At 41.2% G+C, this 72,089-nt stretch overlaps 3 protein-coding genes across 4 annotated transcripts in view; 2 read left to right on the top strand and 1 right to left on the bottom strand.

The window, feature by feature from the left end:
- Positions 1 to 16,244: 16,244 nt before the first annotated feature.
- On the top strand, positions 16,245 to 60,510 carry top3b (DNA topoisomerase III beta). The gene is made up of 18 exons (XM_034692386.1): positions 16,245 to 16,554; positions 29,107 to 29,238; positions 29,390 to 29,496; positions 29,576 to 29,650; positions 31,774 to 31,970; positions 36,230 to 36,386; positions 36,467 to 36,580; positions 38,397 to 38,487; positions 39,968 to 40,122; positions 40,227 to 40,332; positions 41,811 to 41,957; positions 45,902 to 46,075; positions 46,621 to 46,749; positions 47,564 to 47,713; positions 49,179 to 49,279; positions 55,695 to 55,896; positions 56,147 to 56,334; positions 60,129 to 60,510. Exons 1-18 carry the CDS (start codon positions 16,485 to 16,487, stop codon positions 60,405 to 60,407), a joined length of 2,574 nt encoding a protein of 857 aa, XP_034548277.1. The 5' UTR covers positions 16,245 to 16,484; the 3' UTR covers positions 60,408 to 60,510.
- Positions 23,580 to 26,497, bottom strand: LOC117819146 (interleukin-17A-like). The gene is made up of 3 exons (XM_034692387.1): positions 26,483 to 26,497; positions 25,943 to 26,118; positions 23,580 to 24,066 (listed from the first exon to the last, which is right to left on the bottom strand). The coding sequence occupies exons 1-3, from the start codon at positions 26,495 to 26,497 to the stop codon at positions 23,838 to 23,840; spliced, it is 420 nt and encodes a 139-aa protein (XP_034548278.1). The 3' UTR covers positions 23,580 to 23,837.
- A 4,933-nt stretch (positions 60,511 to 65,443) lies between the features above and the next one.
- ppm1f (protein phosphatase, Mg2+/Mn2+ dependent, 1F) overlaps positions 65,444 to 72,089 on the top strand; it is a 23,436-nt gene continuing 16,790 nt past the window's right edge. Inside the window, exons 1-3 of one of the 2 annotated variants that reach the window (XM_034692674.1) lie at positions 65,444 to 65,635; positions 65,733 to 65,895; positions 67,952 to 68,176. In XM_034692674.1, coding sequence (XP_034548565.1) covers positions 68,010 to 68,176 — 167 coding nt within the window. In that variant the 5' untranslated portion in view covers positions 65,444 to 65,635; positions 65,733 to 65,895; positions 67,952 to 68,009. The remainder of the gene's footprint in view (positions 65,636 to 65,732; positions 65,896 to 67,951; positions 68,177 to 72,089) is intronic. The other variant, XM_034692673.1, reaches the window with a different exon arrangement.

The following is a 72,089-nucleotide window of genomic DNA, read 5'->3' on the forward strand; positions in this document are numbered from 1 at the left end:
AACAACTCCCTGTTATGTAAATAATTCACAACATAATCATATGTATTATAAAAAATGTTTGCACTAGTGTGTTTAACACCTCTGTGTTCTAGTTGTTGAGGATGGAGCTAATATTAATCATTTAAAGTGTAAAGCCTATGAATTACTCCACATGTGATATCAGTAGGCAAGGCAAGGCAGCTTTATTTGTATAGTGCATGTCATACACGAGGGCAACTCAATGTGCTTTACATTAAAACATTAAAAGCATATAACATGGAAAAGAAAAGGAACATTAGAAATATATAATATTAAAAATGAAATTTAAAGTTAAAGTGAGTTCAAATGAGCTAAGATAGGAAGGCAGTGTAAATAAAAAGGTCTTAGTCTTTGATTTAAAGAGGTGAGAGTTGGAGTGGACCTGCAGCTTTCAGGGACTTTGTTCCAGATATGTGGTGCATAATGACTAAACGCTGCATCACCATGTTTCCTTCTGACTCTAGGGACTGAAAGCAGACCAGGACCTGATGACCTCAGAGGTCCAGAGATTTCATGCAATAATCTGAATCCACACAGCAACATGCAGGATCAGATTAATGTAGTTAAAATGACATTATTTCCCTCTGAGATGTAGAGAAGCAGAGGCATATAGCAAACATTTAACAACACTTAAATGTACTTTTTACTTGAATCTCTGGTCATTTTGCTAAAGCTTTATTTCCTTTATTTAATGACCATCTCAGAGCTGTCAGGAGAGGAGTGATGTTCATCAGGCAGGAAAACATTGAAGTGTAGTGATGATCACAAGAAGAAGATGATCATAAAGAGTTAATATCTGTAGTAGTTTTAATAATATGTCGGACAGATTTAACCTTGGTTGTAAAATGGAACATAATCTGATGCGATGTGTAAAAGTAGTAAGAGTTTGACAAAGATTTTTCTTAACTGAGAGAAAAATGATACCCCTTATGTCTTTTTATATCTATGTCTAAAAATACAGAAAATTAGGCACCAACAGGTATGTGCCATTACTCTACCTGGCATACGTGTGTGTTACTCCTCACTGCAGCGACTCACTACATGTAAGACATGGATTTTATATATATTCATGACTTTATTTTACTGCTAGCCTTCAAATTAAGACACATTTAAAGTATCTGACTTCCGCTTATTAAATGTCTTAATCTGCAGTTCAGGGTTATATATGGACTGGGTTTCTGGGTATATGCTGATTGTATGATACTCCAGAAAATCTCCCTATTTTCCACAGTCCAGTGTTGGCAGTTATGCTAGCAGCCTCTGCAGAGGTGTCACAGAGAGTATTCTGATCAGGTAAACATGATGTGGAGTAAACAGCACGTCTGTCAGAGTCTACTTTGGTTCTGAAGCTGCAGACCTGAACAGCTGATCAGAGCGCTGCAGGCGGAGGAACATGAATGAGTCACGTCCGAGCAACAACCTCCGGTCTTAAAATATGAAGCCCATGTGGAAGTGTTATAAACTGCAGTTCATCGAGCGTCCACTTGAGGCTGGCTGCAGAAACACCAGAAACCACATACACACCCATTCAAAGAGACGATCTTCACAGCATTAATAAACATGTTTACAGCCTGGTTCAAAAAACAGTTTAGGTCTGAAGAGCTCATTTCTCTCTCAGCACACACTGTACAGGGGGTGAATTATTCTGTAGCGCGACAGTTCAGAAGATATTAAGATTACGAGTTTTGCCCAAATAAGGACATGACTGACTTGACTGACAGGTGGGAACACATAGCTGTTGGCTAGGAGGCTCAAACCCCGCCTCTTTACGTCACACTTTGACTGATTGAGTTCAACATTTCCAATATGGCTGCCGCCGCCGATCGGCTTCAAAACAGCTCTCAGGAACAGATGGGTGACGTCACGGAGACTACACCCATATTTTATACAGTCTAAGGTCACGTCTGAAGATGGAGCAAAAACAAATGGTCGTTCTGACGGCAGAGTAACACACTGAGACGTTTCCTAAGACAGTGCTTTCTCCACAGAGGGACGGAGCTGAGCGGGATCCCAAGAGTTTGGTGAGTCTTTTTGGTTTGTGCCAGGATGAAGCTCGTGGTTTAAATCATGAGCCTAGGCAGGTCAGGTTAGATTAGGGTCACATTTATGCTCTCTACAAACAGACTCATACTGACTGAATTTTGTGATCTGCGTGTGGAGATTAAGGATGCACATCAGAGTTTTATCTTTGCTCAATAGTTCTGTCTTTACCAAAGTTAATCTCAAGTGAATATTTCAGCTATTCAAATTCACACGACCACAACTACCAGCAGTGTTTTAGAGTTTCATCATGTGTGAACATTGAAGCTTTAGATTTCTGTTCCTTGTGACTCTTCTGCATGAAGCTCTGCACCCAAAGAGCTGAGCGTTGATCAGATCTCACTCCATGAGAACGACACACCGAGCATACGGACCATAAACATGATGTGCAGAATCAGATCAACAACAACAACACAAATAAAGAGGGGTCGGTGATATCTGAGCGGCCTTTCCTTTCCCCTAAGGATAATATCCTTCCTTCACTTAACCTTTGTTCCCTCTTTACCCCCCCCCCCCCCCCCCCCCCCCCCCCACACACACACACACACACACACACACACACACACACACACACACACACACTCTGTGTCCATCTCTACAAGCCGCTGAGTATTAACATATAGCACTCTGTCGCGATTGGTCAGTTTCCTCAGGGTCTCATTGGTAGGCAACACACACGCACACACACACACACACACACACACACACACACACACACACACACACACACACACACACACACACACACACACACACACCCTGAAGGTGGGTGGGTGGGTGGTAGGTTGGTGACTCACACATTAAAACACAGCAGATGACTGACACACACATGGAGGCACACACAGATTGACTAACACACACAGTAAAATGTGCAGAGATGACTTTCACACCCTCCTTTCACGTGTCTTTAACATGTTTGCTGCATCCATGCAAGTGTGCACAGCATTCTGGGTAAAATCTCAGAGCTGGGCTCATGTCTGTGCTCCCTGATGTTCGCTTTAAAATCTCATTCAGAAGTCTTTTTCACACATTCAGTAAACTCAGACAGTTTCCTGAAACGTTGAGGGCGAGCTGCATGTGTGAACTTTCACCCAGACTTCTCTCTGCAGCCTCCAGCTGACGCTCCTCATGAAGTCAGAGTGGTGGAAGGAGGTAAAAGAGCGTACAGCCTAACCTGGGAAGGGTGAGTCCTCACTCAAACAGACCTCACACCCTGACTCTGCCTTCCCTGTCCTCCTCTTTCTTCTCTCCTCTCTGTCCGGATGCTCTTTCTTTCCTCCATGACAGTGGGGGGTTTAGGGGGAGGTGGAGCATCCAGCCCCAAACAGGCTTCTGGCCCTGCCCTATATCCATCTCTCTCGGCAGACTTCTCTCATAGCTCTCTCTCTCATTGCTCTCCTCTTCTTCCTCATTAAAATAGGGGAGTTAGGGAAGGTAGAGCGTACAGCCTAAGACAAATGACGTCGGTCCAATCCCAAACAGGCATCTGGCTCAGCCTTTCTGATTCTCAACATCTCACTATATACTCCTTCTCTCGTTGGAGAGGCGGAGTAGGGGAAGGTAGAGCGTACAGTTTAACCCGCAGAGGCTTTTGGCCAAGCGGCAACATCGTGAGAATTGAAGCAAATGTGGAAGAGCTAAAAACTGCAGTTCATCCAGTGTCCACTTGGGGCTGGCTCTGGAAGTACCGGAAACCACATACACACCAATTCAAAGAAGACGATCTTTACAGCAGAAATCAACATGTTTACAGCCTGGTTCAAAAGACCAGTGTAGTCTGGATAGCTACTTTCTCAATCAGCACACACTGTGGGGGTGAATTTTTTATAACTTTGTAATTTCTAAGATATTGAGATTACGAGTCTTCCAATGAGAGGCACAGCTGACTTGATTGACAGGCGGGGACACTGTAGCTGTTAGCGAGGAGGCTCAAAGCCCGCCTCTTTACGTCACACTCACTTGACAGCAGTTATGTTGAGTTCAACATTTACAATATGGCTGCCGCCGCAGATTGGCCTCAAAACAGCGCTTCAGAATGAATGGAGACTTTGTCCATTATTTATACAGTCTATGCTTTTGGCCCTTGCTCTGCCTTCCCCGTCCTCTCTCTAACATCTCTTAAGCACTTCTCTGTGTTTTCTTTTTGGTGTTTGGGAGTGTCCGGAGATGAGAGCTGGCGTGGAGGGGATCACATCCATCATGTATCATGAATCCAGCATGAACGTGATAAACAGCTCTGCTGCACATTAAACTATCCCAATGCCTGTTGACTTATCTTCATGCCACACTGTGCTTTATATTCTGCAGAGATGTACAGTTGTGCAGGTTTATCCATAAACAAACCAGATGTTATCTTTCTGTCTTAGAGGATGACTCTAGAGGAGGAAGTGGTTTCCCTGAGATCTCAATGAAACATGGCTGTACATGGTGTGATGGCGTTCAGTCTTTCTGTGAGGAGCTCTCAGTTTGCATAAACTTTAGCACCCCCTGTGGACAAACAGGTTCATGTTATCTCTTTGCTGATTTTGGCCTGAACATGTGTAAGTGGTGTCTTCAGAAGAAGCACCTCCTACTAATAATCAAACTCATCTCTCACTGTGAATCTTTGCAGTGGAAAATCTAAACAGACTGTTTCTGAAGCGTGCTTTTGACACCTCAACGACCCCTACCCTGTGTTTGTTACAGGCATGAAAAAGAACAGTAGTTATGGTCTTGTTGCTGGTGTTCTCCTCTCCTCTCTCCTCTGGCTTCCTCTGTGTTTTAGATTTTAAGATTTTACTGACCACTTTTAAAGCTCGTCTGGGTCTCGCCCCAAACTGGATTGCAGAAATGCTAACACAATACGAGCCATCTCACGGCCTTAGATCCTAAGGTGGGGCATTTGTGGTCGTTCCAAAGGCTCAAATCCAAAGGGGGTCAAGCTTTCTCCATCAGAGACCCTCTACTCTGGAACGACCTCCCTGAGGAGATAAGGCACGCAGAGTCAGAGACATCTTTTAAATCTCTTCTTAAAACCTATTTTTACAGACTTGCTTTTATGTGACTTCATCCTTCTAACTATTTTTACTTCTATTTTATTATTATTTTTAGCTTTTATCCAACTAATTGATTCTTTTAAATTGAACTTGATTATTTTTTGTTTTAATCTATTTTTTTTTTTCATTCATTATTTTTTTTTTCACTTATTCTAATTTTCTCGATGTGATGTCATCCTCTCATTCTGAAAACCTATTTTATTGTCCTTTTAATGCTTTTATTTACTTATCCATTTTTATTTATTTATTTGTTTATCTTTGAAAAAACCTCTTAAGAAATGATTTATTTGTGTATTGTCACACCACTTCATTCTGTTTAATTTACGTGTGTTCATTTTTTAATTTATTTTACTTTATTTTCATTTAAGAGGACCATGCATATTAATGAACACTTCTGTAAATATGCCAGAATTAGCCAAAAGGCTAGTTTACATCCGTAGTCCCTTGCCAGATGTTAAAAAATGCTCCCTGAACAGATCAAGATTAAACAAAAAATATAATAAAGTAAAATAAAATGAACATAAGAAGGGAGAGGAGAAACCAAAACACTAACAAAAAGAAGAAAAGAAGAAAAGAAAAGAAAAGTAAAATAGCACCATATGATTAGACAATGACTCAAAGCTACATAAGGACATGACATGACCGTCTTTGAGAAAGAGGCCATGGACATCAAATACACAGAGCAAGACAATCAGGAAGCAGCACTAAGGGAATGTTAAGGAAGACACAAGCAGACAAAACAGGACAACATTTAACAGTGCTGTACACATTTGCATCAGACAGTGACTATCAATCATTAAACTAGCTGCATACAATTTACATAAAGCAATGTATAGACTGAGCAACAGAGGCACGCAACGAATAGACAACACAAGCACCCTGTACTCTGTTCTGCATTGTTTAAATTCCTCCTCCCCGTCTGTCAAAAGGTTTACTTCATTATTCCCACCATGCTTTGTTTGTCAAAGCACTTTGTAAACTTTTGTTTTTAAAGGTGCTATATAAATAAAGTTATTATTACTATTGTGGTTTGCATTCTTAAAAAGACATCAGTGTTTCACCCCACAGCTAGCTAAAAACTTGATGATTACACATAAGAACAAAAGTCACTAAATCTTCACACAATGTTCTGTGTGAGCCACAAACAGACCAAGGTTTCTCCCTGACTCCGCCCATGAATTGTCTTGCCTACTCCGCAGTAAAGTTGAAGGATGAACTGATGTGCAAACACGGCAGGACATATTCAGGATAAATCGACACGAGTGGGTGGAGCAGGGTGAAGAAGTTTAAATCATGGGATTGGGGTGAACCCAGAAGAGCGACACGAAACAGGATGAATAAAGAGGAAACATTCATATACAGTAAATGTTAAAAAGTGTCATCAACACATACACTACCAGTCAAAAGTTTGGACACACCTTCTCATTCAATGTTTTTCATTTATATTAATTATTTTCAACATTGTAGATTAATACTGAAGACATCAAAACTATGAAATAATCTGGTTTTGTCATAATCTGGATTACAACAGTAGTCAAATAGGGCTATCCATTGTGTACTAACCCTACCTCTGAACAACACAACTGATGGTCTCAAACACATGAAGAAGGCAAGTCATTCTACAAATGAACTCTTGACAAGGCTCATGTTCATTAGAAACCATTCCAGGAGACCACTTCATGAAGCAGACTGAGAGAATACCAAGAGTGTGCAAAGCTGTCATGAAGGAAAAAGGGGGCTACTTTACAGAGTCTAAAATATAAAACAGATTCTGCTTTGTTTAACACTTTTTTCTTCATTCAATAATTCCATATATGTTCTTTCATAGTTTTGATGTCTTCAGTATTAATCTACAGTGTTTACAATCATTACAATAAATACAAACCCTTCAATGAGAAGGTGTTTCCACACTTTTTGACTTTCACAGGGTGATTTCATGATCTTCACACTAAGATCTTGCTCCACGCCCTCCCCATCGTCCCACAGGGGAGACATCAGCCTGTCAGGGACATGTGTGAACAAGCACCTCTGGAGAATTTTTGGGGCAGAGCTCCTGAAAGTTTAGGATGCCTGAAGGAGGATAAAGAATTAGTCCCAATTGTTTCTCAGATGACTGTTTGTGAACATGTTGTGTTACTCGGGTTCCACAACAATAGACCAGCGCACTGCCACATGATGGATTTTCGTGTGCTCAACATGAATAAATACTGCAGAGTGTACATGTATGTAAATCTGCATGAGAGCACAGAGACCCTGGGGCTAATCTACACCTACCTCCCCCCTCCAAAACCACAGCTCCAGCCCCCCCTCCCCAAGTTATGCAAAACATCCCCATGGAGTCATGAGCAGGGGCTGCATCTGCTCAGGGATCTGCTGACTCAATGGACCACCGGGAGGGGCAGGGGGGGTTAGGATACATTTAATTGATTACCCACTTTGAAGAGTGGAGGAGGGGATGGATTGAGCCACACACACGCAAACCATCTGCCCTCGAGGTCAACACCCCATCACCATCCCAAAAGACGAGCCTCCCCCACCTCACCCTCGCCCTCAGCCTCACACACAGCTCTCTCCATCTTCTCCTGCTCTCTGCCACCTTCAGGCCCAGAGAGAGGAGTCTGGAGGAGAGGATGGATGTCTCTCTGTGATTCAGCTGTGATCATAAACAATGAGTACCAAACTGATATCATGTTTGTAATCATGCAGGCGTCAGTATTTGTACCCGGAGTTCAAACATGGAATAAACACCTTTGTTAACTTCAGAAACGAGGCCTGGAACAAACCTCGTAGTCCACTGAGATGATCAGCTGGTGTTGAGGGATGAACGGACTGCTGTATTTTTGTCTTCTGCTGCCATCTACTGGACAAAATGAGAACATGCGTATGAGTGCAGGAAAGGGGAACTCTTGTTATTAAAATTGTTTGTATGTAATAGTTCAAAATTTTCATCAAACTTTTATTTTTGTTTAGCTTTCACCTTCAATTTTAAACTTCAGTGTTGTTTCTTTTTTAACCCTGGTTTAGTTTTCACTGCTGTTCAGCTTTTATTTGTTTTTATTAGTTTTAGATTTTTTTTCCAAGAAGAGTATTGTGTAAACCTCAAAACAACATACCATTTTAAACCTTTCATGCATACCTTTTTAAATGACGGAGCAATACATTTTTATATTTTAGTCTTCCACCTGAAAGGACATGCACAGTAACATTGAGTTTTTACTCCTTCAACATAAATAATGTGAACAAGTTACAGAAACGTCCACTACAGGAGACATCATGCAGTCTGGATCCAGTTTGACTCCAATCAATCAATCAATCAATCAATCAATCAATCAATCAATCAATCAATCAATCAATCAATCAATCAATCCACAAATCACAACCTATGTTATCTGAACCCCCTTCCCCCTAACCCCCTCATCACTTACTTTAACTCTCCCTGTCCCATTAAAGTTACTAACCATAGACCTTTCTGGAGTCCCTGAGCTCCCTTGTCTCGTAGGTTCCTCTGAGCTGCCGTAGACGTCCTCCTGCTGTGGACGTTCCAGACTCCAGCTGATACAGACGTGCTGGACTCCAGCGGCAACAGCTTCTACTACTCGTCTCATCACTATCACCGCTCCCTCTCTCTCTTATTCTCCTCTATCCCTCTTTCCAGACCCAACACGGTCTAACATGAGTCTGGTTCTGCTCGAGGTTTCTGCCTGTTAAAGGAAGTTAGTCCTCTCCGCTGTAACTAGCTAAATACTGAGGTGCTCATGGTGGATTAAGGTGGGGTCAGACTGAGTCTTATCCTGTCTTGGTGTTGGGTCTCTGTTCATAATTTGACATAGAGTGGTCTAGACCTGCTCTGTTTGTAAAAGAGTCTTGAGATAACGTTTGTTGTGATTTGGCGCGATACAAATAAAGCGTCAAATCACATGATTGCATGATTGATTGATGGTGGTTAAATGGGCGGGTGGTGTAGTGAGGTGAATTGAAGAAGAAGACCTGAGAGTGCAGCTGGGGGTGTTGATGTGGAGAAGTTCAGAGAGGTATGGAGGAGCGAGGTTATGGAGGGCCTTAAGGGTGAGGATCAGAGTCTTGAAATTGATGCAGGTTTTGACCAGTAACCAGTGAGGCTGTTGAAGGACGGGACTGATGTGATTGGACGGAGTTCTGGTGATGATACGAGCAGCAGAGTTCTAGACCAGTTGGAGTTTATGGATGGATTTTAGAGGGAGACCAAAGAGAAGGGATATCAGTAATCAATGCGTGAAGTGACCAGGGTGTGAACGAGTATGGCAGTACTGTTGGGTGTGAGGGACGGGAGGAGGCGATTGATGTTGCGAAGATGGAAATAAGCAGACCAAGTGACATTATTGATGTGGGATTGAAATGATAGTCTGCTGTCGAGGATGACACCCAGACTCTTAACCTGGGGGGAGGGAGAAACTGATGAGTTATCGATGTTCAGTGAGAAACTGTCGAGCTTTGAAATGGTGGATTGGGTGCCACTGAGGAGAATCTCTGTTTTATCACTGTTTAATTTGAGAAAGTTGAAGGTGAACAAGGCAGTCAGAGAAGGAAGTGGGTGGGAGGGAGGAGATGGGTTTGATTGACAGGTAGAGCTAGGTGTCATCTGCATAGCAAAGACAACTGATGTTAAATTTACGGAAAATATTGCCAAGAAGAAGAAGATAAAAAATGATGAACAGAGAAGGCTCCAGGACAGAACCCTGAGGAACACTAGCAGTGACTGAACTGACAGAGATTTGAAGGACTGAGTTGAATGAAAATGAAAATTGAGTTATGATAGAGGAACAAGATGCACAGTCTTTCTGGAAGACAAGAAACTCACAGAAAACCCTCTGGACTTGGACTCTCTGTATTTTATTTTGTTTGATTAATTAATTAAAGGTACAGTATGTAGAAATGGGAATATTCAGCAATATCTAGCTGTGAGATTTTAGACTGAAATGCTCACTTGTTCTCTCCTGTTGTCGGGGAAGCTCCACAATTGACGGTTGCCTTTGAGGACAAGAAGCTCCTGTGATCCATTTTAAATATGATCCCCCATTTTTCAAGATTAACCATCAGAAATATCCATCAATGCAAATTCTTCTGAGCACAATAACAACCACCACTCACTTCTTCCTTTTCTTTTCCTTACTAAACTCAAAGAAATCATTTGTTGGGTGAACGTAATAAAACTATGGAAAGAATTTCCACCTAATTAAAATGCTTTCATTTAGTGAGACACAATGTTCTTGAACCAACTAACTGTAAATATGTTGAGTGAACATAAAGTATTGACGTTACCAATACTTATTTACAATGTTTGGGTCCAACTTCATTTGTAAAGGTTGTTTCAACATATTTACTAAGGTAGGATCTGACTTCATCTTCTTGGGTCGCAATAACTTGTATAACATGATTATGGATAGATTATTCTTTTTTTCTTTAAGTTATATTTTTGGGCTTTTTCGCCTTTATTGACAGGACAGCTGAAGAGAGACAGGAAACGTGGGGAGTAGAGAGTGGGGGAAGACATGCGGGAAATAGTCGACCGACCGGGAGTCAAGCCAGCGACCTCTGCAACAAGGACTATAGCCTTGATATGTGGGGCGCTTAAACCGCTAGGCCACCAGCGCCCCACTTCAATCAATCAATCAATCTTTATTTGTATAGCGCCAAATCACAACAAACGTTATCTCAAATCGCTTTTACAAACATAGGAGGTCTAGACCACTCTATGTCAAATTATGAACAGAGACCCAACACCAAGACAGGGTAAGACTCAGTCTGACCCCACCTTAATCCACCATGAGCATTGCACCTCACAGTATTTAGCTAGTTACAGTGGTGAGGAAAAACTTCCTTTTAACAGGCAGAAACCTCGAGCAGAACCAGACTCATGTTAGACAGCCATCATGCCTCGACTGAGTTGGGTCTGGAAAGACAGATAGAGGGGAGTAAGAGAGCGAGGTGATAGTGATGAGACGAGTAGTAGAAGCTGTTGCCGCTGGAGTCCAGCACGTCTGTATCAGCTGGAGTCCAGATCGTCCGCAGCAGGAGGACGTCTACGGCAGCTCAGAGGAATCTACGAGACAAGGGAGCTCAGGGACTCCAGAAAGGTCTATGGTTAGTAACTTTAATGGGACAGGCAGAGTTAAAGTAAGTGATGAAGGGGTTGGGGGGAAGAGGGTGAGCTAGGATCCCAGTGTGTCAGTGTGCCAGTTCCCCTGGCAGTCTAGGCCTATAGCAGCATGACAAAAGCTGGTCCAAGCCTGAGCCAGCTCTAACTATAAGCTTTATCAAAAAGGAAAGTTTTAAGTCTACTCTTAAAAGTAGAGAGGGTGTCTGCCTCCCGGACCCTGACTGGTAGATGATTCCAAAGGAGAGGGGCCTGATAACTGAAGGTTCTACCTCCCATACTACTTTTAGAGATTTTAGGTACAACTAGCAAGCCTGCATGTTGGGAGTGACTGACTTGCAGTCAGTCACAGGCGATCTCTCCTAACTCCCCGTAATGGCTCTTCTTTGCCAGAAGCACGCAACCTTGGCTGATGAATAGGGCCTGTCGCACGTTACTGCCACCTTCTGCTCTGGAGAGGTATTGCAGAAGGGATTCCTACATAAACAATGTTACAATGTCATTTAGCAGACGCTTTTATCCAAAGCGACGTACATACGAGAACAAGAACAACACAAGCAAAGATCTAGACAAGAGGAAACAAGATCAGGAAGAGTAACAAAGTGCTTCAAGTCAATTTGGGTGCAGGTACTGCCAAGCAGTGTAAAGGCAATGCACAAAAGTAAGTGAGGAATTTTTTTTTTCTTTTATAAAATAAAGGAACATCTACAATGAAGCAACCAAACCATTTAAGACTTTCTGTTATCATCATCAACAATTAACATCACCACAATAATGACCAAAGTACCAAGTGCTGGGTCACTCAAGAGCCGAACACAGATTCCCAGAGTAGAGCAGGACAGTGTGAGTCAACTGTAGCTGGAAGACATGATCTGCCACTGGGGACAACAGTGGAGAACAGTCTAGCTAAGTGCATAGTGCTTCCTAAAGAGCTGGGTCTTTAGCTGTCTTTTGAAAGTAGAGAGGGACTCTGCAGATCGAATGGAGTTGACCAAACCCTTTAGGTTGGGTTGACATAAAGCAATCTTGTAGTTTAAAGGATTTTGCTTGTCATGTTTAAACTAACTGAATTAAAATTGTTTAACCACTAAACACGAGTAATATGATTGAAGCTACACGTTGTACTTATGTTGATAAAACAGACACACATGTTGCTTTTCTGGGGGGAATGTTTGTCTGTAGAAACATGGCCGTGCAAGATGGCAGCCTCCGGCACTGTGGACCGTCTCCTATGTAGATATGAAGACCAGGGCTGGTTAAATTGAAGCGATAATAACGAGTTAATTCAAATTCTCCTCAACGCCACTAATTTATTTGATGCGCGTTTAATGTGTGCATGTTCTGTGTATGACCCTCGGCCCGCCCCATAGTTTGGGAAATCAGGAATGGATACAGCAGTAACATAAGATCGTGGATGACAAGAAGAAATGAATAAAGAGGGTGTTTTGAATGGCAAGTTCAGCTTTAAAGCACTGCCAGATGGTTCTCTGGACAAGACCAAAGCAAATACCACTTGCTGGCCAAGCATACAGGGGCAGCAGAGAGCCCCTCCCCCTCGCCAGAGACTGACCACGCTGGAAAGTTTGCAACAGACGTATGGACAATGCTACTAGCAACAAACTGTCAACAGCGATAGCTAAATGCGTGGCTACAGCTTGCAGGCCAATTACCATTGTGGAGGACGACGGTCAGCATATTTTTTGAACATGCAGTACCTTTGATGTTGTATGGCGATTGTTCTGGACAGTATTTGTCATTGTTTTGGATTGCTGCAATAATAATAAACATGCATTTGCATTAAGAGTATAAAAAACTTGAAAATGATCCCTTTAAGGTACATTTAGAACAGATAAAACAATGTGCGATCAATTTGAGATTAATCGCCAGTTAACTATGGACAATCATACAATTAATTGCAATTAGATATTTGAATCAATTGACAGCCCTAATAAAGACTAATTCTTAGTTAATAAAGACAGAACATTTTTTATATGCAGGTAATTATATGCAAATGTAGACATACTTATGAACATTATATTCTCTTTCTACCAAGTCTGCTCTGCTAAATGCTGCTAAAGGTTCCTGGGATCCACTATTTCCCGGGACCTGAGGTGGACCTCCCACATAGACACAATCAGAAAAAAGGCCCAGCAGAGGATGTACTTCCTGCGTCAGCTCAGGAAGTTCAACCTGCCCCAGGAGCTGCTGATCATGTTCTACACCTCCATCATCCAGTCTGTTCTGTGTACCTCCATCACTGTCTGGTTTGGATCTGCAACCAAACTAGACAAACACAGACTGCAACGGACTATAAGGACTGCAGAAAAAATCATCGGTGTCGACCTGCCCCCCATCCAGGACTTGTACCGGTCCCGGGCCAGGAAACGGGCAGGTAGCATCACCGCTGACCCCTCACACCCTGGACACAAATTCTTTAAACTCCTCCCCTCCGGCAGGCGCTACAGATCACTGTGCGCCAAAACAACCCGCCATAAGAACAGTTTCTTCCCCCAGGCTGTCACTCTGATGAACACTAAACCATAACAGTGTCATACCTGTCAGATAAATACTCTCTGTAAATATACATGTAGATACACAATGCAACAATTCTCCAAGCAGAATTCCATATTTCTATTTTTTGTATTATTTAACTTCTATTTTATAATGTAAAACTACCTCTGCAACTCACCACTGCACTTTATCATATTATTTTAGCCTGTACATATTAGTCAAGCTTATTTGTTGTTTCTTTGTATTTATAGCTGATGTTATTGTTATTATATTTTTATTTTATTTTTTATTGTAGGTCTTATTCTTATTCCTATTCTGCCTTGTACAAAGAGAGCACAGTTTTCCAAAGTCAAATTCTTTGTGTGTTCAAGCATACTTGGCAAATAAAGCTGATTCTGATTCTTCTGATTCTAAATGCAACACACTGTACCTTTAATTTATCTAAAAATATATTTTATTGTATACCTCTACTCTTTATTCTATTTACTTTATGCTTGTCTGTTGAGGAAAAAAAGTATCTTTGAAACTTGTGCAATTCAAGTTAGTGGGATGTCTGTGTGTTTAGGTCACAATTTGTAATAGGTTTTTTAAAGTTTGTCAGGAGGGAGGATTTTCATATTCGTTGATTTCTCTCTCTCTCTCTCTCTTTTGCTTTTCAGTTTTTTTAAATTCTAAACTGAGTACAAAGGAGAGTTTGGTTTTAAATTGAATCCAGATTTTAAAGAGGTCAATAATAACATTGCATCAGGGTTATTAGGCAGTATTGACAGGCAGTTGGGTATGGCTGGAAAGAAGAATTATTGCTATTATCAACAACAAAATATCCTTGGCTTCTTTTTGGTATTATCCTTATCCTCCTGCAGAACTTGATAATCCAATTCTTATTTTCTCTTGAAAAATTAACAAATGAATTGATAATAGGCTAAAAATGACTGGAGGTTCTCTCCCATCTTGCCCTATATGACGTAACCCTGTTTTTGAAGCAGGTGGCAAAGCATTAGTCAACCACAGGTGGCAGATGTCTAATGTCAATTGCCTGAACAATATAATTTTAGCAATACACCCTTCATGCATTACCAACAAATACATTCTATAATTAAATCTAAGTTGCATAAAGGAGTGCCACTGGCTACAGATAGAGGTATTGATGATAAGCTGAAATAAGAAATATAAACTAGTGAGCCTCTCCATAACTCAGAGTAACTCACCCACCCAACTCTGCTGGGAGAAGGATAACGGGGGTTCTCTTTCCAAAGAATATGGAATACATCCCTAATATCAAAATGTGTACGTTATAGAATTATTCAGATGAAAGTCTTGCACAGGGCGCATATCATTCCTGTTAAATGCAACAAAATAAATCCATCCTTTTCAGACAGATGCTGGCATGGCTGTGGTAAAAGAGGCCCTGTTATACATTTTGCATTGAGCTCCTTCTGGTCATCTGTGACAAATGCCCTCACAGAGATCCTTCATGTTGTTGTACCAAAATGTTTTTCATTGTGTATATTAGGTGACAAAATAGAGGGGTTATCTGTAACACAGATGAAATTTGTAACATTGGGTTGTCTAGTTGCTAAACAGAGAATTGTTTTGAATTGGAAGATTCGAACTCCAGCCTGTTTTAGTGTGAGCAGCTGGTTAGAAGAGTTTGTAGACCTTATCGGGATGGAACAAGCTGCTGCCACATTAATACATCTCCATCAGGGATTACATGGATTGTGGGATACAGTTGGATCCTTCTTGAACTCCTTACCTAGTAAATATGACATTAGTTCCATGATTGTTATGGTTATCTTTATAATCAGCCATATCAACATGAATTTACACTTTACATGAACTTCAAGCATGCTTTAAGCATTTATTGATGTCCCCAACCTCTATCATCCTTCTGTTTTTGATTGTTGTCTTCTTTCTTTTATATATTTTGTGTGTGTGTGTGTGTGTGTGTGTGTGTGTGTGTGTGTGTGTGTGTGTGTGTGTGTGTGTGTGTACTGTAGGTAATGTATTTTTAAGATTGATGCCCTGTTCGTGTATGGAACAAAAATGTATATATATATTCTTTTTTTAAAAAGCAGGGTCATTAGGGAAAGGAGCAGGGGGAATCTACAACGGGATTATTACATTTATAAGTGATTGTGATTTCGTTCAAATATTTTTTATTTATTATTATTCTATTCTATTTTATTTTATTTTATTTTATTTTATTTTATCTTATCTTATTTTATTTATTTTATCTCATCTTATTTTATTTATTTTATCTTATCTTATTTTATTTATTTTTTACATTTATTTAGTTTTGTTTTGTTTGTTTCTTTTGTTTGTTTGATTGTCTGTTATATTTTTTACAGTCTATGGTTATATCTTATTTAATTATTATTTAATTAGTTCTCCTGCTCCACACTCCAGTCCAGTTAGTGGCGGTAATGCGCCTGTAAGCTGGTTTGCTATCCGCCAATAAACTACAAAAAAGAAGAAGAAGAATTGAATCCAGTAGATGGCGGTATTTCAACAAGCGAAGAAGACGACCCGGAAGTAAACAACCCAACTGTCATGTCCGCTCTCGTAGTTCATAACAGCACATACACCGGCAGTTAGAAGCTGAGTTATCATTTTTCTGAGCGGTTAGTTTATTATCAACACGTTTTGAGCCGGTTGTAGTTTATAAACCGCTGTGAGTGTGTGTAGTGGGATTCAGACTGAGTGTAGTTTTGTTCTAACCTCGGAGGAGCGTTGATTCAGGCAGAATGAGGACTGTTCTGATGGTGGCAGAGAAACCGTCTCTGGCTCAGTCCATCGCCAAAATCCTCTCCAAAGGTGGGTACAAACATGAAGCTATGATATCTAAAGCACGACAGGGTTTATAACTGGAGGCAAGAGTGTTATTTTTACCCCCTTTAAACCTGACTGACTCCAGTCTCTGATGGAACAATCCGCCGTGTAGTCTGGCTCGTTGATGGAGTTGATGGAGAATGTTTAATGAGGATGAACTCAACTACAGTTTCCTCACAGTAAGAGTTATTTATCATTTACCATAAGAAATGAAATAAAAGCCAACTTATGAGTCAGGATGATTATTTTACTAACATTTTCTGACTGTTAAAATCCAAATCAGCTGGTTTCTAAGGTAGTTTTAAACATTGAATTCTTTAAATCATGATTATTTATATTTTTAACCACCGAGACAGCTTCAGAGAGTGTAATGAGTCAGATACAGGGTTTGTTATTTAAAGAGAACTCTGTTACACATGAAGAAATATAAAGGAGTACAGATGTAAGGATACACTCAACCCACGATTCAATTCAAATCTAGATTTTTGGTTCACACACGGTTCTCTAACGATTTTCAAGAAACCTTGATTGAACTCAAAATGTAAGTAACTATTATTTTATTTCAGTCCTCAGATATGGAAAGTTGTAATATATATTTGTTCTCTTATATTTCTTTGTAAACAAAGTCATCCTTTTTCATTTTTAAGGTGTGTTGTAACTCAAATTAAACCACTGCACACTTTTTTTCAGCACCTTGCAAAAAAACTAAAATCACAGTTCAAAAATACCTTGTTGGAACATTTCAGAACAATTATAGAGAAATGGAAAGTGAACAATTCCCAAATGAAAGTATTAAATATTAAAACAAATAAGGTCAATCTCTTTAAATTAGGGATATCAATTTCAAGTATGTTCCGTGATCGATCTTTGGAAATGTGAACGATCAATTATCATTTAATCATTAAAAAAACCTGAATGTTTTCCATGTCAGAAATAATGACAAATGTGTTTTTTCCCCTAAATCAAACGTTCCTTCACAACACAGTGTATATTACTGACAGTATTAAACAGCTACGGATTTGGATTAGGGATGACCACAGTTAATCGATTATCGATTAATTGATTGTTAAGAAATTACTCGAAACACGCCTTTTTATTATCAATTTTCCGTCACGTGGAACAAACATCATGTGGTCTCATATTACACTCATCTATCAGGGAGATGTTTTAAGTTTAAAGCATGTTTGGATGTGAATCAGCTGTTAAAGGTGTTGCGCACAGCGAAGATGCTCAGCTGGCGGCTGCGGCTGAGCGTCATGTCTCCACGTGCGCTTTTTAAAAGAGGATCAATACAAAACTGCTGCCAACAACGTCACGGACATAAGGTTCACAACTATAAACAGGACATTTCCACCTTTGGATACGAAGGCAACAGACAGGTGGGAAATTCAGGTATACTATGTTTGCTGAGCAGCAACATCAGAGCCGTCTGAGCTTTTCTGCCGCTGGACTGATTATGACCCGGTTGCGCTCCCGGCTGACACCTGATCAAATACATGTTTATTTTTCTCTATAAGAACGAGTAGACAGAAAACTGTACACTGGGAGTCTGAAATACTTTTCTGTTAGTAGTCTCAGCCTTCACTGTATAAGACTATGTCCGCGGAGAATATTTTAATGAGCCTGATCGTTGATATTCTGCGTGTCAAACATATACCCGTATTCAATCCTGTCAGTTATATGCATTTTGTTGCTGTAGAAAATATTATAAAACAACGTATTTGTCATTGTTTTTTTTTTTTATCAATTAATCGATAATTGATCGTTAACATTTCCAAAAATCGATCACGGAAAATACTTAAAATGTACATCCCTACTGTGGACGCATGGTCATAGAGTGAAGACTCAGACTACAACATGTGGATTTACTGCAACAGGACACGTGAACAGAACTGACTCTTTAGACTCCTCTGGAAGCTTCACATGTTTGTCTGTTGTTGTTAGTCTGCTTTGCTCCGTGTGGAGTTCACACTGATGCTTTTACACACATGAACTTCCTGACAGATACATCAACTTCTTTAAAGGTGAAGTTTATGTGAAACCCTGAAAATCCACAGGATGCATGTGGCCCGCTTCCATCAGCGCCACAGGTTTGCTCCGCCCCACGGTGCGTGCCCTGCTCCACAGGACGCGCGTTTGGAGCGTAGCGCCAGCTCAGAGCCGCCAGGATCAGCTGGGTTCAGTAAAGAGAGAACTACATACAAACAACAGTTTACAGAGCCTTTCTGTGGTTGAATCATTTGGAGAGTATTCCATTATTTTTGTGCTTTAATCATCACTGAGTATGCATAACTATAAAGTTTAGTTTCTGCAGGTTTAGTTTAATATGAATAATTCTGCTCTACTTTGTTGTCCTGTTACCTTCTGACACAGTGATCATCTTAAAGTCCTGTTACCTTCTGACACAGTGATCATCTTAAAGTCCTGTTACCTTCTGACACAGTGATCATCTTAAAGTCCTGTTACCTTCTGACACAGTGATCATCTTAAAGTCCTGTTACCTTCTGACACAGTTATCATCTTAAAGTGCTGTTACCTTCTGACACAGTGATCATCTTAAAGTCCTGTTACCTTCTGACTCAGTGATCATCTTAAAGTCCTGTTACCTTCTGACACAGTGATCATCTTAAAGTCCTGTTACCTTCTGACACAGTGATCATCTTAAAGTCCTGTTACCTTCTGACACAGTGATCATCTTAAAGTCCTGTTACCTTCTGACACAGTGATCATCTTAAAGTCCTGTTATCTTCTGACACAGTGATCATCTTAAAGTCCTGTTACCTTCTGACACAGTGATCATCTTAAAGTCCTGTTACCTTCTGACACAGTGATCATCTTAAAGTCATGTTACCTTCTGACACAGTGATCATCTTAAAGTCATGTTACCTTCTGACTCGGTGATCATCTTAAAGTCCTGTTGTAGTCGACCTGGATCACTGATACAGATAAGCCCAAAATGATTCATACCCCAGGCAAATTTTGACTTAAAGTTACTTTTATTTAACCACTACATTTTTTCTTGATTGGAAATGACAAAGGCGTCTCCCAGAAGGTAATAAGACAATGTACAAGAGGCATCATTGTGGAAAAAATTATTTCTCAGCCTTTATTTATATTTGAACCAAAAGTGGCATGTCCAAAATTATTCATACCCTTCTCAATAACCAATAGAGAAGCCTTTATTGGCTATTTACAGCAATCAAACACTTCCTATAATTGCTGACCAGTTGACTGGTATTTTTGCCCATTCATCTTTAGCGATAAACTCCAACTCTTTCAGGTTGGAGGGTCTCCTTGCCATCACCCTGATCTTTAGCTCCCTCCACAGATTCTCAATTGGATACAAGTCAGGACCACTGCAAAACGTTCATGTCTTTGTCCGCTAACCATTTCTTCACCTCTTCTGCTGTGTGTTTTGGGTCATTGTCGTGCTGAAATGTCCACTGGTGCCCAAGGCCAAGTTTCTCTGCAGGCTGCTTGATGTTGTTGTTGAGAATCTTGATGTATTGTGCATTTTTCATGGTGCCGTTTACTGCGATTAGGTTCCCTGGTCCATTGGCTGATAAACACCCCCAAAGCATTAGGTTCCCACCCCCATGTTTGACAGTGGGGATGGTGTTCTTAGGGTTGAAGGCTTCTCCTTTTTTACACCATATGAAGGATACATCATTGTGGCAAAACAATTAAATGTTTGTTTCATCTGACCATAACACAGAAGACCAGAAGTCTTGTCTTTGTCCAGATGAGCATTTGCAAAGGCCAAGCAGGCTTTTGTGTGTGTTATCTGGAGAAGTGGCATCCTCCTTGGTCTGCATCCGTGGAACCCAGCAGTGTGCAGTGTCCGTTGGACTGTCTGCCTTGAGACGTTGCCACCAGCAGAGCTCAGATTGACCAGGATGGCCTTGGTAATGATCTTGGATTCTTCTTCACCTCTCTCACTATCCTCCTGGCCAGCACAGGTGTCACTGTTGGCTTCCGACCACATCCTCTGAGATTTTCCACAGTGCAGAACGTCTTGTATTTTTTAATAATACTTTGCACTGTAGCCACTGGAACTTGAAAACATTCAGATATGGCCTTATAGCCCTTTCCTAAGTTTTGAGCATCCACAATGTGCAACCGCAGGTCCTCAGAGAGCTCCTTTGTCTTAGCCATGACTGTCCACAAACCACCTGCAGAGAGCTGCTGTTCTTCACCTGTTGAGTTCATTAAAACAGCAGTTTTCAATGAATCAGGGTCATTAGGATGCTTTAGAACAGCTTGGACATTTTGAATGGCATAGAACTTTGGATTTTCCTACAGACTGTGACAGTTTGCAAAGGGTATGAATAATTTTGGACATGCCACTTTTTGTTCAAATGTGAAGAAAAGCTGAGAAATAATTTTTTCCACAATGATGCCTCTTGTACATTGTCTTATTGCCTTCTGGGAGACGCCTGTGTCATTTCAAATCAAGAGAAACCTTGCTGGTTGTATAAAAGTAACTAAGTCAAAATTTGCCAGGGGTATGAATAATTTCGGGCTTAACTGTATGTGGCTGTTTGTAGCTTACATCCATAATCGATGAGTATTTCTGATCTATACGATCTTTAAACGGTCGGGAGTCCGTATATGATGTTTTATTTTGAAATTGGCGGATGTTGCATGTGATCCTCGTGCCTGACTTCCTGTCCAGGTCGTTTTTTTCTGTGCATATTGACGCTAGCTGGGCGCGGGCTCCGTCGAAAATAGACTTGAAGCGTATCTGTGGCGGAGCGGCACGGGGGCACGCTCCAGAGACGAAGCTGAGACAGATCCGCGGCGCGGTGAGCATTGACCAGAATGGGAACGTCTATAGGCTGCACAGTGCAGTGCACTGCGTAGTTCGTGGTGCAGAGGTAACACGACGTGCTGCATCCTGTATAGATTGGGGGTCATGTTGTAGTTGGAGCAGCTGTATGTTCTGCAGGAGTCGATGTTCTTTGTATTTTTGCAAAGAAAAAAAGAGAGGAGACGTTGAAGGTGGAGATGGACTGAACGGGCAATTTACGAAATGATGTAAAATATGGTGCTACCCAGCAGACCAATCACAGGGCCTGTGGTCTGCTTTGATTTGATCATAGACTGTATAAATAATGGACGTAGTATCCGTGATGTAGTACCCATCTGTTCCTGAGGGCTGTTTTGAAGCCAATCATCGGCAGGAGCCATATTGGAAATACTGAACTCAACGTAACTTAGTGTGAGGTAGAGAGGCGGGGTTTGAGCCTGCCAGTCAATTTAGTCAGTCATGTCCTTTTTTGGGGAAAACATGTAAACTTAATATTTTCTCAAACATCGCATAAGAAAAAAATGTACCCTCATACAGTGTGTGCTGATAGAGAGATTAACTACGTAGAGCCAAGCAGTTTTTTGAACCAGGCTGTAAACATGTTTATTTCTGCTGTAAAGATCGTCTTCTTTGAATGGGTGTGTATGTGGTTTCCTGTGTTTCTACAGCCAGCCTCAAGTGGATGTTGATGAACTCAGGGTTCGTACGGATGCTTGAAATCCTTGAAAAAGCTTGCATTTTAATGTTGTGTTTTCAAGGTTTGAAAAATGCTTGAATTTTAGGTTTAAGTGTTTGTCAATGGTTGAAATTGTAATCATATATTCATTAATGCTAACCGCCTGTTTATGCTACATGCTAGGCATGTGTGATGTAGAAGCACTGTGCCATATAATGTGTAGGTGGTGTGATGATTTCCAGCAGCCGTACTGCTGTCACCTGCGGGGTGTTTGTAGCTCGGGTTAGGTTATTGCATGACCGTGGCGACAAAAAATACTGTGTTGTGCCTGAGCCAGCGGTCGCTTAGTGGGAGGCTCTCCCGCTGGATACGAAGGCCCGACACAGTGTTTCACATCGAGACCAAGGGAGAGGTTCCGGTGGCTGGTGGTGAGGCTTTCATCAGTGTGACTGCCCCCTGGTGGCTGGCTGCAGTACAGGTCAAAAAATCCGTCTCCCCCATTCATTTGAATGGAGGAGCAGTCAAACTTTAAAAAATAAATACATGTGGTACGAATGTTTCTCCCATCCGTATGCTGTGGTGATATGTAGTTAGTATTTGACTGTTTTGTGTCCAAGGCCTCTTTTTTCTGAAAAGTTTCTTCTTCATTAGTTATTAGAGTTTAAAAAACGGGGTTTTACTCCCTGTTTCCTTTGATTCACAGCCGCCGTAGAACAAAACTTCAAAGGACACACAGCGTCTTGTGACGTTACGCTGTAGGGCGGAGCTTATTACAGTGGCTTCACAGGCTCTGGCTGCGCAATGGCTGCGCCCAGGAGAGGGATTTTTTGGCTTCAGAACCGTACAACGGGAAGAGGCGGAGCAACTCTGTCCATTTTTATGTACAGTCTATGATCGAGACCCGTCACCGACCGACCGTGGTCATGCAGTGACTGGCTCTGAGCTTCAAACACCCAGAGAGTGACAGTGGTGCGGCCGCTGCTTGTGTCTGAACGTTGAAGGCTTATTAATGACAATATTAATTTGAACAGAAGAAAAGATGAAAATAGCTGTAAGATAAAATGACCTTACAGCTGATATCATTTGGCCCACCCAGTGCAAACCTTCATGCCTCTCTTACTGTATGTCTTGAAAAGTAATACTTGAAAAGTTTTAAAATTGACCTCAAGATTCCTTGAGAAGTATTTGAATTTGACCATGAAAAAAGTGTACGAACCCTGTGAACTGCAGTTTTTAACACTTCCACAGTGCAGAGATTGACGCTTGGTTTTGATGCATTCGTAGGCCTCTTCGTCGGTACAGTTGTCACTAGTTACCCACTCTGAACACCAGCCTGAGACGACACTAACGTTTGTACCACAGTGTCAACAGGCAGAGGGGGAATGACTGGTATTGATTTGAAGTGAGGTGTGATCAGGTTGTGAACACAGCTGTGTATGAAAAGCAGACGGCGCCCTCTGCTGTTTTAAAGGAGTACTTTATTATTTCATGTCTCAGCAGGTTGAACCCTTCATGTGGGGATGTTTTATTATCTGTTACATTCTTTATTTATAATGAAGGACTGTAAAGACAGCACACTGCCACAACACGTATACCAGTGGGTGTGAGATATCTTTAGAAGCTGTGAGAGCCAGCTGACAGGCATGTGGTGAGGATGACTCTTCTAACGCTGGTTACTGGACTAGTGGAGAACAATTACAATGAGTGGAGTGGATGAGGTTTTCTTCTTCTTCTCCTCTGTGCTCCTCCTGGGTCGACATGCGAGCGCCGGGTCAGTCCTGTTTAGCTGTGCCTGGAGATAGCACATATACAAGCTATGGTGATGAGCTCAAACTCCAGAGAGTAGCTGGCCGTGGGGAAGCAGCTGGGGTTTTTCCTGAGGACGGGCATCCTCAGAGACACGGGGATGGACTCCAGGCCGAACGCGGTGTCCAGCCCCCTGCAGGAGTGGCTGGTGTGGCAGCTGGCCTCGTGGATGACCTGAGGGACTCGGTTCAGGTCGATGTTCTCTCTGGGGTGAGATCAGAGACAGACGTTAAAAAAGGGGGGAGTTAACTTAACATGTGATGAAGTGTTTGTTATTTATGAAACCTATACTGAGGCAGGCTGCTCCTCTAACCCCCATCAGACCATGGACTGAACTTCATCCTCCTCATATGAAGACTTTATCTCCTAATGTAAGACCTTTCCTCTCTGAGGGCTTTGTTCTTATTGAATCACTCTGTTCTCACAGACTTCAGATTATTCTTCTCTCACAGATTATTTCTAAGAAAGTTACATCTTTATTCTGATCATCTGACCACTTTATACTCATTAAAGTCTTCATTCTTATAAAATACAAACAGTGTTCTGAAAAATGAACAACTTTATTCTTGTAAATTTCAGACTTTGTTGTCTCGTGTGACTTCATCCAGTAAAATGACTTCAGGCGATTTTCTCTTACTGCTCTCGTCTTGTAAATTAAGACTTTGTTCTTGTAAATATTGCAACTTCTGCAATAAACTGCATCTTCATACATTTCTAACTTCATTCTTGTAATTTGAGGACTTTATTCTCATGAGTTTCATTGTTCTGAGACATTCCCTTTTCATCACCTTTGGTCTCATAAAGTTCGGACTTTATTATCGTAATATATTCCGACATTAGTTGTCTTAAATCCTGACTTTGGTTTTATCCTTTCATACTTTTCCCTCTTTTACTTTTAGGATTTTGTTATTGTACAATTATTATTATTATTATTATTATTATTATTATTATTATTATTATTATTATTATTATTATTACAATTAGATGTAGAGCTGGACGATATTAAAAATGATTTTATCATGATAATTATTACTATATAATAAACTGAACAATATCCCTCATTACTGTAGCTGTAAGTAATCTTAAAGAGGAGAGCACAACTCAAACAATACTAAACTGATACACAGAACACAATTTTATTTACCTTTGCTTTAAATTTAAATTAAATGATGCAAATTATCTCAACCTGAGAAAAATAAGAATCTACAAACTAAAACTTCACAAAAATCTCATCTTCCATTAAAGACCTGCTTCCTGTTAGCACCGTCAGAAATGATGGATTCAAGAAGTTCATCAGAAACTAAATCCAGATACAAACTAACAAACTGTCTTCAACTTTCACTCAGGAGCAAAAATCTGCCTCTACATTTAAATGAAATAATGATTTGATATTTATCCTGATAATTATCGATATCGACTGATATGAAAAAAACTATTGTGATAACATCTTTTTTAATATCGCCCAGCTCTACGTCTTATTGTACAGTCATAAGTCATAAAAGTAAAAGAGGCAACAGTATAAAAAAATAAAACCAAAGTCAGGAATTAAGACAACAAAAGTCAGAATATTACGACAATGAAGTCCGAACTTTATAAGACCAAAGATGATGAAAAGTAAAGCAAAGTTGTAGTTTTACAAGAATAAAGCTGTACTCCAAGAGAACAAGTCTGAATACAATAACATGTAGGCTACGAGGAAACGCATCTGACTTTACATTTCAATGAAATAAAGATTTGATATTTATCCTGATAATTATCCATATCAACTGATATGAAAGATGTTATCGTGATAACATCTTTTTCAATATCGCCCAGCCCTTATTAAATCACAGCAGCTTATAATTGTTATCAATATCAGACGTAGTTCATAGGAGGCACACATGAGACAGAAGTACCCATCAGTGTGTCTCATTCTGTCCAAACAGCAGAGAGTAAAGAGGTGTCAGAGATTAACCAGCAGGTCTTTATAAGGCTGAGAGACTACGCCTTTTAGAAGCTGCTGAAACCGTCAGTCTACGTGTGATCCATGAATTCATCTCAGCATTGATCTGACGTGCTGACAGGAGACAGGCTGTACTCACACGTAGGTCCAGGTTGCGATGCTGCGCTCGTTGATACGGCTGGGCAGGTTGACCAGCTGGCTGTAGTAGTCCTGCAGGCTGTATGTGCAGAAGGACTCGTCCACACATTGACTGCCCAGCGGCATGGACAGACACTGGTGCAGGGCCAGCAGGACCAGCAGAAAGACACGCCGCAGCTGGAGGGGGATCACAACCAACCTGAGTTTGTCACCTCACTTATTTGATCTTTCCCATCCTCTGATTGATGATTTTTAAGTTTACTCATTTAAAGAAAGATATTATTTCAAACCACAATTGAACGACTTTTAGAGTGAAAAACATGACATTCTGCACAGATGAAGACATCAACTAAGGACAGACATCAGCAGCAGCAACTTCAGCGTACACAAAGCTGCAGCCTCCAGGTTGACTCTCTAAGATATGGCGAACCTGTCCTTTAAAATCACAATAAGTGATCTCTGGAGGCCGACAGAGAGTTAACTGTGCGGTAGCCATCAGAACATCTCTGAACAATCATCAACACAGAGGCAGGTGTCTTACCTGGAGCTGTTCCATGCCTGATGTTAAAGACTGCAGAGTTTTGGTCTTCTGTTGGCTTGATCTGCGTTCTGTTATATACACCCCTTTACTGCAACTCTCCACGTGTGTGTGTGTGTGTGTGTGTGTGTGTGTTTGTGTGTGTGTCCATGTTCCTGTCATTAACATTCAGCCTTGAGAAATGAATTTCAATCAAGAGAATGGACGTCAGAGTTCAACATTGACTCCACGTCTGACTCACCAACAAGTGCACTCTGGTTTAAAAAGTCTAAACTTCATGGTCGCTCAGATGGAGAGTTGATCCTCTCCATTCAAAAACAACCCAACTCCAATAAAGTTTGGATGTTTGTTTCAAATATCTGATTGAAAGCAGCTCAAAGACATCGATCAGACGCTGAAGCAGAAAACTTTTACTGTTTTATGACAAATATCTGCTGATTTTAAATCTGATGCAGCAGCACGTTTCAGTCAGTCCATTCAGAGACATGTTTCCTGTTCATCAGCTCTTCTTTAATTAACAACACTCTGTAAACGTTGGTGAACCCAGGAGACCAGGTTCTGGACTTTAAAGTGACATGTTGTCCCAGTCTTGCCTGATAGAGGATTTCAGCTGCTCAACAGTTCAGAGTCTCTCCTTTGTCGTGTTTTTAGTTTCATGATGCTCCAAATGTTATCAATGGGGGACGAGTCAGGACTTCAGGCAGACCAGTTCAGCACCTGGACTCTTCTACTACAGAGCCATGCTGTTGTAATCCGTACAGAATGTGGTTTGGTGTTGTCTTGCTGAAATCTGTAAGGTCTTCCTGAAGACGTCATTGTCTGGATGGCAGCATATGTTGCTCCTAAACCTGTAGATATTGTTCAGCATTAATGGAGCCTTCACAGATGTGGAAGCTCCCCATGCCATGGACTCTGATGATCCCTATACCATCAGGGACGCTGGCTTTGAACTGTGAGCTGATAACAAGCCGGGTGGTCCCTCTCCTCTTTAGAGACGAGGACACGGCATCCATGATTTCTAAAAAGAATGGCAGATTTAATTTTTTTAAGATGTTTTTTTGTTTTTTTTACCTTTATTTTGAAAGGCCAGCTGGAGAGGAACAGGAAATGTGGCGTAAGAGAGAGAGTGAGAATGACAAGCACCTATTCATGCTGGGATTGGGAATAAATCCATGACCAGTGCAATGAGGGCTGCAGCCTCTGAATGTGGGGCGCCTGCTACACCATCGGAGCTAAACCAGAGCAGATTTAAACACAGCAATATTTCTTTTCCAACATCTGATGTCTTTGCACTACTTTCAATTATACACAGGTTTAGATGTAAACCATGAACATCTGTTTTTATCAACATAGTACCCAGCAGGGATATCTGGTTTGTATTTTCTCTTTATTGTAAGTTACTTTGTGTTTGTAAAGCAGCTTTAGGCGTTTTTTGACTCTACCCCTGAACTACATGCGTTTCGACCGGTGGGCCCAGGGTCTAAATTTAGTTCAGGGGTAGATAATCTCCCCCCTAAGAAGCCCTCTGCTTGGGGGGTAGTACTTTTCGAAGGTCCCGGGACTTTCGGGGGGTGGGGCCTGCGATGCTGAACGTGTCTGATTGGTAGATTAACCGCAGTGTTTTTATTCCTCCCTCCGTCCACAATAACATCACACACATCTGTGATTCACTTGATTTCTCTTTCTTTCATTAGTTTTTATTTGTTCTATCTTTTTTGTATGTGTGTGTACTTTTCAAAAGAAGAAGCTGTGATTCTCTTGATTTAGCAGCTTGTAACAGTAGTCTTCTCTCAGCCACTCTCTCCCGGTGTTACGGTTTTAAAAGTGACCCTGTAAACTGGAGACCTTCAGCTGAACGTGTCAGTGTTTGTGGAGTTTACACAGCTGTTGAAACACAGAGGGAGTTCCTGGGAATGCAAATTAATTTAGTTTTTATTAAGATTTCAAAATATCCTCATCAGATATTTAATGATGGTCTAAAGACGTTTATGAGGGATGCATCCGGCTGAAAGTCTCCAGTTAACAGGGTCGCTGTTTAAACCAAAACACCGGCCAATCTCTGCGATCACGACTTTTTGAGTTCAAAAGGATTTTAAAGGCGTGTTGAAACGTCTTTGCTACTCGCGCTTATCTCCTCTCACGTGTTGATTCAGTGAATCCATCTGTGAAGAAATATAGCACCATCTAAAACAGACCAGCTGAGTCTCTTCATGCTAACAGGCTAACTGTAGTGTTGCTCATAATGATACCTGCCTGTCCGTCTGCTTCTATGGTGTCATCTGTGATGAATGGCATTCCTCTTTGTTTTACTGCCCTCTACTGGTCTGGTGGTGTAGTGCATTTACTTTTTTTTCTCCATACGTCACTGGCCTGATTTACACAATCTACCCGGGACTTCCGCCCGCGGTCGAAACGCAGACAACAATGGGAGCACAGGAACCTTTTAGTTCAGGGTTAAGTAGTTCTGGGGGTTAAAAGACCCCGGAACTCTTGGTCCAAATGCAGTGGCACTAACTTCCTGCACCTTTAAAACATCTGTATTGACTGACTGCGGTCTCCTCTCCTCTCCTCTCCTCTTCTCTTCTCTTCTCTTCTCTTCTCTTCTCTTCTCTTCTCTTCTCTTAAAGGAACCTGCACAAGTCGAAAAGGCCTCAACGGAGCATGCTCAGTGCACGAGTACGCCGGCAGCTTCCAGGGCCAGAGTGTGCGCTTTAAGATGACTTCAGTTTGTGGACACGTGATGAGTCTGGATTTTATCGGTGGGTCCTGCCGATGGCATCGCTGAATGGGACTTCAGTTGTGACTCTTATTATATATTTAAAACAATGTCTGTTTATAGTTTTGTTTTGTTTTGTTTTGTGCAGCCTTCCTCTTCTTTATTTGGATTTCTGTGAATCCTGTTTATTCTAGGAAAGTACAACAACTGGGACAAGGTGGACCCTGCAGAGCTCTTCAGCAAAGCTCCCACAGAGAAGAAGGAGGCCAACCCCAAACTCAACATGGTCAAGTTCCTCCAGGTTTGTGTTTGAGGACATGCTGCATGTAGAGTCAGCGGAGTGCCGTGCTATGTGTCTCTGATTTCTGCTGTCATGTCAGGTCGAAGGCCGAGGCTGTGACTACGTGGTTCTCTGGTTGGACTGCGATAAGGAAGGCGAGAACATCTGTTTTGAGGTAAGTGAGGTGCCATCGTCCCCGGGCTCAAAAGGTTTATGAAAGGCGGCTATGAATATAAATATGAATGATTCTAATTTAGAAGTCCAAACTTAATCCAGGAACAGACTTTCAAAGATGAACAATTCTGCACTACTTACTTTGTCCACATGGGGCTGCCAAAATCTGGATGAAATGAAACTTCCTTTGAATATGTTTTACATGTACAGTTATTAAGTCAAGTTTAGTAAAAGTTCTATCACATATTGACCTTGTCTTCTGTGTCACAGTAATGATTCACATATTAAAACATGTCTAAAGGATGCTGTGGAGGGAGCTGAGAGTGAGGGATAAAGCTTGTTTCGGAGGTGTTTGAATGCAGCATCTCCCTTGACTTTAGAGTGTGATGTTTATGGACCAGGAGAGGAGATGCCCATTCAATCAATCAATCAATCAGTCAGTCAGTCAGTCAGTCAGTCAGTCAGTCAGTCAGTCAGTCAGTCAGTCAGTCAGTCAATCAATCAATCAATCAATCAATCAATCAATCAATCAATCAATCAATCAATCAATCAATCAATCAATCAATCAATCAATCAATCAATCAATCAATCAATCAATCAATCAATCAATCAATCAATCAATCTTTATTTGTATAGCACCAAATCACAACAAACATTATCTCAAGACTCTTTTACAAACAGAGCAGGTCTAGACCACTCTATGTCAAATTATGAACAGAGACCCAACACCAAGACAGGATAAGACTCAGTCTGACCCCACCTTAATCCACCATGAGCATTGCACCTCACAGTATTTAGCTAGTTACAGCAGAGAGGACAAACTTCCTTTAACAGGCAGAAACCTCGAGCAGAACCAGACTCATGTTAGACAGACATCTGCCTCGACCGAGTTGGGTCTGGAAAGAGGGATAGAGGAGAATAAGAGAGAGAGGGAGCGGTGATAGTGATGAGACGAGTAGTAGTAGCTGTTGCCGATGGAGTCCAGCACGTCCATATCAGCTGGAGTCTGGAACGTCCACAGCAGGAGGACGTCTACGGCAGCTCAGAGGAACCTACAAGACAAGGGAGCTCAGGGACTCCAGAAAGGTCTATGGTTAGTAACTTTAATGGGACAGGGAGAGTTAAAGTAAGAGACAGACAGATAGAGGAGAGACGGAAAGACAGGATCCCAGTGTGTCAGTCTGGGAAACTCGAGCAGGACCAGACTCATGTTAGACAGCCATCTGCCTCGACTGAGTTGGGTCTGGAAAGAGGGATAGAGGAGAATAAGAGAGAGAGGGAGCGATGATAGTGATGAGACGAGTAGTAGCAGCTGTTGCCGCTGGAGTCCAGCAGGATGAGCGCTCAGTGAAGAAACCAACCCCACTATGCCCTCTACTGATAAGTTTAGAACCCTACCACATGGCTCCTCATGTACCCCAAAGCCTGAGATAGAAAGGACAGATGGCCTGAGAGAGCCAGCACATCACTGGGGTTATCAAGTGGGCTCCTCTCTTCACTGACATTACCTTTGGTTAGGTACAGTACTGCCACGTTCAACGGACCCAGGCTCCGTACAGGCAAGCTCCGGGTAGTGACAACACCGATACTGCCTACTCTACCACCTGGACCGTAGCAGCCCCACCACCACCCAACACACAACGAAGAGTCTGCAGCTAGATATCAGAAGTATTACGGTGTCCCATTATTGTTATACTTCATCCATGTTGGGACATACATCGATGGAGTTTACATCCAGTGCCTCTCTTCATCTGAGGCCAGTTCAGTTTCTTTAGAGAGGAGTTTCTGCAGTTTAGCCCCGCTGTGTTCATGAAGGCCCAAAACAAGGGATATCTGTCATTAAAGGAACAATACAACATGTTTATCTCAGGTACTCTCAGTCCCCTTTGTTCCTGTGCATCAACAGTCAATCAAGAGCACTTCTTAGCTTTTCATTCTCCTAAAGAATCATTATTGAAAAGTCATACAGTTCAGAAGGGTTACTTTGTTCTTGTACCAATTGACTTTAACCCCAAGAGGTTGCTAAACTAATTTAATATTTATATCTAAAATATCTTTGTCCATCATTTCAAGCCGTTGATTTTGTTTTGATCTCTGCTCTTCGCTCCCTCTCTCACCTTCCAGGTGTTGGATGCGATCGACCCCGTGATGAACAAGGGCAGTGTGAGGGAGCAGAGCATTTACCGCGCCAAATTCAGCTCCATCACTGACACGGACATCTGGAACGCCATGAACCGCCTTGGGGAGCCCAACCGCAACGAAGCCCTGTCAGTGGACGCACGTCAGGAGCTGGATCTGCGTATCGGCTGTGCCTTCACCAGGTAACCTGCCCCCCACAGACACACAGCCGGAGCCATGGTGTTACTGATGCACTGCAGCTGCTTATGCTGACTTAAAGGAACAGTTCACTTTTTTTAAGTGGATCTGTATGAGTTCTTGTGTGGTCACAGCTTTTCCCATGAGTGTCTTTATTTAAGTTATTAGTTGGAGGTGTCTGAATGATTATTGAACATTCACTGAAGGCCCCTTAAGCTCCTGTGAGGAATCTTTGGCTGGTTATGAAGTGAGCTCAAGTCATTATTGATCTCTCTCTGTGTGAGAGATGTTCTAAAGTCACTAAACAGAAATTTAAATTCCAACTAACAGACCAGTCTGAAGGGAAGAAAATACGACACAATGTATATAACTGACATAATCTACGGATCGTATTGAGGTATTCAAAATGTTAAACACGCTGAATATCAACATGTTGAGCAGGCTCATAATCTCCAAATCTCTGGCCAAATTCCACCAGATCCGTGTCCGGTCCATCTCTGATCCGTCACAGCTCCGGATCTGATAGGTTGCTATTCTAGTCAATCTGTTAACTTCCACTGGATCCACTCCGTTGCGTTCCAGCTGCCTCTCTGATCCGACAGGTCTGAGTCCTCCGGATCAGATACACAAGACTTCTATTTTTGCTGGATGCCGGAGCACAACGCATCAATCTCAACAGAGCAGATGGAGCGGGACAGGAAGTCAGGTTTCACCCAAACAAAATGAAAACATCCGGTTAATTTTCAGAATAAAACACTCTGTGTTATCACCAGATCGTATTTCACTTAACAACAACAACAAACCAAAGTCATGATGAGAGGAGCCAGGCCTGGAGTCAACAGGTCAGAGGTTTTCAGAGGACCAGAAAGACAACATGGATGAGGAGAGGAGGAGGAGAATCCTTGATTCAGTAATTACGGCAGGAAAACCTCGGTCACCTGACTCCGTACTGCGTTCTGAAAACGCAACTGGTGGGTGTTGACGGACAAGAACGCACAGAGCCGGACCGCAGCGGATCAGAGACGGACCGGACACGGATCTGGTGGAAGTCCCGTGTTAGACTTCAACAAGGGAACTGAACAGAAACATATTTCAGACTCACAGAGAAAATCTAAACAAAAAAATGTGTTCGAGTAAGTTCTTAACAATCAATTAATCCATACTCCATTCACTGTTGACATCTGTAGAAGAAAACAACCGAGCACAGTGTGTTAAACACATAGCCTGTATGAAATATGGACGTAGTATCCGTGACGTCACCCATCTGTTTCTGAAGAGCTGTTTTGAGGCCAATCGTCAGCGGGAGCCATATTGCTGCTGTGGAGCCAGTGTAACGTAAAGAGGCGGAGTTTGAGCCTCCTAGCCAACAGCTGCAGTGTTCCCGCCTGTCAATCAAGTCAGCTGTGCCCCTTATTGGAAGACTCGTAATCTCAATATCTTCAAAATTGCCGCCTTAGAAAAAAAAACACCCCCGTACAGTGAGAGGACATCAAGAAATGAGCTATTCAGACTACACTCATTTTTTGAACCAGGCTGTAAACATGTTTATTTCTGCTGTGAAGATCGTCTTCTTTGAATTGGTGTGTATGTGGTTTCCGGTACTTCCAGAGCCAGCCTCTAGTGGATCCTTGATGAACTGCATTTTTTAGCACTTCTGCATTGGACTCATATTTTTAGACCGGAGGTTGTCGCTTGGTTAAACACAGCTAAACAAGGGATCACCTTCAGTATAACCAGACACAGCCTACATACAACTTTATCTCACTATATCACTACCAGATGACTCCATCACCTGTGCTCGTTTACATCCAGGTTGTTAAGCTTTAGAGCCTCATGGCAGCAGACATTAACCAGAGTTACAGCTCCAGCTAGTGGAGGCTGAACTACAGCTAATATTAAAAGGAACCCCGGCTACCAAAACGTATTTTCCTATATGATCAATGTTTGTATCATTATATAAAAACGATAATAAAATCTCTTAAAATATCTTAGTTTGTATAAAACTGGAAAAAATATTTTCACTCGTAGGCCGCCATTGTTCTTTGCGTCGCAATGATGTTTGGGTAGTGACGTCATTTGGTTGCAACAGACTGTTTTCTTCATGCGTGTCAGCTGAAGCATGTGATTCCTGGGTGCTCTGTGAAGGCTCTGATGAACTTCTGTTATATTTGGGATCAGACTGTCTGTACAGTGTCTGACTGCCCTCGCTGAAAAAGTCATCATCTGAGAGGAAAAGATCCAGAGACTGACTGTCCTCCTGAAACTGTTCTTTCAGCTCATTTTCATAATTAGCAGCAGAAACGTGGTCTTGAGTAATAAGTTGGTGCGCATCAGCTGGCCACTGTACCGCTGCATCAGATGTGTGTTTTTCTGTCTGATAAACATCACTCTTATTTGGAGAACACTGTACACTTATTGGCTGCTGTGTTGACTGATCGGGGGACTCGTCGTCAGCTTCCTCCGTGGTCGTGGTCGTGGTCGTGGTCGTGGTCGTGGTCGTGGTCGTGGTCGTGGTCGTGGTCGTGATCGTGCCCGATGGTTCGCCATCAGAGGCTACATCTGCAGGAGCGGGATGTTGACATCCCCGCAGGAGAACATCCAGCGTCTCCTGCCTATGGCGTTTCCTCGAGTAGACTTCACTCTTTTCCCGTGGGCGTTTTGTCTGTTTATGAATGAAAACTGACGGCACAGCATTTGGCTTCAGTCTGTGTTAATAACTAGCAGCACCTGTGAGCTCTTTCACCAGCGTGGGTCGGCTAAATGCATCAAATGCATCTGGAGTGAAGTGGAGAGAACATAGCCGCGGGTCCTTCAGAAGTTGTGTACGTCCACAAGCAATTTCCCACTTCTTCTCTTTTTGTCTCTTGGAAAGCTGAGTAGACTTACACCAGTCCCCTTGTTTCCCTTCGACTGGAAATGACACCCAAACGAGCACAGTGTGGCATTATTATGGTTTTCACGCTCCTGAAAGCCAGCGAGTAAACACGGCGAAAACCAGAGGCTCGGCAAGACGCAACCATTACACGTCATCAACCCAGCATGCATTGCGCTAGTAAAACAATGGCTGCGCTCGTAGGTTAGAATATGTGTTATAAATTTCGCTCTTTAAAGAAATAACAATTCTTCATGTCTATTTAACAAAGCATTCTAGTATGAGACAAACAGTAAAGCAGATTTATGCTTATTAGTCCACACTGTCGGGGTTCCTTTTAACAAGACAAAATCACAACTGCTTCAAACTCTTAAGCCTGATTTATACTTCTGCGTCAAATCGATGGCGTCGCCTATGCTGGAGGTCCCCAGAGCTCCCGTACCTACGCAGAGGCCTACGCATGTAGCTGACGTGCACCTCCTCCAAAATGTAACTACCTGTAGAATCAACGCAGACCGCAAGCCCTGTGATTGGTCCGCTCGGCAGTAACATATTTCCAGCATTTCCAGCACTTCCGGGATCCCCGCTCATCTGCCGCTCATCGTCCGTGTATTTCCTCTCCTCCTCTCTGTTCTTCATGTAATCATGTCTGTATGATAAACAGCAACATGTATCAGCTGTAGATTAACAGAACACGCTCTGAATCTCTGTGGAAAAGGAAACAGAGATCGTACCGGAAGTAGGAGACCGGCTATCAGAGAGACCACACTGCCCTCAAGAGTTTCAGCGGAGCGTTGCTGCACGACATGGACACATCGACGCACAAGTATGTGGTGCTCATGTCCACGTCAGCCCCTGCTGTGTAGGGGAGACACAGACGTATAAATCAACCTTTAGGAGCTTTGCGTGTCCTCTGTGAGTCCTGTGTCTTGATGTAGACGCTTGGTAACAGGGAGCTCTGTGGAGGAGATAAAGCTCCTGGCCATGATGATTTACTCTGATGAGCAGTGCTCTGAAACTTAAAGCTCCTGTGAGGAACTTTCAGGTTGTGTTGATTTGGCGCCCTCTGTGGACAAAGTGAAGTGATGAATCTCTTTGCTTATCTCGTTCTGTTCGTGTAAAAACTCTTCCTTCTGGTCTAGCATGAAACTCACCATGAATCTTTGCCGTGGAAAGCTTTAAGCATGCTATAATCTGCCACGTGACACTTTTCCTCCGGAACGTGGACAGAAAAACATGAAATAACTTTGTAGGAATGATCCCTGACGGTCTTGTATGGTCATATCTGAGATTTTATTCTTGATTTAGGTCCGTTGCCAGCTAAAAGCTCGTCACAGGAGCTTTTAAAAAACTGATCCAGGTTATTAAAGGCCATCTCCTGTTGGTCTACAGGTTCCAGACCAAATACTTCCAGGGTAAATACGGCAACCTTGACTCCTCCTTGATCTCGTTTGGACCCTGTCAGACCCCGACCCTGGGCTTCTGTGTGGAGCGTCACGACAAGATCATGTCCTTTAAACCAGAGACTTTCTGGGTGGTCCAGGTTAAGGTAAGGTCCCCGTATTTACTCCTCCGGACACAGTATGAATGGACTTTTCCTGATCGACAGACATGCTGTGCTTTGTTCAGGTGTTCAAAGGGAAGGAGAACCCTCTGACCCTGGACTGGGACAGGGTGAGGGTCTTTGACCGGGAGGTGGGTCAGATGTTCGTCAACCTGGCCAAGACGTCCAAAGAGGCTAAGGTACTTTAACTTCCTGCTTTTAACCAATAAACAGTGTTTTTAAGTACATCTTAGAAAGTGTTGGAAGTAGGGCTGCAACTAACGATTATTTCTGGTGTCGACTAGAGATCCACCAAAGTGAATATTCTTGGCTGAAACCGAGAACCGAAAATGAGGAAACCAAGGCCGAAAACCAAAATAAATTATTATTCCATTTATTAGTAATAATAATAATATAATTGATAGGTTTTGAATAGCGCTTTTCTTGATACTCAAAGTTGCTTAACAGAAAAAAAATATTAAAGGTAACATATCATGCAAAATCGACTTTTTAATGGTTCTCTACCTGAAATATGTTTCCCTGGCATGTCTACAAACCCCCCGAGAAGGAAAAAAATCCATTCTGCCCCTGTTTTGATTTCTCCACCTTTCTGTAAATGTGTGTGAAACCAGCCGTTTCAGACTTCAGTGTTTTTGTTACGTCACAACAATATCCGGTCTGTCACGGAGTCAGAGCTCGGAGCTTGTTCAGCCCATAGACTGTATAAAATACAACTCAACCCCTCCTCTGTTTTTCATTACCTGCACACATGTGTGCTAACAAGGAGCTTAGGAGGGAGGCATGCTAGTTGTAGGCTGTCTTAATAAACACAAAGGTCGGTTTTACTCCCCACGTCTGCAGATTTGAAGATCTAGTGGATGATTTTTATTTATCATGGATAAGTGCTAGCGCTAGTTAGCATAGCCACATAGCTACATGTCGTAGCTGTAGCTGTAGCTGTAGCTGTAGCTGTAGCTGTAGCTGTAGCTGTAGCTGTAGCTGTAGCTGTAGCTGTAGCTGTGTACCAAGGCACACGTCGACATACTAACAAATAAAACAAAAAGTAACACAGAATCTGTGACCAATCCTGCTGCCTTTCTGGCAGAGGTCGGTTTTACTCCCCACGTCTGCAGATTTGAAGATCTAGTGGATGATTTTTATTTATCATGGATAAGTGCTAGCGCTAGTTAGCATAGCCACATAGCTACATGTTGGTAGCTGTGTACCAAGACACACGTCTACATACTGATAAATAAAACAACAAGAAACACTAAATCTATGACCAATGGTTCAGAAAGGTCCTGCTGCAGGCGCCTCTCCGTCAGGATCAGATTCTGGATCAGATTCAGAGGGTTGAAGTAACGCGGGTCTGTGAGCAGCCATGTATATTCAGACAACATGTAAACATTAGATCAACCTGCTGGAGAGCCGAGGACACATCCACTTCCTGAGGGGGCGTGGTCAGAGAGAAGAAGAGGGCTTTTCAGGCATGCCAAAATCTGATTTCAAAGTGTTTTTTTGAGCATAAACTTTAAAGACATGTTTTGGGGACATCTTAGACCAATATATATTGATGTAAAAAGCGTGATATGTCACCTTTAAATTAGATTATTTTTTTTAAATATATGGCTATGACTGTGTACTAGGGAGCGATACTGCCCCCTGTACTTTTGGTTTTGCCCTGCAGCTACAAATGAACATGTACCAGCCGGCATGTGATTTTATCATCCAATAATAGTGATTATGGGGTTTGTCTTCTTGGAAATCTACAAGAGATACATCATGTAAATAACATTTCTGGTGCTCATGGGAAATGTAGTCTGCATCCCAGAATAAATACTACTGTTTCCCATATATCAATACGACATGAAAGTTTCTCACAGCGCCTTTAAGTGAAGTTCATCAAGCGGATACTTGTTGGCTTGTGAAATGTTTGTGAGTAAAGAGCCCCGGTGGACCTAGAGTGTCTCTCTTACTTCAGTTAACCTCTGACCTCTGACCCCTCTGTCTTTGCAGGTGGAGTCTGTGAGTAAGAAGGAGAAGGCCAAGCAGAGACCTCAGGCTCTGAACACAGTGGAGATGTTGAGAGTGGCCAGCTCTGCTTTAGGTACGCCCACTCTAACATCAATGTACAGGTGATGGACAGGTGATTGTGAGTATTTGGGATTTAGAAAAGGAAGTGTGGAGCTCTATGGCACAGAAGGAGGAGGAGGAGGAGGAGGAGGAGGAGGAGGAGGAGGAGGAGGTGGAGGAGGAGGAGGAGGAGGTGGAGGAGGAGGAGGTGGAGGAGGAGGAGGAGATGATTTAGGTTGTGATGCTCACAAAAATCTGTTCATCACCAGATTTTCTTTTTGTATAAAAATATGCAAGGCATTACTGTAAGAGTTATTCTTACAGTAACTCAAGATTTTAACCCTGTAAAGCCTGAGCCATCAATGCCAGAAAATTCTAATTATTTGAAAATTGAATGTTTTATTGGACCTTCTGACAAATTAAAGAAAATAAAAGTGAAATATCAATTTTCATATCTGAGTTTTAATTTGTATCATATTTGATACATCAGGCATTTTGGTGCAAATGTATTGCTCAAAGTTTATTTTGTTTTTTAAACAAACTAAAACATATAAAAACAACATTTTTAGCCTATTAAACTTTGAGTTTCCTTCAAATTTTTTCCAAAGTAATTTCAAACTTAGACATTTTTTTTTTTCATATTGCACGACAACGTCATACATATTCTGTATCTACTACACAACAAAAAAACCTAATGTATTGTATATTTCTTCTCTGAATTGTTCAGTTTTTAGTGGAAATCAATGAGCAAAAGACAATTATTTACTAGGGAGCCATGGCAACATTCAACCAGTCATCAATCATCATGATACAGCAGGTTCCATATATAAAAATACAATATACGTGATAAATATCTCAATTTATCCTCTAAATATACCTCATTATGTCATTTAAACATGTTCTTAAATAATAAAAAGACGTTGCTTTATGGAATAATGTATGAAATGTAATAAAAGGTATGATTTACAGGTTTGCAAATAAATGTCCTTATATATCTGCTGTATCAATTTTGATACACACATTTTCGTAGTAATGAAATATTAATTAGTTTTACATCAATCCAGTAACTATTCCTCTTGAAGTTTCAGGAACAATTTGAAAGTTTTTTTCATCCAAACTTTTTCAAACTTGATAAAAATCTCCCTGAAAAACCTGGAGTGGGTCTCTGATCCACAGCTGACATGTTGGATGTCTCACGTGACGTCCTTCTGCTGCATGAATTACTCACACCTGGTGGATTATCTGTGCACTGCATGTCTCTGATTGTATACATCAGGTTTTTACTGAATAAATATTTCACACTGATGATGTAGAGGTCTCAGAAACTGATGAATCAGATATGATACGCTTGGCGTTATACAGTTAAACAGAAAAACTCAAGCACATATCCTGAACTGGTTGAGGTAAACTCGGCTGTTAATGACGTTCCAGGCCGTTAGTAAAGAAGCATTTGTCCCTCTCTGTGGAGCTGACGCCTCGGTGTGATAAAGAGATCTGTCACGTTTGGGTTTCAGGAATGGGCCCTCAGCACACCATGCAGATTGCAGAGCGCCTGTACACGCAGGGCTACATCAGCTACCCTCGAACTGAGACCACTCACTACCCCGAGAACTTTGACCTGAAGGGGGCGCTGAAGCAGCAGAGCAACAACCCCTTCTGGGCGGAGGAGGTGAGGATGGCTGTGGGGCTGGAACAATTTTTATTTATTACTGGAGGCAGGCAGAAAATAAGATCATGATGTTTCTAATAAAAGTATGATTTCCTCTCCATCAGGTGAAGGCTCTGCTCTCAGCCGGGTTAAACCGACCCAGGAAAGGATCAGACGCTGGAGATCATCCGCCCATCACCCCCATGCGTGCAGCATCAGAGGCGGAGCTGGGTGAGACATTCAGCTTATTAAAGAGCAGATAAAACAGATTAAAGGACATCAGACCTTTTTGAATACGTTTCTATGATACCTGCTAAATAAACACCCTGCTGGTCCTCCAGACAACAGGACAGTTTCCCACTTCCTCTCTGTCCATGTCCTGAGTCATGTCTTTGTTTAATGCAGTGACTTCCACTACAGAGTCATGTCTGTTTTTAATGCAGTGACTTCCACTACAGAGTCATGTCTGTTTTTAATGCAGTGACTTCCACTACAGAGTCATGTCTGTGTTTAATGCAGTGACTTCCACTACAGAGTCATGTCTGTTTTAATGCAGTGACTTCCACTACAGAGTCATGTCTGTTTTTAATGCAGTGACTTCCACTACAGAGTCATGTCTGTTTTAATGCAGTGACTTCCACTACAGAGTCATGTCTGTTTTTAATGCAGTGACTTCCACTACAGAGTCATGTCTGTTTTTAATGCAGTGACTTCCACTACAGAGTCATGGCTTTTTTAATGCAGTGACTTCCACTACAGAGTCATGTCTGTTTTTAATGCAGGGACTTCCACTACAGAGTCATGTCTGTTTTTAATGCAGTGATTTCCACTACAGAGTCATCTCTGTTTTTAATGCAGTGATTTCCACTACAGAGTCATGTCTGTTTTTAATGCAGTGATTTCCACTACAGAGTCATGTCTGTTTTTAATGCAGTGACTTCCACTACAGAGTCATGTCTGTTTTTAATTCAGTGATTTCCACTACAGAGTCATGTCTGTTTCTAATGCAGTCACTTACACTACAAGGTCACTTCTGTTTCTAATGCAGGGACTTCCACTACAGAGTCATGTCTGTTTTTAATGCAGGGACTTCCACTACAGAGTCATGTCTGTTTTTAATGCAGTGACTTCCACTACAGAGTCATGTCTGTTTTTAATGCAGTGATCTCCACTACAGAGTCATGTCTGTGTTTAATGCAGGGACTTCCACTACAGAGTCATGTCTGTTTTTAATGCAGGGACTTCCACTACAGAGTCATGTCTGTTTTTAATGCAGGGACTTCCACTACAGAGTCATGTCTGTTTTTAATGCAGTGACTTCCACTACAGAGTCATGTCTGTTTTTAATGCAGTGATCTCCACTACAGAGTCATGTCTGTTTTTAATGCAGTGATCTCCACTACAGAGTCATGTCTGTTTTTAATGCAGTGATCTGCACTACAGAGTCATGTCTGTTTTTAATGCAGTGACTTCCACTACAGTCATGTCTGTTTTTAATGCAATGATCTCCACTACAGAGTCTGTTTATTTTTTAGCATTCCATAACTGTTTACCTGTTTTGTTGTCTCTGTAATAACTGTTTGAAAAACCTCTCTGTGGTCCTAGACAAGGTAAGGACCTGAACAGGTGTTATAACCTAGTTCTATTCATTTGAATACAGTTTACATGTCCCGTCTGACTCGGGTTCCTCCTCATCTGCTCTTCTACAGGAAGTGATGGCTGGCGTCTGTACGACTACATCACACGACATTTCATCGCCACGGTCAGTCAGGACTGCAAATACCTCCAGACCACCATAGACTTCAGCATCGGCACAGAGTCCTTCTCCTGTAACGGCAAGACGCTGATATCAGAAGGTAAAGATGTTTACACATTTAATAATAACTTTATTTATATAGCACCTTTAAAAACAAAAGTTTACAAAGTGCTTTGACAAACAAAGCATGGTTCAAATAACAAAGTAAACCCTTTGATAGACAGAGAGGAGGAATTTAAACAATGCAGAACAGAATACATTGTGAGTTAAAAAGAATACATGTAAATTAAACAGGATGAAGTGGTGTGACAATAGAGCAATAAATCATTGTTTAAGAGGTTTTTCAAAAATAAATAAATAAAATAAAACAAACAAATAAATACAAATAAATATAAATAAATAAATAATAAATAAAATAAATACAAATAAATAAATAATATAAATAAATATAAATAAATAAGTAAATAAATAAATGAATAAATAAATACATTAATAAATTAATGAATCAATAAATACATAAATAAAATACAATAGAATAAAATAAAATAAAATGAATAGAAATAAATATATAAATTGAATAAATAAGTAAATATCAATCATTCAATCAATCTTTATTTGTATAGCGCCAAATCACAACAAACGTTATCTCAAGACGCTTTTACAAACAGAGCAGGTCTAGACCACTCTATGTCAAATTATGAACAGAGACCCAACACCAAGACAGGATAAGACTCAGTCTGACCCCACCTTAATCCATCATGAGCATTGCACATCACAGTATTTAGCTAGTTACAGTGGTGAGGAAAAACTTCCTTTTAACAGGCAGAAACCTCAGGCAGAACCAGACTCATGTTAGACAGCCATCATGCCTCGACTGAGTTGGGTCTGGAAAGACAGATAGAGGGGAGTAAGAGAGAGAGGTGATAGTGATGAGACGAGTCGTACAAGCTGTTGCCGCTGGAGTCCAGCACGTCCGTATCAGCTGGAGTCCAGATCGTCCACAGCAGGAGGACGTCTACGGCAGCTCAGAGGAATCTACGAGACAAGGGAGCTCAGGGACTCCAGAAAGGTCTATGGTTAGTAACTTTAATGGGACAGGCAGAGTTAAAGTTTGTGATGAGGGGGTTGGGGGGAAGAGGGTGAGCTAGGATCCCAGTGTGTCATTGTGCCAGTTCCCCCGGCAGTCTAGGCCTATAGCAGCATGACAAAAGCTGGTCCAAGCCTGATCCAGCTCTAACTATAAGCTTTATCAAAAAGGAAAGTTTGAAGTCTACTCTTAAAAGTGGAGAGGGTGTCTGCCTCCCGGACCCTGACTGGTAGATGATTCCAAAGGAGAGGGGCCTGATAACTAAAGGTTCTACCTCCCACACTACTTTTAGAGATTTTAGGTACAACTAGCAAGCCTGCATGTTGGGAGCGTAGAGTTCTAGAGGGGTAATAGGGCACGATGAGCTCTTTAAGATACGAGGGTGTCTGATTTTTAAGGGCTTTGTAGGTTAAAAGAAGGATTTTAAATTCTATTCTACATTTTATGTGGAGTCAGTGTAGAGAAGCTAACACTGGAGAGATGTGCTCCCTCTTCCTAGTTTTAGTCAATACTCGAGCTGCAGCGTTTTGAACTAGCTGAAGAGTCTTTAGAGACTTATTGGGGCAGCCTGATAAGAGGGAGTTACAGTAATCTAACCTGGAGGGAACAAATGCATGGACTAGTTTTTCTGCGTCGCTCTGAGATAGGAAGTGTCTAATTTTAGAAATATTGCGCAAGTGAAAATAGGCTGACCTTGAGATTTGCTGAATTTGGGAATTGAAGGATAAATCTTGATCAAATAGGACTCCTAGATTCCTAGCCGAGGTGCTGGATGCCAGATTAATGCCGTCTAAGGTACTTATATTATTAGAAAAAGTCTCTCTGAGGTGTTTGGGGCCGATAACAATCACTTCAGTTTTTCCTGAGTTTAGCAGTAAGAAATTTCTGGTCATCCAGGTCTTTATGTCTTTTAGACAAGCAACTAATTTAGATAACTTTTTGGTTTCTTCTGGCTTCACTGATAAATAGAGCTGAGTGTCATCAGCATAACAATGAAAATTAATAGAGTGCTTCCTCATGATGTTACCTAGAGGAAGCATATATAAGGTGAAAAGAATTGGTCCTAGCACTGATCCTTGTGTAACTCCCTTGTGGACTTTTCATTTACGTGAACAAATTGAGATCGATCTGTTAGGTACGATTTAAACCAAGCTAACGCAGTTCCTGTAATGCCAGTTAGTTGCTCTAATCTCTGTAACAGGATTTGATGGTCAATAGTATCGAATGCAGCGCTAAGATCTAATAAAACAAGTACGGAAAGAAGACCACTGTCTGAGGCCATTAGTAGATCATTGGTTACTTTTAACAGTGCAGTCTCTGTGCTATGGTGGGCTCTAAACCCCGACTGAAAGTCCTCAAACAAACTGTTGCTCTTAAGAAAGTCCCAGAGCCGAACTGACACCACTTTCTCCAGGATTTTAGAGATAAAGGGGAAGTTAGATATCGGCCTATAAATAGAAATGGATAAGTCAATAAAAGAATTAAAAGGAGAATAAAAGAGCTTTTCAAAATAAGAGGACGAAATCAGGAAAATTTGAAAAGTGGAAAGGATAAATTAGGAACATTAAAGGTGACATATCATGCAAAATGGACTTTTTAATGGTTCTGTACCTGAAATATGTTTCCCTGGCATGTCTACAAACCCCCCGAGAATGAAAAAAATCCATCCTGCCCCTGTTCTGATTTCTCCACCTTTCTGTAAATGTGTGTGAAACCAGCCGTTTCAGACTTCAGTGTTTTTGTTACGTAACAACAATATCCGGTCTGTCACAGAGTCAGAGCTCGGAGCTTGTTCAGCCCATAGGCTGTATAAAATACAACTCAACCCCTCCTCTGTTTTTCATTCCCTGCACACATGTGTGCTAACAAGGAGCTTAGGAGGGAGGCATGCTAGTTGTAGGCTGTCTTAATAAACACAAAGGTCGGTTTTACTCCCCACGTCTGCAGATTTGAAGATCTGGTGGATGATTTTTATTTATCATGGATAAGTGCTAGCGCTAGTTAGCATAGCCACATAGCTACATGTTCGTAGCTGTGTGCCAAGACACACGTCAACATACTGATAAATAAAACAACAAGAAACACTAAATCTATGACCAATCCTTCAGAAAGGTCCTGCTGCAGGCGCCTCTCCGTCAGTATCAGATTCTGGATCAGATTCAGAGGGTTGAAGTAACGTGATCTATGAGCAGCCGTGTATATTCAGCCAACATGTAAACATTAGATCAACGTGCTGGAGAGCCGAGGCACATCCACTTCCTGAGGGGGCGTGGTCAGAGGAGAAAACAGACCGTGTTTGAGGAGGACTGAAGAAGAGGGTTTTTCAGGCAGACCAAAATCTGATTTCAAAGTGTTTTTTTGAGCATAAACTTTAAAGACATGTTTTGGGGACCTCTTAGACCAATACATGTTGATGAAAAAAGCGTGATATGTCACCTTTAAAATGAAAAATAAATAAAAAAAATTAATTGAAATAATAAATACTCAAATAAAATTTAAAATAATTAATTAGTTGGATAACAACTAATAATAATAATAAAATAGAAGTGAAAGCAGTTAGAAGGAGGTCTGTAAAAATGGGTTTAAGAAGAGAATCAAAAGATTTCACTGACTCTGCGTGATGAGTTTAAGTCCCTTGAGAAAAACAGTCTTGATATAAGAATACAGTCTCATTATAAAAAACACAACTTCATTATTTGAATTAATTTGCGTACCCACTTGCAGATTTTTTACTTTTGATGTGATATCTTGAAATCAGAGGTTCATCTGATGCACTTGTGTAAAGTATGATGAAATACTTTTACGAGACGTAAGTCAGAAACACTTTCTCAGTTTAGAGTTTTTGTTGTGTCGATAAAGAAAGGTGGTGATGGTCTGGTGATGGTCTGGTGATGGTCTGGTGATGGTCTGGTGAAAATCTGCTGCAGTCCGGTCCTAAGTGTCCAGTGTGTTTGCAGGTTACACGGCGGTGATGCCTTGGCAGGGTATCCCTCTGGAGGAGGCCATGCCGGTGTGTGAGCGTGGAGACACTTTCACAGTGGATGAGATAAAGCTGGTAGAGAAGCAGACCAACCCCCCCGACTACCTGACGGAGGCTGAGCTCATCACCCTCATGGAGAAACACGGCATAGGTACACCCAGCACTTCCTGTTACATCTACATCTCAAACTTAGAGGGTCTGTAAGAGGAAGCAGACCCTGCAGAGAGTCAGGTCTGAAGGTGCTGCTCTGAGCGCTGGTTTAAAGACCGTTCAACTCTAGGGGGAAACCTCATTAGATGGGGAAGTTCCTCCTGGTGTTTTTAGCATTAAATAACTTGTTACCTGTTTTGTTGTCCCTGTATCAACAGTTTGAAACGTGCTGCTGCAACATTTTTCAGTTTCAACATTTGATGTGTCGTCTTTGCTCTATGTTCAGTTATATATTAACTTTAAATTATTCACAAACCATCCAAATCTGCTTTTATCAACATTTTTCACAGGATCAGGTTCATGAAACAAAAGACACAAAGAGGACTAGAGAGAGAACAAACATTTTAATGATGCAGAAAGACAAAATCTGCTCTTGGAGAATTCACTAAAATGTATATTTCGCTGCTTATTTCCCCTATTGCAAATCCCCACCCCTGAGCTCATTAAGAGTGTCACACGTTTTAATTCATCTCCTCCATCATTCAGGAACTGATGCCAGCATCCCCGTCCACATCAACAACATCTGCCAGAGGAACTATGTGACGGTAGAAAACGGGCGCAAGCTGAAGCCGACTAACCTGGGTGTCGTCCTGGTTCATGGATACTACAAGACAGGTAACAACATGATTTATTACACTACAAGACAGGTAATAACATGCTCTATTACACTACAAGACAGGTAACAACATGATTTATTACACTACAAGACAGGTAATATGCTCTATTACACTACAAGACAGGTAACAACATGATTTATTACACTACAAGACAGGTAATATGCTCTATTACACTACAAGACAGGTAATAACATGATTTATTACACTACAAGAGAGGTAATAACATGCTTTATTACACTACAAGACAGGTAACAACATGCTTTATTACACTACAAGACAGGTAATAACATGCTCTATTACACTACAAGACAGGTAACAACATGCTTTATTACACTACAAGACCGGTAACAACATGCTTTATTACACTACAAGACAGGTAATAACATGCTTTATTACACTACAAGACAGCTAACATGCTTTATTACACTACAAGACAGGTAATAACATGCTTTATTACACTACAAGACAGGTAATAACATGCTTTATTACACTACAAGACAGGTATAGGGTTGAGAATAAACCTGAATTTATGGGAATAGACTTGAATTATTATTACACTACAGCACAGGTAACGTGCTCTATGTGAAACATCTCTGAAGGCGGTCACATGAAATCAGCCTGCTGAGACCAGCTCATCAAAATTCATGAACCACATTATCATTCAGGAAAAAAATGGCTTTCATAAAAGGTCATTATAAATTCAATGCTAACTCTGTGTGTGTGTGTGTGTGTGTGTGTGTGTGTGTGTGTGTGTGTGTGTGTGTGTGTGTGTGTGTGTGTGTGTGTGTGCGTGTGTGCGTGTGCGTGTGTAGATGCAGAGCTGGTGCTGCCCACTATCCGCTCTGCTGTGGAGAAGCAGCTGAACCTCATCGCTCAGGGGAAGGCCAACTTTCAGCAGGTCCTGCAGCACACGCTCGATATCTTCAAGAGGAAGTTTCACTACTTTGTTGACTCCATCCCCAGTAAGTTCAGATAACAGGAAACACAGGAACCGATGTCTCAATGTCTTCATTTAGAGGTTAACTCATCGTATAAAGTCAGAAACAGGGCAGAGAGTGCTGGGATCGGCGTGCAGCACAGGGTTGAGGGTGTGAGTTGAGCCAAGGCTGCTGCTGAGGACTGTAACCTCTGTTTATGGGCCACCATTTAACCACTGCGCTAAACTGACGACCTAACCATGAGCTTCAAATACGGATCAAATCAGAACTGAACATATAACATCACTAAACATCCAAGAGAAGCAGACCTGTCCACAGTCGCTGTCTGCTCTCCACCCAGTACCCAGAGGGATCAGCTGTCACATGGTTTTACATAACCGTACTATTGATAACATTGTGGATTATTAGAGACAGCATCAGTCATCACTTCTCTTTTTGTTGAAAAATGGAAATGAGATCAAGAGGTGATACAGCAGAGAGGTATCATAGTATTATAAATTAAAGCTGCAAGCGGCGATAAACGGGCCTTCGCACACCTGCAACCACCGCCTCATGTGAGCCACTGCCTGATGATTTAGTGAGATTTCGGCATTTTAAAGCCCCCAAAAATCATTTCCTGTTTATGGCGAGACATGTGCGTTTGATGCACTGCCTGAACGTCTGCCACGCCCACAATTTTAGTCTTAACAGTATGCCTCGAACTATTTTGAATCATCAGTGTGTCTACTAAAATCACATTGTCACAAATCGTGCTCAAATAAAACAAAAAACTCTATGGTGAGGGTCATTTTACCCTTTATTTAACCCTTTAGGGGGCGCTATGGAGCAGATCTTTGAATTTCTTTGAAGAGAGTCCCAAAATGTATAGAGGGGATGTGTGGCCGATGTCTGTGGCCGATTCAATGAGTTTTCATGCATCGCCTGAATATCTGTCACGCCCACAATTTTTAGATTTCGCAATTTTTTTCTGATAACTTCGAATGGTCAATGTGTTTACTACAGAATGTGTGTGTTTTGGACTTGATCGGAGAAAAAGCCTGTGGCAAGATCTTTTAAATACGTACCCTTGCGAATCAGGTGAAAAACGGGCAAAAAAAGATGGCCGACTTTCTGTTGGGATTTCACCATGACATTAGGAATCTTTTTTGTAGGTCTTGGCCTGAAAAAAATGTCATGCATGTAAGTTGAACCGTGTTGAGGGGGTGCCCAGTTGGAAAGAAGGGGGCGCTATTGAGCCATTTTTGGAACTTTTTGCACGGGATCAGAAGAATATCAAAATTTTTGCCAATCCTGATGAGTGTGTCAATGTTGGTGAGTTTTGGGGAATGTTGAAGGCTCCAAAAAGGTATTTAACTTGACTAGGTAGAAAGAAAGAAAAATCCTTAGGGTTACAAGAGGGCCTTCGCCGTCCTTGTCGGTGCTCGGGCCCTAACTAAGAAGACATAATTTACAGTTCCCATGTGACGACAGTATCTGTTGTATCTTCCAGGTATGGACGAGTTGATGGAGGTCTCCTTCTCACCCATCGCTGCCAGTGGGAAGCCCCTGTCCCGCTGTGGAAAGTGCCACCGCTTCATGAAGTACATCCAGGTCAGAGCAACAGTCACAACTACTGTCAGAGCTTAAAGAGCCTCTTATTGAAAGTTTGATCGGCATGACATCAGACCATTAAAATCAGAGCTGATTTTAGATGAACAATGTCCGAACCAGAACACTAAACAGCTCCTCCTAAAGGTGTCGTAGATATGAGCATGGAAGAACAAGACGACTCTCCCCCAGTTGGTCAGGAGTGAAGCCAAAATACCCTGCATGGTGGAGCTCCAAGAGATGCATTATTGACTTCTCAGGACTTAGAGATAAATCATCAAAGTCCCTCACTTATGATTTATATCATGGACTCTTATGATCCCCATACCATCAGGGACGCTGGCTTTGAACTGTGAGCTGATAACAAGCTGGGTGGTCCCTCTCCTCTTTAGAGCGAAGGACACAGCGTCCATGATTTCCAAAAAGAATGTCAGATTTTGATTCATGAGACCACAGGACAGTTCTCCACTTCCCCTCAGTCCATCTTAAACGGGCTCAGGTCCAGAGAAGTCTCCTTGTTTCTCGGGGCCCTCATTTGAAGAGCTCTCATGTTCTTCATCTCTTTATGCAGTGTAAGGGAGAGATATAAGAGGTCATCTGGATGTCAGATGTTGTTGCAGCAGCATTCATGGAGAATAAACAGAGCAGGTCTCGGCCGTACTTTATGTTCTATTATTAACGAAGACCCAACATCAAGACAGGATCAGATCCAGTCCCATCTTACAGACAGGACTCAGTCTGATCTCATCTTAATCCACCATGAGCAGAGCACTTTGCAGCATTTAGCAAGTTACAGTGGCAAGGACAAACTTCCTTTAACAGGCAGAAACCTCCAGCAGGACCAGACTCATGTTAGACACACATCTGCTGAGACCGTGTTGGAGAGAGGGATAGAGGGCGATGAAGAGAGAGAGAGATGATAGTGGGGAGACGGATAGTAGTAGTTGTAGCAGCTGGAGTCTGGAACGTCCACAGCAGCAGAGATCCAGAGGAACCTACGAGACAAGGGAGCTCAGGGACTCTAGAAAGGTCTGTGGTTAGTAACTTTAATGGGACAGGGAGAGTTAAAGTAAGAGACAGGCAGAGAGAGGAGAGAGAGAGGGAAAGACAGGATCCCAATGTGTCAGTCTAAGCCTATAGCAGCATAACTAAGAGCTGGTCCAAGCCTGATCCAGCTCTAACTATAAGCTTTATCAAAAAGGAAAGTTTGAAGCCTACTCTTAAAAGTAGAGAGGGTGTCTTCCTCCCGGACCCTGACTGGTAGATGATTCCAAAGGAGAGGGGCCTGATAACTGAAGGCTCTACCTCCCATACTACTTTTAGAGACTTTAGGTACGACCAGCAGGCCTGCATGTTGGGAGTGTAGTGTTCTAGAGGGGTAATAGGGCACTATGAGCTCTTTAAGATGGAAAGTTAGTTTTTAGGATCCCACTGAAAGAACATGTTGGGATGTTCTCTTGTTGTCACAGTCATGAGTTGGTTTGGACTGACCTCAAACACTTGGTACCTCCTGCCCCCCTCTCTGGACCATGTGACGTCTGCTCGCTGAGCTCTGGCCTTCAGAGTTTAAAAATAAAGCTTTTAAATGCTAAAGTCAGCGTGCCCGCTGCATTTCCATTTCTGCCTGAACACAGAACCACTTCAAACCTCATGAATGAGTCATGAGGCTGCAGATCTTTTGCTCATTTTCATTAAATTTCAATATTTGTATGGTGGTTTGCGTCAGACTGTTGAGTGGTGTTCTCTCCTCTAAACCACAAGGTTACTTATGTATGGGCGCTACGAGTGACGGAGAAATCACATGTTCAGTTCCGTTTGGCCTTCTTGGCCAATGAGTGTACGGTCCTGAACATGGTGAAAGGTTTTGGTTTTGTTGGGTCTGGTATAGCTGTCACTGACTTGATGACACGGGTTGAGCTCACAGGCTGTGAGGTTTTTAAGCTGTCACTGTGGCATTTTGACTTCTCATGGTCCCTAATACTTTCCAATTTCATGTTCATTGTGCCAACAACGAATGGCGTTTGCTTCTGTTTATCCTTCGTGTGTTTGCAGCAAAGGCTGCAGCTCATGGTGTGGTGTGTCTGGTTGTAAGTCAGCCAGGACCGAGGTCGGCCAGCCTCGTAAGTTTTCAGGTTTTCTTTGAAACGTGGTGTATAGGGACATTACTCCGTTTAGCTGTCTGTTCCTCTTCTTGATCGTCTCCTTTTTGTTTGTGGTGGCTTCACGCCGGGAATATGTCGCCACCTCTTCCTCGAAACGCTCTTCCCGCCGTGCTTCTTCAAGCAAAGGCGCACATACCGACGTACCCAATCACAACACAAGTACAGCGCACCGCGAGGGTCAAAATAGCCTGACAGTCTGCAGAAATGGGCGAAAGTGTGAAAACAAAACCTCACATGCAATACAACATTTTCCATCGGCCACTGGCGGGTGTGTGTTTTTGTTTTACACACCAAACTTATTTTTTACCCGCCATTGGCGCTTGGCGGGTGTTCATTTTACTCCCTGACTGTACATATTGGATTTTGATGACATAAACACAACATTTAAGGTGCTTTACATCCCTGGTCTCAACACATGGCAGTGAACAAACTGTATTCAGACTTTACTTTAAAGGTGACATATCATGCAAAATTGACTTTTTAATGGTTCTCTACCTGAAATATGTGTCCCTGGCATGTCTACAAACCCCCCGAAAATGAAAAAAATCCATTCTGCCCCTGTTCTGATTTCTCCACCTTTCTGTAAATGTGTGTGAAACGAGCCGTTTCAGTTTTCAGTGTTTTTGTTACGTCACAACAATATCCGGTCTGTCACGGAGTCAGAGCTCGGAGCTTGTTCAGCCCATAGACTGTATAAAATAATACTGAATCCCTCCTCTGTTTTTCATTACCTGCACAAATGTGTGCTAACAAGGAGCTTAGGAGGGAGGCATGCTAGTTGTAGGCTGTCTTAATAAACACAAAGGTCGGTTTTACTCCCCACGTCTGCAGATTTGAAGATCTAGTGGATGATTTTTATTTATCATGGATAAGTGCTAGCGCTAGTTAGCATAGCTACATAGCTACATGTCGTAGCTGTAGCTGTGTACCAAGACACACATCTACATACTGATAAATAAAACAACAAGAAACACTAAATCTGTGACCAATCCTTCAGAAAAGGTCCTGCTGCCTTACTGGCAGAGGTCGGTTTTACTCCCCACGTCTGCAGATTTGAAGATCTAGTGGATGATTTTTATTTGTCATGGATAAGTGCTAGCGCTAGTTAGCATAGCCACATAGCTACATGTTCGTAGCTGTGTACCAAGACACACGTCTACATACTGATAAATAAAACAACAAGAAACACTAAATCTGTGACCAATGGTTCAGAAAGGTCCTGCTACAGGCGCCTCTCCGTCAGGATCAGATTCTGGATCAGATTCAGAGGGTTGAAGTAACGCGATCTCTGAGCAGCCGTGTATATTCAGCCAACATGTAAACATTAGATCAACGTGCTGGAGAGCCGAGGCACATCCACTTCCTGAGGGGGCGTGGTCAGAGGGAAAACAGAGTGTTCTGAGGAGGACTGAAGAAGAGGGTTTTTCAGGCATGCCAAAATCTGATTTCAAAGAGTTTTTTTGAGCATAAACTTTAAAGACATGTTTTGGGGACCTCTTAGACCAATATATATTGATGAAAAAAGTGTGATATGTCACCTTTAAAACATGTGTCACATTCAGGCTGTGGGCTGGTACTGGATGGTGTGTCTCACGTCTCCAGCTTCTTCCACTACAGCAAAGTGAGCAAACATTCCAGCAGGTTCTTCTGCATGTTGGCAGCATGTTGAACCTGCAGGTTGAATGATCCTGATGTGAAACGTGTTCAATGCAAACATGAGAGGAAATATGAATGTTGTTGTGTTCTGATCCAGTGCACCAAACAGTCATGACAAACAGCAGCTTCAGTCATGGTGGCCTTTTTAAGGCACCAAAGCCTTATAAGTTTATCACATCATCAACATTACACGATGCATATCACTCTGTATCTTGTCTTATTACTAGGTCTACATAAATATCATCATGTAAGTTCATTAGGGGAACAGCAATATGTGTATATATCACATATTTCTCTGAGCTGGGTTGAAGGACTGAAGTCGTGGGTGCTGACAGGTTCTTATTTATTAAAACCCTTGTCCTGTTCAGGAGGACAGGTTGGTCAGATTCAGTGTTACAGGAGCGTTGTTTTGCTCCTCTTCTTTTATTAGAATCATCCTGGTTTTATGGATCAGAGTCAGCCCAGTCCTTTTTTTTTATTGTGCAAGAAATGTGCTTTACAAGAAAAGGTTGACCAAGTGATAGTAGACAGAATAACAAGTAAACAAGGCACTAATATGAACAACATAAAAAAACAGACAAAGAAGTAATAATTAAAATAATAACAATAATAATAATATTTTGTATTATTATTCTTATTAAAATAATAATAATAATAAAATATAATGATAATAATAATATGAATGATAATAATAATAATAATAATAATAATAATAATATGAATGATAATAATAATAATAATAATAATAATAATAATAATAATACAAATATAATAATAATATGAATGATAATAATAATAATAATAATAGTAATATTAATAATAATAATAATAATAATAATAATAATAATAATAATAGTAATATTAATAATAATAATAATAATAATAAAATATAATGATAATAATAATAATATGAATGATAATAATAATAATAATAATAATAATAATAATAATAATAATACAATATAATGATAATAATAATATGAATGATAATAATAATAATAATAATAATAATAATAATAATAATAAAATATAATGCTAATAATAATATGAATGATAATAATAATAATAATAATAACAATATAATAATAATATAAATGATAATAATAATAATAATAATAATAATAATAATAATAAGAGGAAAACAAAGGTAAAAACAACACGACAGCAGCAACAACAACAAAACAAAAAACCTAAACAACAAACAAAGAAAAACAGTTGGTGTATATGAAAAAATAGAGCAGAAATAACCGATAAAAAGTAAGCAATGAAAGAGGGGGAAAATAATTAATACTAATAATAGGAAAGTAAATAAATATATTATATCAATAATGATAAAAAACAGATAAGGCTGAATGACAGTTTCTTACTTATTAATTTCAAGGAGTTAATATTAAATACGAAAAATACAAAAAATAAATATGTACATAATAATATATAGATATAGACATGTATAAAAATGAATGAATAAATAAATAAATAGATAAGTAAATAAAATATATATAAACATGTATAAAAATGAATGAATAAATAAGTAGATAATAGATGTAAACATGTATAAAAATGAATGAATAAATAAGTAGATAATAGATGTAAACATGTATAAAAATGAATGAATAAATAAATAAATAAGTAGATAATAATATATATTGACATGTTTAATAATGAATAATTAATTAATAAATAAGTAGATATTAAAATATATATAAACATGTATAAAAATGAATGAATAAATAGGTAGATAATAGATGTAAACATGTATAAAAATGAATGAATAAATAAATAAATAAGTAGATAATAATATATATTGACATGTTTAATAATGAATAATTAATTAATAAATAAGTAGATATTAAAATATATATAAACATGTATAAAAATGAATGAATAATTAAATAGGTAGATAATAATATATATAAACATGTTTAATAATTAATAAATAATTAATTAAGAAGTTGATTATAATATGTATAAACTTGTTTAAAAATGAATAAATTATAAATAAATAAGTAGATAATAATACATATAAACATGTATAAAAATAAATATATAAATAAATAATTAAACAAGTAGATTATATATATAAACATGTATAAAAATTAATAAATAAATAAATAATTTAATAAATAAGTAGATAATAATAATATATAAACATGTTTAAAAATTAATAAATAAATAAGTAGATAATAATATATATAAGCATGTATAAAAATGAATATATAAATAATTAAATAAATAAGTAGATAATAATAATATATAAACATGTATAAAAATGAATAAATAAATAAATAATTAAATAAATAAGTAGATAATAATAATATATAAACATGTATAAAAATGAATATATAAATAAATAATTAAATAAATAAGTAGATAATAATAATATATAAACATGTATAAAAATGAATAAATAAATAAAAAGTGTGTTGTGAGGGATAATGTTTGTGTGGGAATGCTGAGGCTATGAAGGTTAGTGAATATCTTCAGATGTATTCCAAACTTGGTCACCCCAGTCCTACACAAACTGCAGGTGTAGGACTTGAGGTCCATCCTCTGTTGCCTAAGCTGTCCAGCCTCATTCTGATCCTATCCCGTCTCTGCAGGCCAAGCCCAGCCGGCTCCACTGCTCCCACTGTGACGAGACCTACAGTCTCCCTCAGAACGGAGCCATCAAGCTGTACAAGGAGCTCCGCTGTCCTCTGGATGACTTCGAGCTGGTGCTGTGGACCTCGGGGTCTCGGGGGAAGAGCTACCCGCTGTGCCCGTACTGCTTCAGTAACCCGCCTTTCAGGGACATGAAGAAAGGTATGAAAGAACCCTGAACACACACTCTTCTACCCAGATCATAGATTAGATGTGACGCATGTGATCAGGTCGTTACGGGCATTGATCACTGTTGTCCACTCTTTGGACCAATCAGAATCAAGTATTTAAGGAGGCCTTTTAACTAAACTCAGCGTACTGACATCCTTTGTATCCTGATGTTCATTAAACACAGTCTCATAAGAACCTGTCTGACTCTGTGCTGCCTGTGTGTGCTCTCTGCTCCTCTCAGGTATGGGCTGTAATGAATGCACCCACCCGTCCTGCCAGCACTCTCTGAACTCCCTCGGCATCGGTCAGTGTGTGGAGTGTGACGGTGGGGTTCTGGTGCTGGACCCCACCTCCGGACCAAAGTGGAGGATGGCCTGTAACAAATGCAACGTGGTGGTGAACTTCTTTGAACACGCACACAGAGTGCAGGTAGGACGACGCCCCTCATGTTCTCTGTGTTGAGATGAAGGCAGAGAACAGCAAACACAGAGAGGAGAGGAGTGATGACGGTTTAAACCGTGCAGTGTGACAGAGAGGTGTTTCTAAAAGAGGCATTTTGTTTACTATGAAACTAAGAAACGATCGTCCAGTAACTACAGAAAGTGTTTAGAATGAAGAAAGTCTGTAAACATAAACACTTCTATTTGAACTGCTTTTCTTTTGAACCCTCAGAGACACTGCAGAATGTTCAGAATCATTTCTGTAATTAAAGCTCCAATGAGGAATTTTTTTTCTCGGTTTATTTGTAAAGGGACCATGTACAATATTTAACATAAATGTCACCATCTGATGCATTGTACCAGAGTTAGCTTAAAGCTAATTTACATCTGCAGTCCCTTGGCAGGTCACAATTAAAACATCACATTGTAAAACGCTCGCTTGCACCATAGACTGTAAAATATGGACGTAGTATCCGTGACGTCACCCATCTGTTTCTGAAGAGCTGTTTTGAGACCAATCGGCTGCGGCAGCCATATTGCTTCTGTCGAGCCAGTGTGACGTAAAGAGGCGGGCTTTGAGCCTCCTAGTCAACAGCTGCAGTGTTCCCACAGTCAGCTGTGCCTCTCATTGGAAGACTAGTAATCTCAATATCTTCTAAATTACCAAATTAGAAAAAAATTCACCCCCCTCACAGTGAGAGGACATCGAGAAATGAGCCATTCAGACTACAGTCATGGCCAAAAGTTTTGAGAATGACACAAATGTTACATTTTCACAAAGTCTGCTGCTTCAGGGTTTTTAGGTGTTTTTGTCAGATGTTTCTATGATATAATGAAATACAATTAGAAGCATTTCATAAGTATCAAAAGCTTTTATTGAGAATTACACAGAATTCATGCAATAAGTCAATATTTGCAGTGTTGACCCTTCTTTTTCAAGACCTCTGCAATTCTCCCTGGCATGCTGTCAATCAACTTCTGGACCAAATCCTGACTGATGGCAGTCCATTCTAACATAATCAATGCTTGGAGTTTGTCACAATTTGTGGGTTTTTGATTGTCCACCCGCCTCTTGAGGATTGACCACAAGTTCTCAATGGGATTAAGATCTGGGGAGTTTCCTGACCAAGGGCCCAAAATCTTAATGTTTTGTTCCCCGAGCCATTTTGTTATGACTTTTGCTTTATGGCAAGGTGCTCCATCATGCTGGAAAAGGCATTCTTCATCACCAAACTGCCCTTGGATGGTTGGGAGAAGTTGCTCTCGGAGGACGTTCTGGTACCATTCTTTATTCATGGCTGTGTTTTTAGGCAAGATTGTGAGAGAGCCCACTCCCTTGACCGAAAAGCAACCCCACACATGAATGGTCTCAGGATGCTTCACTGTTGGCAAGAGACAGGACTGATGGTAGCGCTCACCTCGTCTTCTCCGAACAAGCCTTCCTCCAGATGCCCCAAACAATGGGAAAGGGGATTCATCAGAGAAAATGACTTTACCCCAGTCCTCAGCAGTCCAGTCCCTGTACCTTCTGCAGAATATCAGTCTGTCCCTGATGTTTTTACTGGAGAGAAGTGGCTTCTTTGCTGCCCTCCTTGACACCAGGCCTTCCTCCAAAAGTCTTCGCCTCACTGTGCGTGCAGATGCACTCACACCTGCCTGCTGCCATTCCTGAGCAAGCTCTGCACTGGTGGTGGCCCGATCCCGCAGCTGTAACACCTTCAGGAGACGGTCCTGGCGCTTGCTGGACTTTCTTGGGTGCCCTGGAGCCTGTTTGGCAACAATTGAACCTCTCTCCTTGAAGTTCTTGATAATTGGATAGACGGTTGACTGAGGTGCAATCTTACTCGCTGCTATAAACTTCCCTGTTAGGCCCTTTTTGTGCAATGCAATGATGGCTGCACGTGTTTCCTTGCAGGTAACCATGGCTAACAGATGAGGAACAATGGTGTCATGCACCATCTTCCTTTTAAAGTGTCCAGTCACTCAATCATGACAGATTGATCGCCAGCCTTGTCCTCATCAACACCCACACCTGTGTTAATGTGTGTGACACCTGTGTGTCATTGAAATGATGTTAGCTGGTCCTTTTGTGGCAGGGCTGAAATGCAGTGGAAATGTGTTTTTGGTGATAATGTTCATTTTCAAGGCAAAGAGGGACTTTGCAATTAATTGCAGTTGAGCTGATCACTCCTCATAACATTCTGGAGTATATGCAAATTACCATTATAAAAACTGAAACAGCAGACTTTGTGAAAATTAATAGTTGTGTCATTCTCAAAACTTTTGGCCATGACTGTACACTCATCTTTTTTACCAGGCTGTAAACATGTTTATTAATGCTGCAAAGATCAGCTTTTCCCATTCATGTGTATGTGACTTCCGGTACTTCCGGAGCCAGCCTCAAGAGGATCCTCGATGAACTGCAGCTTTTAACACTTCCGCATTGACTCATATTTTTAGACCGGAGGTTGCCGCTTGGCTTGCACGCACACGCACACACACACACACACACACACACACACACACACACAGTACTATATATCAAGTTAAAAGTATCAAATCAGTGGTTGCAGTGTTGTTGTCTTTAGCAGACTTTTCAGTTTGGTTTTGAAGCTGCTGAGAGATTCACTGTTCTTAATGTCCTCTGGTAAGGTGTTCCACTGAGTTGTGGCTTTCACAGAAAAAGCTGACTGCCCAAAGGCAGTACGGTGAAAGGGCACATTGCAATTTCTGAACAAAGAGATTCTTGTGGATTTAACTGAGTCCACTGAGTGAAAGTTGATAAACTGACGCAGCGGAGGCGGGGCCAAGCCATTTAAAATCTTATACACAAGACACACATTTGAATACAATTTCAAATTCTCAAAGCTCAAAAGATGATGTTTCTGCAGTATCCTGCAGTAGTGGTATTGCATTGTTTTTTTGTCCAATATTTGTAAGGTTTGTTTCTACAGAGAGTGAAGTGGTTTAATGACCGTCTCCCCAGCCTGACCCCAGCATGTGATACAATATGACATGTGGGAAAGGATCATAGCATGCATAAGAGTCTTGGCTGCATCCACTGAAAGACAGCTTCTTATCAGTCTAAAGTTTGTCAAATTATATTTGATGGTTTTTATCATTTTCCTAACATGTTTCTTCATATTAAGGTTTGAATCTAGGACTACACCAAGATATTTAAACTCACTAACTATTTAAATCCTCTCATCTCCAATGACAATGTCAGCGTTGATGGGCTGCATACTGGTTTTAGAGAAAAACATGCCTTTAGTTTTACTTACATTAAGACTGAGACAAGATTGGTCAAGCCATGCTGTGATCCTTTCCATGACAGATGATAACTTCGCTGCTGCTAACTCAGCTGTTTTTGCATGAGTATACAGAATCTATAGCTTTTAGCTTTATATCCTCTGGACGAAGGAGTCCGTCTTATCTTGGAGCTGATTTCATCCTGTATATACGTTAGTCATGTGTTACCTCTCTCTTTTAACAGCCAAACACATCCCTGACTGTGAATATTTGCAGTTAAACATGTGAAACATAAAAAGCTGTTTCTGCAGTGGGATGTATCGTAAGATCTGATTCCAGGTTTCACCAGTGTATAAAATGTGGCCTGTTTTTAGAGGCTGCCAGAGGAGTGAAGGTTTAAAATGTAAAGGGTTTTAAACTCTGCCTTGCTTGGCTTTAGCTCATCAGCCCTCTGAAGGTTTCATCCTTTCACTGCGGTAACATCTTCTTCTGGACACAGTGTTCTCCCTCTAAGGTTCTCCTCTCGTTCCTCAGGTTGCTCAGGAGAGCTGTGACGCCTGTGACGCCTCGCTGGTTGCTGTGGACTTCAACAAGACTCGCACTCCTCTCCCTGCTGGAGAGACCCAGCACACCGGCTGTGTTTTCTGTGATCCCATCTTCCAGGATCTGGTGGAGCTGAAACACGCCACCATGAGGCACGCCATGCATCGGAGCGGGGGCGCTCGGAGAGGACGGGGCCGGGGCAGAGGACGCCGAGGAAACCCTAAAAAACCCAAAGACAAGATGGCCGCCTTGGCTGCTTACTTTGTATAACGATTGTGTAAAATCTGTCCTGTGACTGTGGGCGACACATGCAGATGTTAATGAGCGGGTTCTGTTTTTACATGTGAGTAAGTAAAGACACATTATTCCAACATGTCTGCTTCCTGCGTGGTCCTTTACATTACAATGATGATACATTCATACTCTCACATGAAGATGAAGGATTCAAAGGTTTAGGATGCAAATGTTTCTCAGCTTAGTTTCATTTCTATATCTGCTATCAGTCCTTCAGGAAGTGAACATGTAAGATATTCTAGACTTATAGAAGCTTAGTCCTGTACTAAAGCTGCCGGTGTGTTTTGATTACTCCCAGGAATGACTTGGCTGACGCGTTGTACTGTCATATGTTTGTCCATACCGTTTACTGTAGTTGTTGAAATAACTGGTCTTAGGGTTAACTTTGGTTTGCAGCACCATACAATCCATTTATTGTATCACCGTACGAACAGTTAGACAGCGTCCACAAGTTTCTCCTTCATTGCACGAACAAACATTTTAGACGCGGTTCTCCATGCCGCCTACCGACGCAGCGTCACAGCATCCAACGTAACAGCGTGACAAGGCAACAACGTGACAACGTGATAACGCAACAACGTAACAACGGTCAAAAACCAACTGCCCTTCCGGGTCAAGACACACATCTGATACCCAGGCGGTGACGTACTTTTATACCTGTGCCCTTAATGAGCAAAATGATGACACCTTGTGGCACAATAAACAATGTGTTTCACAGCTTGACCCAATACATGAATCTGGCTCTTACAAGACTCTTTACATGAAAACTCCAAGATGTTAAACTGTTCTCTATTTGAACTTTGATAACTCCGGTCTCTAGCTCTAAAAAATCAAGGACTCATCTGAAATATCAGAATATTTGGGTTTGGATATTTCATTTGGAGTTTGAGTGAAATCACTGTTCAAACAGAATAAACACCCTGAGCCTCTCAGTTCAGTTCAGAACACACTAACACTCAAGTTACTAACCATAGACCTTTCTGGAGTCCCTGAGCTCCCTTGTCTCGTAGGTTCCTCTGAGCTGCTGTAGACGTCCTCCTGCTGTGGACGTTCCAGACTCCAGCTGATACGGACGTGCTGGACTCCAGCGGCAACAGCTACTACTACTCATCTCATCACTATCACCGCTCCCTCTCTCTCTTATTCTCCTCTATCCCTCTTTCCAGACCCAACTCAGTCTCAGCAGATGTCTGTCTAACATGAGTCTGGTTCTGCTCGAGGTTTCTGCCTGTTAAAGACAGTTTGTCCTCTCTGCTCTAATTAGCTAAATACTGCGAGGTGCAATGCTCATGGTGGAGTAAGGTGGGGTCAGACTGAGTCTGATCCTGTCTTGGTGTTGGGTCTATGTTCATAATTTGACATAGAGTGGTCTAGACCTGCTCTGTTTGTAAAAGAGTCTTGAGATAACGTTTGTTGTGATTTGGCGCTATACAAATAAAGATTGATTGATTGAACACACAAACACAGACTGCTGACCTGACAGTCGTCCAGAAGTGAGCCACAGAGGGTTTCTGCTGAAAGGCTGGCTGCATAATGGCAGATTCCTGGAAAGGTGACTGGAAGGAGAAAGTGAGTCAGGAAAAGGTGCACAAGCAGCAGGGATGACGAGGATGTCAAGAGCAGTCGTTCTAGAAGCTTCAGGAGGAGTGGACTGAGGCTGGAGTCAGAGCATCAAGATCCACCACACAGACGTCTTCAGGAGAGAGACTACACCCGTCACATTCTTTCTATCACTCCTGAACCAGAGACCACATCAGAAGAGTCTTACCTGGGCTAACAAATAACTGGACTGCTGCTGGTCCAAAGTCCTCTATTTCAAGATAAATGTATGTGCTAAGTTTCCACTGGTTTTTATTTTGAAATTGCAAATCAGATATAGTTATGATCTGCAGGAACACATTTTGAGGTGATTTCTTATCAGCCTTGATCAAAATATTTCAGTGAAAACAGGGTTGTTAATGTCAAATATACAGTGCTGATTCCATTTTTAAGACTAGCTGAAAAATTGCACGAATTTACATTTTGCACTGCTGGATCTTAAGAAGGTTCTAAGAAGAGCTTCAAAATGCAAAAAGAAGAAATGGGAGGGATACATGTGGAGCAGAGCTTTCAGTCGCTCTGCTCCCCAACTCTGGAACTCACTCCCACCAGACATCCGTAACAATGATTCACTTCCCGTATTCAAATCAAAATTCAAAACCCATCTGTTTCAAACTGCATTCCCTGTTTAATTTCCACTGCTTCATTTTAACTTGGTGTTACTTTGCTTGTTGTTTTTATTTATTTTATCCTGTTGTTTTATTTATTGTGTTTTAATCTGTCTGTAAAGCGACCTTGAGTGTTTTGAAAGACGCTTCTAAATAAAATGTATTATTATTATTATTATTATTATTATTATTATACAAAAAAATATGTGAGTGAAATAGTCTGTTCATCAGCAGATCACAAGTTAAAGTCCTCAGCCTTTAAAAACCAAAATCTGCACAAAACTGTGGATTCATTGTCCTTTTCTGTCAGGTATTCACACTGTCATCACCTCCTGATGGCAAAGATACAAAAGCGTTCTCTCTTGTTGAACCTGGTCAGATTGTTGAGCTGCATTAGCAAGGCCTCTCACAACATGCCATTGCTGCTTAGGTTGCAGGGGTGCAGCTCGCTCGGCTGGTGGTGAAGCTTTCAGCAGTGTGTCTGCCCCCTGGTGGCTGGCTGCAGTATAGGTAAAAAAATCCTTCTCCCCCATTCATTTGAATGGGGGAGCAGTCAAACTTAAAAAAATAAATACATGTGGTACGAATGTTTCTCCCATCCGTATGCTGTGGTGATATGTAGTTAGTATTTGACTGTTTTGTGTTCAAGGTCTCTAATAACCTCTAATAACCTCTAATAACCTCTAATAACCTCTAATAACCTCTGATAACTAACGAAAAAGTTTCTTTTTCGTTAGTTATTAGAGTTTAAAAAACGGGGTTTTACTTCTTGTTTCCTTTGATTCACAGCCGCCGTAGAGAGAAACTTCAAAGGACACACAGCGTCTTGTGACGCTATGCTGTAGGGCGGAGCTTATTACAGTGGCTTCACAGGCTCTGGCTGCACAATGACTGCGCCCAGGAGAGGGATTTTTTGCCTTCAGAACCGTACAACGGGAAGAGGCGGAGCGACGCTGTCCATTTTTATTTACAGTCTATGGTTGGATGCAGTAAGACAGTCATTTTACATTTTTTAAAAGATCCTGAGGGTTAGTGAACAAAAAAGTCAAGTGGTAGTCCCAAAAAAATTCACCTGCGCTGAGCTGGAGGATCCGATCCTCGACCCAAATTAAGGCTGTTACTGGTGCTGACTGCAGCCCAATAACCATCAGACGACATCTGTAGGAGAAGGGCCTTAAGAACAAACAACATCTTCAAAGGCATCGTCTCCTTCAACGCCACAAAATTGCCCGTTTGGACTTTGCAAGAGAGAACCAAACATGGGACAATGAAAGGTGGAAGAAAGTTTTATTCTCTGATGAGAAGAAATGTAACCTTGACGATCCTGATGGTTTCCAACGGGACTGGCATGACGAGGAGATCCCACTTGAGATGTTTTCTACGTGGCACAGTGGAGGGGGCGCCATCATGATCTGGGGTGCATTTTCCTTCAATGGATCGATGGAGCTTGAGGTTGTGCAGGGACGTCAGACGGAGGCTGGCACTGTGGAGATGTTGCAGGGGCATCCCTCATGACTGAGGGCCCTGGTCTGTGTGGTGATGACTGGGTTTTTCAACAGGACGACGCTGCAGTTCACAATGCCCGTCTGACAAAGGACTTCTTCCAGAGGAATAACGTCACTCTCTGGGACCATCCTGCATGGTCCCCTGAGAACATTTGGGGATGGATGGCAAGGGAAGTTTACAAGAATGGACATCAGTTCCAGACAGTGGATGCCCTCTGTAAAGCCATCTTCACTGCTTGGAGTGACGTTCCTACTAGCCTCCTGGAAACTCTTCCATCAAGCATTCAAAACGAATATTTGAAGTGATCAACAAGAATGGTGGAGCAACTCATCACTGAGTCTTTTTTTAAACTTTTATTTCTATTTGGGGGGTTTGGGGTTTTTGTTTAGCTGTGGTCTTAAACTTGTGATCTGCTGATGAACAGCCTATTTCAGTTTAATTGTTGCTTTCAATAAATTGCTTTCTCAATTTTTTTTTGTCTCACTCCCATTTCTTCTTTTTTTCATTTTGAAGCTCTACTTAGAACCTTCTTAAGATCCAACAGCGCTAATGTAAATTCTTGCAATTTTTCAACTGGTCTTAAAATTTTGATCAGCACTGTATATTAAATCCCTGGCTGTTGCACATTTTCAGATAACAGATGTCTTTTATTTTGAAAATCATTGGTACATTCCTTTTCCTTCAGAAATTAAAGCTGCTGTGAGGAACTTTTGTTTTGTATTGAATCTGGCGCCCCCTTGTGGACAAAGTGATATCTCTTATCTCTTGTCCTATACATGCAAAAGTAGTGTTTTCAACTAAAGCCTCATCCTGTTGTGTTCAACAGTCAACTTTATCAGGCATAAAGGTTGTTTCTGAAGCAAGATGTCCATCATCTGGTCTGACACCTACCCCCTCAGGGTGGTTTCAGGCATTAAAAATTACAACAGAGAAGGTGCCAGTGATGCTGTTGATGGACTTGTTTGCTATTGAAGGTCATAAAGAGGCATCAGTATCATTTTCAGTCTGTTTCTCAGCCAGTTCAAAACTCCTCATAGTGCCTTTAAAAGTGTTCCTTAAATGTAAATGAGTTTTGTTCTTGGTAAAAGTGTTTGATGCCATATTGTTTTATAAAATGTTTTCCAAAATGTAAATTTGTCTCCAGCTTTGTAAAAGTGTTTCATCCTTTGTACATTTGCATTGCACTCCCCAGCCACCGTAGTGTGTACCAAAGAGTGCCTGGCCCTTTAAATCGTCGTCGAACGGAAGTGTGATGACGTAGAAGAGTGCTGTCCAATAGCGTGCCGAGCTGACCGCAGATTTCCAAACAGCCCTGGGTGTGCAGAGCTACAGTGTACAGTCTATGAGTGTGAGTTAGCATCAGGCCGAGCAGCTCTGTGTCTGTCAGTGGAGGACCTCTTTGTCTCACTCAGGGCGTTCACCCTCAAACTGAGACTCTGCCCCTCAGCCGGACTTCAGGAGGGGTAGTTACCTGCTGTGCTACCAGACCAGGTAAGAGGAGGGAACGGGTCTCTGCATGTCATGTAGGTCTCTGTAGTGATCCTGGTCTAAGTTCCTGACTGTCTGTACTCATGCATGTTTGTGACAGGACTTTCTCCTGCATGTGGTTTCATCACTGCGCAGTCTATCATCTCTGAACCCTGACAGGGATCCGCCTCAGGAGACTCTTTAAAGGAGACTCTTCACACAGACTAAATCCAATGACGAACACTGAACTGATCTGGGTCCACTTTAGAACCAGGAAATCCAGGGTGAGAGTTATTAAACATGCTCCTGAACACTGATGTCAAAGAGCTGGCTGCTGGAAACAGTGAGGAAGAACAGCAGAGTGTGAGGAAGAGTCAAAGAGACAGACATGAATGTTTTTAATCACATCCAAGTGGAACATTAAGTGAGTTTAAAGTCACTTTGGATCTTCAGAGAGTCATATGCAGGAGTACATGTGAGTCAAACCAGTGTCAGTGTGATGTGCAGAGATTATGATGGATCATTGTGGTACCAACTGAGGTCCAGGGATCCCTGGTTGAGGCCAAAGCATGTGCACTTCTCAGGACTTCCTGTCTCAGTTACAGGTCCTGTATGTGCACAGTTCTCTGTAGGCCCATGACTGGGTTTACTTCACAGCACTGTAGTCCATGTGATGCAGACTCATCCTCAGGTCTGTGCTGGTTCTGTCTCTCCTGATAAAATACTTAAAAAATCAAATCAAATCAAAACAGTCAAATTAATAAAAAATAAGTGAGAGTAGAAACCAAAATAACAAATCATTTAAAGTTAAAAATATCAGAAATAAATAAATAAATAAATAAATAACTACATAAATAAGATAAATAAATGTTGTAAGAACAATGAGTATAATAAGGCAGTCTAGGGCTTCAAATAAATGACTCCAAATGAAAAGCCTGAATAAAAATTCTAGTCTTCAGTTTATTTTTATTTTTTTTAAATACAAATAAATAATAAAGAATAAAATAAATAAAATACAAAACAGTGTGTGAAAGACAAGACAACAAGTGAACACTGAATTAACAATGCATGTACGTGCGTGTGTGTCTGAGTGTCTGAGTGTGTGTGTGTGTGTGTGTGTGTGTGTGTGTGTGTGTGTGTGTGTGTGTGTGTGTGTGTGTGTGTGTGTGTGTGTGTGTGTGTGTGTGCATTTGTCCCTGTATGTTTGTTGTAGCAAATTGGACAGTTGTTTGACAATAAAAAAAAGATATCAATTAATAATAAAGTGGAATTAAAAACAACAGATAATAATAATAATAATAATAATAATAATAATAATAAATAAATAAATAAATACATTGAAGAAAAATAAACCATAACCTAGTAATAATGATAATATATTCTACAAGAAATAAATAAATAAAAATAAAAAAGGGAAATAATTCAGTGAACAAGTAACAAATTGAGTAAGTACAAATAGATACAATAAGAGTAATAATTATTACCATTGTTATAAAATTAGTGATATTAATACTAATAAATAAATACATTTAAATGAGATAAAAATAACACCCAGGATAATAATCAAAATAAATTATTAAAAATAATAATTAATGATTAAAAATGAATAAGTAAATAAATAAATGAATAAAAAGACATAATGATAGCAGCAACAATAACAATGGAGTCATTAGTTTACTTAGAGCTCACTGTGTTAATGTCCAGGCAGAGTTCAGAGGTTAGGGTCATTAAAACAGGAAGCTCTCTCCCTGTGTGTGAGGGACACATGAGGAACATTAAAAGGTGGCTGAGCTCGTAGCTGTTAGCTCTAACTCAGAGTACTTCATGATCTTTAAAGATTACTTTGACCTGTCAGCTGTGCCGTTATTTAAAGTGTTATGAGCCAGTCAGAAGCTCAGTGGTGTCAGTATTTGACATCATGGCTGCAGCAGGGACACGTTTCAAATCAAGAACAGTGTGCAAACAACACACAAGGGAAATTAACACGAGACTATGTGTCAAAAGAAGTGATGCATTTCACTTTTCAAAGAAAGCAGAAAGATTTCAGTAAAAACGCAATTTACAGCTCTGTCCACCAGGGGGCAGCAAAAACAACACAAACCTAGAGTTCCTTACTGGAGCTTTAAATGTTGATACGTTCAGGAGAAGGATTTGTTCCAGAATAAGGTCTGTATGTTGAAAGTAAAGTCAACAGTAAAGCTAAATACAACTAGAGATAGAACATTGATCAGTGTGAAGTGTTGATGATCTGGGACTCAAACATTCATCTTTTATTTGTACTCTTCATCATCACAGTGTCAGAGTGAAACTCAAACTCTCTTTTGGTCTGTCCTGTTGAAGTCTCCGCGGTGAGAAGTGATCGTCCTCCTGAGAGCCCCCTGCAGACAGAGACGGTGTGATGGAGGAGGAGGAGGCTCGCTGCTTCCTCAGGAGGTTTGTGGAGGAGTTCCCCGCTGCTCTGGAGGAAGGCTGCCCGCTGCCCGTGACCCCGCTGAGCCGCAGAGTCTCTGAGGAAGAGCTGCACGGAGAGAGTCTGGAGCTGGGCCTCAGGATGCTGAGCACCAGGTACGACTGGAGACGAGTTTCAATTTCAAATGATCTCTGTTGTACCTGTTCGATGGGCCTGAAGGTTCAGACTGTCTGAAACACACAGGAGGAAAGAATCCCCCCTGCTGTCAATCATCCAAACTGGGCCTGTTAGTGAGAGGATGGGAAGGTGGATAGAAACAGTAGGAGAGAGGAAGGGGAGGGACTGACATGCAAGGTGTTTTTCCACCGCAGGAACTTTACCCCTGAACTACGTGCATTTCAACCGGTGGACCCAGGGTCTAAATTTAGTTCAGGGGTAGACAACCTCCCTCCTAAAAAGCCCCTGCTAGAGGGGTAGTACTTTTCAAAGGTCCCGGGACTTTCGGGGGGCGGGGCCTGCAATGCTGAACGTGTCTGATTGGTAGATTAACCGCAGTGTTTTTATTCCTCCCTCCGTCCACAATAACATCACACACATCTGTGATTCACTTGATTTCTCTTTCTTTCATTAGTTTTGATTTGTTCTATCTTTTTTGTATGTGTGTGTACTTTTCAAAAGAAGAAGCTGTGATTCTCTTGATTCAGCAGCTTGTAACAGTAGTCTTCTCTCAGCCCACCGTGAATGCGTCTCTCCCGGTGTTCTGGTTTTAAAAGTGACCCTGTAAACTGGAGACCTTCAGCTGAACGTGTCAGTGTTTGTGGAGTTTACACAGCTGTGGAAACACAGAGGGAGTTCCTGGGAATGCAAACTAGTTTAGTTTTTATTAAGATTTCAAAATATCCTCATCAGATATTTAATGATGGTCTAAAGACTTTTATGAGGGATGCATCCGGCTGAAAGTCTCCAGTTAACAGGGTCGCTGTTTAAACCAAAACACCGGCCGATCTCTGCCACGGCTTTTTGAGTTCAAAAGGATTTTAAAGGCGTGTTGAAACGTCTTTGCTACTCGCGCTTATCTCCTCTCACGTGTTGATTCAGTGAATCCATCTGTGATGAAATATAGCACCATCTAAAACAGAGCCAGCTGAGTCTCTTCATGCTAACAGGCTAACTGTTGTGTTGCTCATAATGATACCTGCCTGTCCGTCTGCTTCTATGGTGTCATCTGTGATGAAATATAGCACCATCTAAAACAGAGCCAGCTGAGTCTCTTCATGCTAACAGGCTAACTGTTGTGTTGCTCACATAGTCTGTATAAATAATGGACGTAGTATCCGTGACGTCACCCATCTGGTTCTGAAGCCAATCGTCTGCGGCAGCCATATTGGAAATGCTGAACTCAACATAACCGCTATCGAACGAGTGTGATGTAAAGAGGCGGGCCTTTAACCTCCTGCCAACAGCCTCAGTTTTCCCGCCTGTTGATGAAGCTGTGCCTCTCATAATGGAATACTTGCAATCTTAATATCTTTGAAATTGCTGCATTAGATAAAAATTCACCCCCTGTACAGTGTGTGCTGATAGAGACATGAGCTATCCAGACTGCACTCTTTTTTTGAACCAGGCTGTAAACATGTTTATTTCTGCTGTAAAGATTGTCTCTTTGAATTGGTGTGTATGTGGTTTCCGGTACTTCCGGAGCCAGCCTCAAGTGGATCCTCAATGAACTGCATTTTTTAGCACTTCTGCATTGGCCTCATATTTTTAGACCAGAGCTTGCCGCTTGCCACTTGGTTGCTTATAATGATACCTGCCTGTCCATCTGCTTCTATGGTGTCATCTGTGATGAATGGCATTCCTCTTTGTTGTACTGCCCTCTACTGGTCTGGTGGTGTAGTGCATTTCCTTTTTTTTTCTCCTTACGTCACTGGTCTGATTTACACAATCTACTGGGGACTTCAGTCCGTGGTCGAAACGCAGACAACAATGGGGGCACAGGAACCTCTTAGTTCAGGGGAAAGTAGTTCTGGGGGCTAAAAGACCCTGGGACTCTTGGTCCATATGCACCTATGGAGAATGACCAGTATCCATCTTGCGCCTTGCCTTGGATGATGTGGTCTCCCGTTGACATCAGTCTGATCAGCTGCTCCCGTATGCTCAAACTCAAAGTACTTCATGATATTTTAATTTGACACAGAGCAGATTACTTTGAGTTGTCAGCTGAGCTGTCTGCAGGTTTTAAGGTGAAAGATAGTGTTTTTAGAGATTGAGAAGATGAAACTGGTTTGCTAGAGTATTTTCCTTACCAGAGAGACCAATGTTTAGTGGTCTCTGTGATCAATCTTTGGAAATAGTAACAATGAATTATTTATTATTCCCAAATCAGTTGTAGTACTGTAATGCTACATGGAGTTCTAAATACAGTTTAGGATAAATTAAATCAGTCTTTAGGTAAAGCCCTATCAGAGGTAATAATACAGTTTATCTCAGAGGATCTCTGAGTCTCTGGTTTGTATCTCTACATACTGATTTAGCAGTTAATGTTGGAGTGATCTGTGTGTGTGTGTTTGTGTGTGTGTGTGTGTGTGTGTGTGTGTGTGTGTGTGTGTGTGTTCCCTTGTTCATGTCTACATTCCTCACATGCCTGACAGCTCTGTTCCTGCCCGGCACGTTCCCTCAGCATGCTTTAATCTGCTGTTTGTGTTCACACTGCAGAGAGGAAAGAATAGTTGCTGCTGACACCAAGTTTAAAAAGTGAAACCAGAAAGAATCAAACTGGAGAGCTGCGTAAGACCCCATCACTACAGCTCCCGTATAACCATGTATTTGGATGCTTATCTTAACCTCACTATCTATGCAGATATCTCAAACAGACGTGCTGTAGCAGCTGAGGTGTAGACGTGAGTAGATGTAGCATCCTCTCGTCTGTTGCTGTATTGTTTGGGGTTGGATTGAAATATGTTTCCACCTCTGCACTTTAATGTTATGATGTAATCAGTCCAATATTGGATTTGCCTGAAGATGTTAAAAATAAGCATATAAACATCTTTCCACATTGATGATGTGATCTTTGGCCCTCCCTTTGTTTCATTGGATGAACGGTGCCGCTAAAGGTCTGGTTTGACCAAATCAGCAACACACATCAGCCACGCATCCCATTTATATATTTTGGGGCTCTCGCCCATAAAATTCCATAATCTGCTCAATAGCGCCCCCTTAAGGATTTCAAAAAAGGGTAAAATAACCCTCCCCTTAGAGGTTTCTTTGGGCTATGTGCACGATTTCAAAAAGCATATTAATGGCATCAGAACGCACAAAAAAGCCTCCTACACCCATATCCAAAAACCAACAGGAAGAGCGCCACCTAGCTTTGAATTTGAAAAATGACACCCAAATAAGGGTACATACTTTTACGAACTAGTCCTAGGGTTTTTCTCCAATTCAGTCCCAACAGGGCACATTCTATAGGAGACACATTGGCGATTCAATGTTATCAGAAAAATGTTGCGAAATCTAAAAATTGTGGGCGTGGCAGACTTTCAGGCGAAGCATCAAACGCACATGTCTCACCATAAACAGGAAATGGAGTTTTGGAGTCTTTAAAATGCATGAAATCTCACCAAATTGGCCACAAACGTCGGCCACGCATCCCATTTATATGTTTTAGGGACTCTCGTCAAAACATTCCAAAATCTGCTCCATAGCGCCCCCTTAAGGATTTAAAAAAAGGGTAAAATAACCCTCCCCCATAGAGTTTTTTTTGAGCTATGTGCACAATTTCAAACACTTCAAGGCATCAGGATGCATAAAAGAAAGCCTCCTACGCCCATATCCAAAACTCAACAGGAAGAGCGCCACCTAGCTTCGAATGTGAAAAATGGCGCCCAAATAAGGGTGCATACTTTTACAAACTAGTCCTAGGGTTTTTCTCCAATTCAGTCCCAACAGGGCACATTCTATAGGAGACACATTGATGATTCAACATTATCAGAAAAGTTGTGGGCGTGGCAGACTTTCAGGCGATGCATCAAACGCACATGTCTCGCCATAAACAGGAAATTGATTTTT

Source organism: Notolabrus celidotus, chromosome 9 (assembly GCF_009762535.1).
Source record: "Notolabrus celidotus isolate fNotCel1 chromosome 9, fNotCel1.pri, whole genome shotgun sequence".
Classification (NCBI taxonomy): Eukaryota; Metazoa; Chordata; class Actinopteri; order Labriformes; family Labridae; genus Notolabrus; species Notolabrus celidotus.

Coding starts and splice junctions, on each gene's coding strand:
- top3b (XM_034692386.1), top strand. CDS start 16,485: ATGAGGACTGTTCTGATGGTGGCAGAGAAACCGTCTCTGGCTCAGTCC. Junction 29,497..29,575: donor ACATGGTCAAGTTCCTCCAG/GTTTGTGTTTGA, acceptor CTGTCATGTCAG/GTCGAAGGCCGAGGCTGTGA. Junction 29,651..31,773: donor GCGAGAACATCTGTTTTGAG/GTAAGTGAGGTG, acceptor CTCACCTTCCAG/GTGTTGGATGCGATCGACCC.
- LOC117819146 (XM_034692387.1), bottom strand. Junction 24,067..25,942: donor ATCGCAACCTGGACCTACGT/GTGAGTACAGCC, acceptor ATCTCACCCCAG/AGAGAACATCGACCTGAACC.